The 56,064-nt window shown below is 39.7% G+C and overlaps 2 protein-coding genes across 2 annotated transcripts; one reads left to right on the top strand and one right to left on the bottom strand.

Annotated features, from left to right (window-relative positions):
- Window positions 1–18,964: 18,964 nt before the first annotated feature.
- On the top strand, window positions 18,965–40,807 carry LOC139713434 (leucine-rich repeat-containing protein 40-like). The gene is made up of 13 exons (XM_071625166.1): window positions 18,965–19,181; window positions 27,795–27,976; window positions 28,461–28,534; window positions 29,062–29,191; window positions 31,559–31,682; window positions 32,136–32,278; window positions 34,412–34,584; window positions 35,638–35,728; window positions 36,709–36,857; window positions 37,141–37,248; window positions 37,792–37,902; window positions 38,964–39,227; window positions 39,708–40,807. Exons 1-13 carry the CDS (start codon window positions 19,028–19,030, stop codon window positions 39,811–39,813), a joined length of 1,809 nt encoding a protein of 602 aa, XP_071481267.1. The 5' UTR covers window positions 18,965–19,027; the 3' UTR covers window positions 39,814–40,807.
- Window positions 40,808–45,500: 4,693 nt separating this feature from the next.
- Window positions 45,501–55,914, bottom strand: LOC139713433 (ATP-dependent Clp protease proteolytic subunit-like). The gene is made up of 7 exons (XM_071625165.1): window positions 55,732–55,914; window positions 53,251–53,361; window positions 52,722–52,793; window positions 49,672–49,768; window positions 48,609–48,796; window positions 47,566–47,671; window positions 45,501–45,726 (listed from the first exon to the last, which is right to left on the bottom strand). The coding sequence occupies exons 1-7, from the start codon at window positions 55,912–55,914 to the stop codon at window positions 45,599–45,601; spliced, it is 885 nt and encodes a 294-aa protein (XP_071481266.1). The 3' UTR covers window positions 45,501–45,598.
- Window positions 55,915–56,064: the final 150 nt, after the last annotated feature.

Raw genomic sequence — 56,064 nt, 5'->3', positions numbered from 1 at the left:
TGACATAAATTTTATTAAAGGCATGCTTAATGCACTGTTGATGAAAAATTAATGTTTACTTAAATCTGTTATACAAATGGCCTTCAGTGCTGTTGTGGTTGATCTGAAACTGAAGTCTACTCGCAACAAAGGTTTTATTTCAGCATTTTCTGAAAAGCTGTATTTGTGTCTCATAAGGTGAATACATCATACAGAATAAGCAGGCTGGGTGGCCAGTAATATAAACATAATACAACTTCACACAAATTGCAAAATTCTTCAGCGTTCCTTATGGGTGTATTGATAGTATCCATGTAAAATATTCAAAAGGTATGAACATCTCATAGGCCTGACATTTATTATGTGCAAAATATAATGTCTGTGTTAATTAATAGTATTGAGAAAGCTAAGTAACATGTTTGGTATTATGGTATATACATAGAGTCATGTGTGTGTGTGTGTGTGTGTGTGTGTGTGTGTGTGTGTGGTGAATTTCTGGATGCAAACTACCCTGGGTCCCAGGGTTTAACGGGTAGTTTGCAGGCACAAACCCTTGTTGAGCGTTAAGGAGTCTGCGCCAAGACTACTACATGCACTAACTGGCACTGTCCCTCAGACTGTTGGGAGACGCTACAGTACAGGGCCTATAGGACAGTGTAGTCTTGGCGCAGACTCCGTGGCCAAGAACGAGGTTTTGTACCTGCAAACAAGCGGTCTGGCAACCCCTTTCCCAACCAGATATTTTGTCAGTTTTTATATTTTGATTATGTACACCCATAGGACATTCATTTAGGCCAAGTTTGATCCATGGGCTCCATGGGGTAAATTACACCCGCCGGAGGGCCTTTTCGGGGGGTCCCTGGGGACCGAACCCGCCCTCAGGGACCAGACTGACGCCCATTTTTTCAATGAGGGGGGTGGTCCCAGCAACTCTGAGAGGTCAAACCTTTTGGGCTTGGTGGGGTAAATTGACCAGCAGCCAGCTCCTGGTCTAAGGGGGTGGGGTGCAGATATGTCCCGATATTTAATGGAACCTATGACGTCATCTATGGATATGAGTGAAGCTCCTGACGTGGGGTGCAGAGCTAGAGTGTGCCACACCCAGGGGATGGGGTGCAGAGTTTAGAGTGTGCCACACCCAGGGGGTGGGGTCGCAGAGCTAGAGTGTGCCACACCCAGGGAGTGGGGTGCAGAGCTAGAGTGTGCCACACCCAGGGGGGTGGGGTGCCATTTGGGGGGGGGGGGTAGTGGGGGCACCTTTTCTTGTACTTGTGGAGGACCCAGGGGTGGGGTGCAGAGCTAGAGTGTGCCACGCCGTGGGGGTGGGGATGTCCCGATATCACCTTAATGCAACCTATGACGTCATCTATGGAAATGAGTGAAGCTCCTGACGTCTTTATGAATATCAAAATTAGTGACCTCATTCATATTCATTACCCCTTTCTCTCATTAATACGTCCTATTACGTTATTTTTTCATTTCATTCCTCAGTTATTTTCGCAATTTCTTTTTATGTCTCCTACATTCATGTTTCATAACTAATCTATCATTTTCATTTTCATATTCCATATTCTGTTATCCTGAACAATACCCACAAATTATGACGCCCGAGACATACTAATACTAGTTCCCTTTCCCATCAGCATCGTTGAAACGGATCGACGCCCCTGGGATTATTGCTTTAATTGACTGAAATCAAAAATATTGAGAAACACAATATCTACTACATTACACATGGAAATAAAAGAATATGTATTACGTGTAAAACAACTACAACAAACTATTGATACCATAATGGTATTTTTAAAAATCCAATAACAATAACAACTGAAACTAAAGCCCCGCTTGATAACAGAAAATGTGATGGAAGGATAAGAAACAGAAGGAATATATTAGACAAGTTGTGATTAGAAGGAAAAGAAGAAATGAAGAGGAGAGCGGATATCGAACAGAAGGATTTAACATTTCAAACATAACATTGTTGTGATATTTTATTCCTAAATTGTCTCTTGAATCAAATGATAGACTATCGATGTGTCAAATGAGTTGCATATAAATTTGTTTAGTTTTATCTGTTGTTGTGAACAAACACTGATGGAAGTAGTAACATACAAAGGCAACTATTGATATAGATAATGTGATTTTGATTGTTTCGGTACAGCAATTGTCAGTAATTTGTGGGAAACATATTGTAAGACCAACTGCTGTCAGGAGTTTGCATTTCAGAACCTGTTAATCAATCGACACCTTCCTTTCACGTGTTTGCAGTGCTGTGATTAGTGGAAAGTTAAAATTTTACTTCACTCGACAACCCATTCTGGTATCGGAGTCCAATGTTAAGTCATATTTCACGTTATCAATTCAATAATGCAAACAGAGTTGCAAGTAACTTTGAAAATATACAAAATAACTATTATAATAGAGTAAATGAGAGTGAAATACGATTGATGAAAAGAACAAAGAAAATGTACAGAAATACAATAAATGCAGATCTATTAATACACAATACAGGGAACCAAAAAAAAAAGAAAAAGAAAAGGAAAATATGGGGGGGGGGGAGAAATATAAGGGAGGGGACAGTGAGAAGGATACAAAACTGATGACATGATTACAGCTGTACAAATTTAGAATGAAAGAAATACGAGTCACATATAGGTGAGAAAAACAACGGGAAAAAGAGACCCAAAGACGTACGGAAATATATGCATATGATAAGTGAACAAAGAATGAAGGAAAAATGGAGACGAGAGCGAGAGGAGGAGAAATGAAGAGAAAGACGGGGAGAGTGAAAAGACATGTTTCAGATAAAGAAGTCACAGTCTGTGAAAAGTCTTATGTAGTAACTAAGAAAGGCACAAAATACTTAGTCATCTAAACATGTGTCATTATATAACTACAAGACTTGGTCTAACTAGAAATGGCTGCCCTCTTTTCACAATAAATAATTGATCCCCCTTAATTTTGGGTATTTCCTGTGATATCTTATTCAGTATTTCGATGTTCACTAGGAGGTTAAATTGCAATGAAAAGGTAATGAAATTCATCGCCACTTTTATTCTCATCGCAATGGGAAAAAATTTTTTATTTCTATTGGAATTTGATTACTAGAAATTAATGGAAAATTCTTAGGAAAGTAGTGAATATCTTGAGGGACCCCCAACACCCCCTTCATCAATGTTTTTGTTCGTTGAGATCTGGTAAACGACGGCAGTCTGCAAAATGCAAGACAAACCGATATCTGAATTTTTTCATTCCATTTGCAATTAGACTTTTTAATAGTACCCGTTAACTCATTAGTAGCTGAACCACCCGAGGCCACCCGTGAGGTTGCCCCCTTCAACGGGCTACCAGAGGTCTGCCTGTCCGTTATCTGATAATTTTGTGTTTAACTGTTTCCACTGTTTTCACGTGGAATACTACTGTCATTGAGTAATTTGAGGGAGGTTAGGGGTCAGCAGGAGTGTGTCGGAATTGTTTCTGTGATGAGCGGGTCTTTTGATGGAGTCTTGGGCTTTCAAATGGGCGAATTGTGATAGATAGGGGACAAATTTGCGGTGATTTATGGTTTGGAAAGGTGTTGGAAGGTTGGGACGGTATTGTAAAACACTGAAACTGCACTGAAGATCCGGCATGTTTGCTTGTTTTTAATCACCATCATTATCATCTCAATGACAACATTATCGCCACCTTCATTATCAGCTTCACCATCATAATCATTGTCATTTTTACAGTCATTGCCACAGACGGGTCATTATTATCATCACCTGGGATCACCATCTTGGGATTTTACAGTTTTTGGATTTATGATGTAATAGCTGATGATGTTTGAAATAGATTATGTTATTTATGAGCTGTTATACCACCACTTCCTTTTCCATTCTTATTTTTCTTACTTTTCTCTACTGTTAACCCTCCCTTCATATTTTTTTTTCTGGCAAATTGACGTATAATTACAATATATTTGTTATCTTGTATATCTCAGTATTGTAAAGTGATTATGTGCTATACAATGATGGAATGTAGAAAGAAATGTAGATGATGATATAATCACTGATATTGTTTTCGTATGTGTTAATTTGCTTGTTGTGTTGTATTTGCCAATTGAGTCGGTTTTATGCCACGTTTTTATACGATTGTTCTTTTCAGTTTGACTTTGCATGCATGTTCAGATATCTATGATTTGTACTATTTAGATGTACTTATGTATTTATGATGTACTATTTAGTGTTTCTCTCTCTCTCTCTCTCTCTCTCTCTCTCTCTGTATATATATATATATATATATATATATATATATGTTACCCGGGTCTCGGGTAACTGGGTTGAATTTACACTCCAATATCACTCTTGATCTGTATGCAGAGAAAGATAACACACGTCCAGTCAAGATGGATGCAGGGATGAAAGTGTTTCTCTTTATTCTGGTATAAATCACACCGAGTTTCAATAATGATCATATAAATCGCAATCAAAATAATTATCAATACTTCTTTTCATCAACACAACGTGAATGACACATACAAATTGTTGATATGAATATCTAATTCTTCTTCAGTGTAATTGATAATTTACCTTGCTCAATATTATGATGCTTGATTTATACCTCAAAGAGTCTCTAAAATCAAAGGTTAATTATGACACTTACTCGTAACAATCAATCTTAATATTCCTTTGTAGTAAGCATAATTAACTGTAAAGTTCTCCTTTAACAAAAACAATCTTATAGCTTAACATTAACCAGTCATTTAAAATACAATTGATTTAATCAAATAAACGCAACTACATATCATTTGATTAATCCCTGTTTGTATCCATAAACCGAAACACAAATTATTAAATAAACCTAAACCTGGAATGCATTCACTTCTTTGGTAAGAATTGTTTTGAAAGCAGGCCGGAAAACTAGTCATCTTGGTACACTGCAAAACAAATCTAACTTCTTTAGTTTTCCTTTGTTTCTCTAAAAGCCAGGTTTTCTCTCTCTTTCCTGCTCGTTCATATATTTTATTCCTCTCATATAAAACAAACCGCTTCTATAACATCTTTTACAGCATAAACTTTAACAACATCTGAGATGATCCCTGCCGTCAGGCAAAAGCGAAAGTATTTCGGGAATGTTACTACAGTCGCTCTGAAGACCAAACTTTGGGGACGATCCCTGAATAATTCCTTTTAATTTCTTTATACCAAGTGAGGGACTGGCCAAAAAGTGAGGAACTGAGAAGCTGGGAAAGTGAGAGAGACACTGACCACAACTATAAACACACCGTCCAGAGAGCTAGTGGTCGGAGCTCTGGCCGATAAGGTGCGGAGGTTGGCGTGAGTCATCCAAACTGTGTTCACACCGACCCTCCGTCTCTATCTCTATTCTACCTGTATCTACAAATGTACACTATTATCATCATCCGTCACTGTTTCCATTCTGCACAATGCTACACTACTATTCCATAAGCATCATGCCAAACATCCATGTATTAACAATTAGCATACTCGTTAAGGCATTTGGGCTTTCAGTCAGAATAACATATACCAGTCACTTAACACTCAATCCCAAGAGAGCCGTATCCATAATAAGGTCAGTGGACTCTTGCACGGCGCACCGCCTAGGAGAGTGTTTACACTGACCGTTCTACTCTTTCTCTTCCCCAGGACAGTACAGCCTATGGCTTGTTCACACTCGCACAAGCAGCACTTAATCCGGAATTAAATCAGCTTAAGTTGTAATTTCAACTCTTACATCATGAAAACTACTAAAATCACTACACAAATATAACAGTAACACCATTTCTATTATTCACCAACACTAGCATACCAGTCATATCTAGCTGTAAGTGACAATAGATTTGTACAAAGACATATACTTAATAACTTCACTGAGAACACCATTGGTGTTCAGAATTCCTTTTTTCTGAAGGAATAATTACTACATTCAACTACAAAACACTAAATATCATAGAATCACCAGATTTACCAATCGGAAGGAATGATTTTGAATAATTGAAATGGGGTAAAAGCAAGATTTCTTACCTGTATGCAGAGAAAGATAACACACGTCCAGTCAAGATGGATGCAGGGATGAAAGTGTGCTCAAAACCACATCCATCTGAGTGATGTCATTTTTCTCTGAATTTCAAGCAGTTTGGTTAACTCCACTCCGGGCTTTAGGGGTGGATGGATCAAGTTTGTGAGGGTATGTTCTTTCTTTTAAATCAGTGCAATTGTCCAAACTTCTAAAAAAATGGGGGGGGGGTCTATTTTCTTGGGGTATCACATCTTTCCCTCCTGAAAGAAATGTCGTCCTCGACATTTACACAATAACTAGGGTTGATGCTATCAATGCATGGATTACAAAAATGTATGTTCAGATTAAAGTCAATAAAATCCATACCATATCATTGTCAACTGACATTATCTCATCTCTTAACCGTCTATTCATACAACACAGTAAACAAATAACTTCAAATGTAACATCATAATAACATATCCTGACACATGGCGCTCCTCCACATCACACTTTGCATTTCACTTTCGCAGGGTTAAACCCCTTACATATGCTACATTGTATAGCACACTAAGAAGTAATACAGCTTCCCAGGCGCGCGTTCCTGAGAGTGTATTCTTCTGATCCTTACAGATCCACATGCGAAATATTATAGTTTTACTCTATATTCGAATACAAAAATGATATGGCGAAAAGAAATGACTCTTGATCTGTAGAACTTCATAACTAGCGAAACAAAATAAAGTTCTCCCACTTTTACACTGCGCAGTGTTTCTTTTCTGTTCATTTCTTTTACAATTTATCTTTGCCACATGATTCAGGGGTACAATTTCTGAGAGAAAACTGCTTTCCACAGAGGTTTAAACCACTGGTTACCTAAATCACAACTACTTTCATTCGACGAATCATTGTCTTACTCAGCGTACCCCTCCACTATGGGGCACACATAATGTTCGGCGTATTGGTCAACTGCATGGTTCACTGTTGATTTCCCACCTGTTGTCCGTGGTCATACATTGTGGGGAATGCAAACGGCATTCCGTAAGGTACAAAAGGGTTATACCAGGGGTAGTTATAGGTCGGGTTCATAGGTAGGTTGGGAGGATACATATTATTTGGTGGCCTTGGTACCTCGGGCGTGGGGTTTATGTCATTAATGTACAATGGCATGCAATGGGGGGCAGGATTTCCGAGATTGTGGTAGGTTAGGGTATTTGGGGGTTGCCTGTTTCTGCGAGGGCGGCCTGAGCTGAAGGATGCGTCGTCAGGTGGCGTTGTTTGGGGTGCCGCAGGGGGTCCCTCAGGGTTCGTCGTCATTTCTGACTCCCGGTTGGGAGCAGCATGTTGTGGCGGCCCCATCGTCTGCTGCCCATCTCCATCGATCGGGGTGTCCTCGTTATGATGACCCTCAGTATCTGCGTTGATTTCCAGGTCTGGCTGGTGGTGGCCCTCAGAGGCTGGTACCGTGGTGATTTCCCGGTCTGGGTGGTGGTGACCCTCAGCGTCCGGTGCTGCGGTGGCCTCTCGGTCTGGTTGGGGCTGGGCGTCTGGTGGGGGTACTGGTTCTGGCTCGGGTTGTACCTGTTGTATCTGGTGACGGGTTTCAGTGAGGGTCTCTTGACGGCCTTCCTGCTCTCCATACCCACGGCTGTACCATTCATGATGGAGATCATCGTCAGAGCTCTCCTCCATGCAGGCATCGGAGGGATCTGGGGTCTCATTTCGGTGTCGGTCAGGAAGGTGTCGTTTTTGTCGTCTGCTCCTCTCCGCTGCTCCTCTCCCACTTCTCTCTACAGCCGGTCTTACAGAGGGAGTTTGTCGGTCAGCGAGTAGCGTGTCGCAGGGGAACAAGAGACTGCGATGAAGGGTACGAGTCCTACCCTTACCATCGTCTGGCTGAATGTCGTAGACGGGGAGGTCACCCTTCTTGGACACAACCGTGTATACTCTGTCCTCAAAGTATGACCGTAGTTTTCCAGGTCCTGCTTTCGGAGAGCAGTCTTTGACGAGAACTCGATCGCCCGGCATCAGCACCGTACTCGCTGGTCTCTTGTCGTGGTACTTTTTTCCTCTCTCTGAAGCCTTCTGCGCATTCTTCCGTGCAAGGTCATAAGCCTCTTCCAGTCTGGTTTTCCACTTTTGAACATACTCTGGAAGATTCTGACACTTTGCCTGTTCTGATGTTGTCAGACCGAATGCTAGGTCGATAGGGAGCCTTGGTGAGTAGCCGAAGAGTAGGTAGTGGGGTGAGTAGTTGGTAGCATCATTTCGTGTGTTGTTGTAGGCATGGACGACTTTATTGATGTGGCGTTTCCAATCGTGCTTCTGCTCCTCTGCCAGGGTTCGTAGCATGGCTAGCAGGGTCCGATTGAACCTTTCCACTTGTCCGTTGCCTTGGGGATGATACGGAGATGTCCTGGAGGCTGTGATCCCAGAAAGTTGTTGTAGTCGGGTGAAGAGTTGGTTCTCAAACTCCCTTCCCTGGTCGTGATGAAGCCGTTTCGGGAACCCGAACTTCAATATGAAGTCATTGAAGATTCGGTCCGCAGCGGTCTTGCCAGACTTGTTCGTAGTCGGGTAGGCCTGCGCAAACCGCGTGAAGTGGTCCATCACGACCAGCACATACTCTTCACCTCCTCGACTGCGTTCTAGGTGGAGGAAGTCGATACACACGAGTTCAAATGGTTCGGAAGTGGTGATGGGGACTAACGGGACTTTGGTGTTCTGAGCGGGTTTCTTCTGCATGATGCATTTGCATTGCCTGGTGATGTATGCCTCGATGAAGCGCTCCATGTGGGGCCAGTAGAACCGTTGTCGGGCGAGGTCAACTGTTCTGTCAGTCCCCAGATGGCCCATCTTGTCATGCAGCTCGGTACACACCAAATTCCGCCACTTCAAGGGGAGAACAAGTTGTGTTTTCGTTTTCGTTCTCCGCCTGAGAATTCCATCATGTCCAGCCTCTAGTCTCCTCCATTCGTGCATCATTGCTCTGGTTTCTGGAGATTCGTCTGTTCGTTCATCTGCACGTGGCCACCTTCCCTTTCGCTTGTATAGGAGCACTCGTGAGATGACTGGGTCTTCCTGCTGGGCTGTTTTGATGTCATTCATGGAGAAGGAGGTAATGGATTCTGGAGACATGTCTGTTTGGGTGTCAGCGGGCTGTATGAATAGTGCCTGGACCAACGCCATTTCATCCTGGGTCTGGTGAAGGGAACCTCTCAGTGCGGCCTTGGTAGTCGTTGTCGTGATCTCTTGCGTACACGATTCCTGTCGTTGGGTGGGGGTCAGGGGCATTCTAGATAGAGCATCAGCATCACCGTTCTTCCTTCCTGGTCTGTACTTGATTGAGAAGTTGAAATCAGCGAGCTCACCAACCCATCGATGCCCTGTGGCGTTGAGCTTTGCCGTGCTGAGGATGTAGGTCAATGGATTATTATCCGTATACACGGTGAAAGACTCAGCATAGAGGAGGTAGTTTCGGAATTGCTCAGTAATCGCCCACTTGAGTGCCAGGAACTCAAGTTTCCCCGAGTGGAGATGGTAGTTTTTCTCCGCGGGTGTTAGGGTTCGCGATCCGTAGGCAATCACCCTGAGCTTCCCATCACTCTCCTGGTACAGTACTGCTCCCAGTCCCTCCTGTGAAGCATCAGTGTGTAGGATGTACGGTGCACTGAAGTTCGGGTACATCATCACAGGGGGCTGCACAAGGTCATCAATGAAGGAGTCCACGATTTCCTGGTGAGAGGGTGTCCAGGTGATTGGGGTGTTGGAGGGGGCTTGTCCGTGGTGCTTTGTCTTGTTTGTCTGTTTGGTAGGTCTGTGTGTCCGTGGTTTTGCGTCCCTTGTGGTCACTGGTGCTTTTAAGAGGTTGTAGAGTGGTTTGGCACGCTTTGCGTAGTCCTTGAGGTATCTGCGGTAGTAACCAGTCAGGCCAAGTATCTTGCGCAGGTCTCCTACCGTCTTTGGGGTGTGGCTCTTAAGTGAAGTGAGGGCCTCTGTTTCACTTGGGTCCGCCTTGTACCCTTCCCCAGAGATTACTTTACCCAGGAACTTCACTTCCTGCTGGAAGAAGCTGCACTTTGCTGGCTTCAGCTTCACTCCATTTTCCCGAAGACGCTGCAAAACTGTCTGGACATGCCTGAGGTGGTCATTGAAGGTCTGGCTGTAGATAACAATGTCGTCCAGGTACACCTCACAGATGTTGTGGTTGAGGCCCTCGAGGATTGTCTCCATGCACCTTTGGTATGCAGCTGGTGCATTCTTCAATCCGAATGGAATTCTATTCCACTCGTGGAGACCCCATGGAGTGATAAATGCAGTCATCTGTCGGCATTCCTCGGCGATGAAACCTTGGTGGTACGCCTTACCCTGGTCTAGGGTAGTGAACCACCGGTTTCCTCCCAGTCCGTCAATCAGGTCCTGCATTCTCGGTATTGGTTGTCGGTCAGGTATTGTTTTCTTGTTAAGTCCGCGGTAGTCGATACAAAGACGGAGGCTTCCATCTTTTTTTCGCACACACACTACTGGGGAGGCGTAGGGTGATTCAGATTTCCTGATCCAGCCGCGGTCAAGGAGATCCTGTAGGTAGAGTTTCACCTCTTGGTAGAGTGGTCGGGGAATAGACTGGTAGGTCTTCTGTACCGGGACGTTGTCGGTGAGTCTGATGGTCATCTTGAGGTCGGGAATACATCCCATGTCCTGGTCACACGATGAGAAACTCTCTATTTCGTGGTGAAGGAGTCCTTCCACAGCCTTCTTCTCCTCTGCTGCCAAGTGGTCAAGCTTGAAGGAGGGTCCTTCCATTTTCTCATCGGTACCTGACACTGAGGCGATGTAACCATCGGTTTGGGGTTGGTAGTTGGTGGGTTGTGGGTCACGTGGATAGTCAGGGAGTATCGAATGCATTGATTGTAGTCTTCCCAATTGCGTATACCGAGGGACTACAATCGTATTCTTGGAGTAGTTATACACAGGGATGTCTAGACGAGGAGACTGACCTTGGGAGACTTGTACAACACAGGAGGGAACTTCTACATCTTCGGGCAGGTTGCTGTTGATTCCTGGCTCGAACAGTAGTGTCTCTTCCCTCATGTTCCCAAGTCTTACCATTACTGTCACCTTCGTCCAGGACTCCGGGCGCAAGAGAATCGGGGAACGACCAGTTCTTACGGTGCACAACTCTTCTGGTGGTCCTGTCCTCAGTAGGGAGATTACTTGGTCAGCTGTTCTAGGTGACACTTGCATTGAGCTTCCAAGCTGTCGTGTGATGCCAGGAAGGCTTCCAATTGATGTTGCTTGGACCAGCTCACTGATCACATTGTACCCAATGATGGTCTCAGGCAGCTCCTCGGGTGTCACTAGAAAAGGTACGAGTATGGTTGATGATCTGTTGGTGTCAGGGTCGAGGCTAAACCAGACTTCTATCCAGCCTTTGTATGGTAAGGAAGTGCCGTTGGCCGCCTTGAGCTGGAGGTCAGTATCTAGTATTTCCTGGACTTCCCTCAGTTTGACTTGTGGAAGCACCTCTCGATAAATTCTCTCTGGCATCACCGAGACCTGGGCTCCTGTGTCCCAGAGAGCTGTAGACGGAATCCCATTCAAGGAGCATTTAACTAGACACCTATCACCAACAAGGTTCACAATACGTCCCCTTTGTTTTGATGTGGGGACATGGCCAGGGCTTTGTGGGAAAATCTGGTTTACGTTTGGTTGTCCGGGTCTGGTCGTGGTTGGGGACCCTGGTCTTGGTTGGGTTACACCCTGTCCCCGTTGGGTGCCCCCTGGTCGTTTCCCTGTCGTTTTCTGCATCCCCGAGCGAAGTGTTCACTGCTTCCACACTTATAACAGTGCTGACAATCATCCCCTGTCCCTTCTTGGCGGCATGATGGACAGCCCCTTGGTCGCTGAGGTGGTCGACGCCCGGCTCCTTGTGGTTGTTGTTGTTGTTGTGGGGAGCGCTGAGATGTTGACATTTTCCCCTGAATAGCTTCAATACTCGCTCTCAATTCTGCAATCTGGGCAGCCATCTCTTCGCGCAGGTCTGGCTTCCGTTCCTTGGGGGTTTTGGGTGGGGGCTCCTCAGTCGTGATTGTGTTGATTCTTTGAGGTTTTACCCCAACCTTCTGGAGACGCTTTGCTTCTAGTGCTGCAGCCGTGGTCAGTTTCTCCAAAAGTTCTTCATCAGACACCCCTGGGGTGAGGGACTGCTTAATGTCCTGTCGGATGTTATCGTTCGTTAACCCCGTGACCACTGCATGTACAAACATGCTCTGGACGAGGTGGGGGTCATACCTCAACCCAGCGGTGGAGTCCTCAGATGCGAGGAGAACCCTTTGTTTCAGGTCAAGTGCCCTCATGACGAATGCTTGCGCTGTTTCGTTCTTCAGCTGGCTGATATTCGACAGCTCTTGGTAGACTTCCGTGGCGTCCTTCTCCTGAAAATGGGCCTTCAAAACCGTCCTCAGAGTGACCAAGGTTAGGCGGGTGTGATTCTCAAGGTAGGACCTTAAGCGTAGTCCTGGGGTGATGGCCCTCACTACTGCCTCGATCACTTCCCTCTCACTGTACCCCTTTGAGAGGGCAGCCTCGATCTGGTGGTTGAGGCTGGTGTAGGTTAAACGGTCTTTCTGGTTGGGTTCCCCGATCTGCCCACTGATCCGCAGTTCCTTCCGGAAAAGTGGAGGGACAGTCGAGGGAGTCGTAGTCGGCATTGCGTGGTCGGGGATGGTGGCAGCAGGTGGTGGGGTGGAAGGAGGCAAGGAATGCGGTTCATCTTTCCGATGCGTGTTCTCATCAGCCCGGGCTTCCAAACGACGCAACCTCTCCTTGAAGTCACTCTCCAGCTGGCTCATCCTGGCCTTGTGAGCCTCTATCAGAACCTGTATCTCATCCTTGTCATCACTGGAGCCTTGCTTAATCGCGTCAATCCGCGATTTCAAGGTCTCCAGTTTTTTCTTGTCTTCCTCCTCCTCCGAGCTTAATTTCCGAAGGGAAGACTGCACAATCCGTACCAGAGCTTGTCTGGTCCGATCCTCATCTGGTGTGGGTATGCCCAAGAGAGGACATACCTGCCGTAGCTCCTCAATGCCAAGACCAAACAGCTGCTCTTCTATTTGGAACTGAGCTTCCTCGAAGGCTTCCATGTTGAAAGTGTCGAATCCTCGGATCTACAAGGTCAGGCTCTCCCGGCAGCTTTCTGAGATTCTGCCCCCTATCTGGCCTTGTAGACTAGTTGTCCTTCACTTTCGCCCAAGCCTTCGCCGTGGAGTCTCAGTACGGTATAGCTGTTAGCCAATTCGTCATCGCATCACGAGGTTAACTGCTCATACCAGGTTCAGTGTCCAAGGACAGCAAGTCTTCATCCTTCAAACCCGTTGATTTGCCGTCCCGGCAGGGTCGCCAGAAAATGTTACCCGGGTCTCGGGTAACTGGGTTGAATTTACACTCCAATATCACTCTTGATCTGTATGCAGAGAAAGATAACACACGTCCAGTCAAGATGGATGCAGGGATGAAAGTGTTTCTCTTTATTCTGGTATAAATCACACCGAGTTTCAATAATGATCATATAAATCGCAATCAAAATAATTATCAATACTTCTTTTCATCAACACAACGTGAATGACACATACAAATTGTTGATATGAATATCTAATTCTTCTTCAGTGTAATTGATAATTTACCTTGCTCAATATTATGATGCTTGATTTATACCTCAAAGAGTCTCTAAAATCAAAGGTTAATTATGACACTTACTCGTAACAATCAATCTTAATATTCCTTTGTAGTAAGCATAATTAACTGTAAAGTTCTCCTTTAACAAAAACAATCTTATAGCTTAACATTAACCAGTCATTTAAAATACAATTGATTTAATCAAATAAACGCAACTACATATCATTTGATTAATCCCTGTTTGTATCCATAAACCGAAACACAAATTATTAAATAAACCTAAACCTGGAATGCATTCACTTCTTTGGTAAGAATTGTTTTGAAAGCAGGCCGGAAAACTAGTCATCTTGGTACACTGCAAAACAAATCTAACTTCTTTAGTTTTCCTTTGTTTCTCTAAAAGCCAGGTTTTCTCTCTCTTTCCTGCTCGTTCATATATTTTATTCCTCTCATATAAAACAAACCGCTTCTATAACATCTTTTACAGCATAAACTTTAACAACATCTGAGATGATCCCTGCCGTCAGGCAAAAGCGAAAGTATTTCGGGAATGTTACTACAGTCGCTCTGAAGACCAAACTTTGGGGACGATCCCTGAATAATTCCTTTTAATTTCTTTATACCAAGTGAGGGACTGGCCAAAAAGTGAGGAACTGAGAAGCTGGGAAAGTGAGAGAGACACTGACCACAACTATAAACACACCGTCCAGAGAGCTAGTGGTCGGAGCTCTGGCCGATAAGGTGCGGAGGTTGGCGTGAGTCATCCAAACTGTGTTCACACCGACCCTCCGTCTCTATCTCTATTCTACCTGTATCTACAAATGTACACTATTATCATCATCCGTCACTGTTTCCATTCTGCACAATGCTACACTACTATTCCATAAGCATCATGCCAAACATCCATGTATTAACAATTAGCATACTCGTTAAGGCATTTGGGCTTTCAGTCAGAATAACATATACCAGTCACTTAACACTCAATCCCAAGAGAGCCGTATCCATAATAAGGTCAGTGGACTCTTGCACGGCGCACCGCCTAGGAGAGTGTTTACACTGACCGTTCTACTCTTTCTCTTCCCCAGGACAGTACAGCCTATGGCTTGTTCACACTCGCACAAGCAGCACTTAATCCGGAATTAAATCAGCTTAAGTTGTAATTTCAACTCTTACATCATGAAAACTACTAAAATCACTACACAAATATAACAGTAACACCATTTCTATTATTCACCAACACTAGCATACCAGTCATATCTAGCTGTAAGTGACAATAGATTTGTACAAAGACATATACTTAATAACTTCACTGAGAACACCATTGGTGTTCAGAATTCCTTTTTTCTGAAGGAATAATTACTACATTCAACTACAAAACACTAAATATCATAGAATCACCAGATTTACCAATCGGAAGGAATGATTTTGAATAATTGAAATGGGGTAAAAGCAAGATTTCTTACCTGTATGCAGAGAAAGATAACACACGTCCAGTCAAGATGGATGCAGGGATGAAAGTGTGCTCAAAACCACATCCATCTGAGTGATGTCATTTTTCTCTGAATTTCAAGCAGTTTGGTTAACTCCACTCCGGGCTTTAGGGGTGGATGGATCAAGTTTGTGAGGGTATGTTCTTTCTTTTAAATCAGTGCAATTGTCCAAACTTCTAAAAAAATGGGGGGGGGGTCTATTTTCTTGGGGTATCACATATATATATATATATATATATATATATATATATATATATATATATAATATATATATAATGGTATTATTATCCGCGTATTGGAATAAGAGCATGAAGACGATGAAGACAAACAAGTTGACATAATGCATTAGATTCCAACTTCATTTATTTGTAAACCAAATTTTCGACGCTTGCACGGATCTTCCTCAGGGTAACAGTTACCCTGAGGAAGATCCGTGCAAGGGTCGAAAATTTGGTTTACAAATAAATGAAGTTGGAATCTAATGCATTATGTCAACTTGTTTGTCTTCATCGTATATATATATATATATATATATATATATATATATATTGTATTTGTTATGCTTTTTTATAATTATGTTAAAATTCCGCATTGAATTTCCTGTATTTTTTTATTATTATTATCGAACAATAAAAATGAAATGAATTGAATTGAAGTGAATTGATTATATTTTCTTCAAGAAACAGTTGGGATTTGTGATTAGCACAACAAAATTTGCATGAAAATTTCCTTGCGAAACATTTAAGTGCTTGAGGTATTTCTTAAAATGAAGCTCCTGGTTGAAAATTCGATAGTGCAAACATTGGGGATTAAAATTTCTTCTAGACATGTCTTTGCGCCACTCTTCCTTATAAAATAATGTAATTTAATCTGCCGCTAACTACGCTTTTGCTTCTGCTAGAGTGAGATTTGATGCTTGATTGTTGCAACTTTCCGTGAGACCTAGGTTGTCAATAATCTACATTTGTTTTATATTTTGGGGCGTTATTTTCTGATATTTGTAATCGAATTAAGTCGTTTTTACATAGGGTAACGTTGTGTCCATAATAAGAGTTCTGCGGCTGTGTCTTTGAGTTTGCACTAATTAAGATTTCGGGGTGTCATTTTCCGATATTTGTAATCGATTTAGGTCAGTTTCACATAGGATAACGTTGGGTCTTGGAGTTTGCATTAATTACGCTAGTATTTCGGGGTGTCATTTTCCGAAATTTATAATCGATTTATGTGGTTTTCTCATAGGATAACGCTGTGTCTTGCAGTTTGCGTTGAGTTTGCGTTAATTAGTATTTCGGGATGTTATTTTCCGATATCAATCGATAATCGATATTACTTGGTTTTCACATAGGATAGACCCTAGGATAGCGTTGTGTCTTGGAGCAGGGAGCTATGGGTTAGACATTCCTGTTTGGAGTTTGCGTTGAGTTTGCATTAATTAGTAGGTCGGCCATCAATGATCGATCATTACAGTCCGTATATCTGCGCTTCATTCTGTTCTACATTTTCTGAATATTGAAAGCAAACTAATATCTAAACAACATCTGCTTGGTCAAAAATATGAATTTGATGATTTTTCAATAAAATGTTTTTTTTTCGAGTTATTGTTGACTGTTGAGGTGAGACGCAATGTGTTTGTTTTTTTTTTTAACGCGGAGGTGTGCAGAATAATACTGATGATATGATTTTGAAAATTGGTGATATACGTTTGAAATTTTTATGAATCTGTAAATATTTTCGGTGTTGTATTAAATAATAAGTTGAGTTAGAATGATCATGTTGATTTTGTTTGTACAAAAATGTCTTGTTTTATTGGAATTTTGAGTCGACTGAAATATGATTTGCCAAGTTACATTTTGTTCGCTCTTTATAATGCTTATATTTTATCTGTTTTATCTTACTGCAATTCTATCTGGGGAAACACGTATTCTTGCCAAACTCAAAGACTTTTTATGCCACAAAAGAACGCAATTCGAATTTGTACAAAGTCAGATTACAGAGCATCAACATCTAAACTTTTTAAATCATTACACACTCTTAAATTGCAAGATTTGAATAAAATGCAAATATGTTCTTTTATGCAAAGTTTTTCATGCTAAAACTCTGTCACCTTATTTACAAAATATGTTTTCTGTGAACTCTGATGTACATAATTATTATACAAGATCGTCAAATCATTTTCATCGATGGCGTTTTTTAACCGACAATTCTAAATATTTGTTGCGTCATACTGGTCCCGTTTTATGGAATACTTTAGAACTGAGCAAATTTGATATACAGTTTAATAATATTTTCAAAAGACAGTACAAGAAAATATTGATTAGTAAGTGTTGATTTATATAGATATAATTTTTAAATGGGTATATTGGTCTTTCTTCTATTTGTATTATAGTGTTTTATGTTGGTGTTGTTGTTTTTTGTGTTATGATTAACTTGATTTTTTAAAAGTAATTTTAAAATGGTTATAACGCGGGGTATGTGCAACATAACAAGCCTATTCTGGCTTTCTACGCGCATACCATTTTCCGATCAACCAAACACACAATGTTAATGAGTTTCTGTTTTTTTATGTTCCTGTGATATCTGTTTAACCCATGTGCATTTTTACTCTTTTGTCTTTATCATAATCTTGCCTTATTTTGTTGACGTCTCTCACTTTTTGTACAATTTGCTCATATTCACATGTATTTTTATATATCTATATATTGAATCGGAAATAAAGATTGAATTGAATTGAAAAATTGAGATGTTTGATATAGACTGGGAACGTAGCAACAGGGAAGGTTTCTGGAGTTTTTAACATCATGCCAATTGAGTCAGTTTTATGCCACGTTTTAATACGATTGTTCTTTTCAGTTTGACTTTGCATGCATGTTCAGTTATTTATTATTTATCATGTACTATTTCGTGTTTCTTTCTCTCTCTCTCTCTCTCTCTCTCTCTGTATATATATATATAACATAACACATATATATATATATATATATATATATATATATATATAAGTAACAAAGCTGCAACAAAGTTCATACTGTATTCACCAACGGTTTATTTCTTCACAAGAAAGAAATAAACCGTTGGTGAATACAGCATGAACTTTGTTGCAGCTTTGTTACTTATCTTTTTATCTTGCCAACACGTGGACTACCTTATCAACATATATATATATATATATATATATATATATATATATATATATATATTGTATTTGTTATGCTTCGTATTTAGGATTTATCTGTTTCGAGAGGGCTAGAGATGGCCAGCTGCTGGGAAGAGCCAGGTCCAGGTGTCGTAATTCATCCTAATTTTCACCGCCATAAAACTAGCGGTTTGTATTAGTTTGCATTTTAATTAGTAGTTTGCATTGAGTTTGCATTAAGTTAATTAGTTTGCGTCAATTAGTAGGACCGGTTCCCCCCCCCCCCCCCCCCCCCAAAAAAAAAAAAAAAAAAAGCGCCATGACTCATGAGTAATTCTGTATCATAACGTCAAAACTGAAACGCGTGGCCCGGACGTCGTGTATAATTATTGAGTGCAAGCAGCTGATCCAGGGGAGCATTTCATGAAGCTTTTTGTCCGACAAAGTTGTCAGACAAAATTGCTCTCGGCCAATCAGATGCAAGGATTTCCGTAGCTTCTAACAGTTTGTCAGAAAAATATCCGACCAAAAGGCTTCATGAAATGCCCCCCTGCAGGTCCGTTTCCTTATCTTGGCAATCAGCACTGAGCACTAGCTGATGCTGTGCAACTTGCACTCTGTTCCTGGCGAATGATGATGATGATCGCCGAAAACGCACGATACACTTTACGTGAATGTGCGGCTGCGTTCGGCCGGAACTTCGAAGACATATTCGGTGTATAGCTGTCAAACCGGAGCAAGAACCCAGAGAATGTCGAGAAGAGGTGGAAGACCACCTTTTAATACCCGCGTTGGGTTTCAGAATAAAAATACGGAGGAGGGAAAGTCGGGCGTTCCGAATGCCATCCTCAAGCAAGCTCGAGCTAGTGGGCACCTGAATTTATCGAACCGGTCACTCAACAGTGGTATGTAAATACGCTCTGAATGTAATAGTCCCTAAGACTGTGTTTCATGTGGTGAAAATGTGCGGGTCTCGTAGACGTAGATCTAATGCACTTGTCAATTGTAGTCCTTGACCGAAAGATCGGTCTGTATCTGTCCGTCGGGGAATGTTCCGCGGAGACTGCGTCTGGCTTCACGGATCCCATACGGAGGACAGCGTTAATGGCAAAATACAAAAGAGTCCTCCGGACAGACGGATCTTTCTGTCTATTGTAGTCCCTGCCCCTGGGTACCCGGGGATTGCCCGGGTGGGTCGGGAATAGACCGGGGCGGGCTTTGACGGGGGAAATTCACTCAATTTGCCCCGGTGGGTCGGGGATATACCGGGGTGTTGTCGGAGGAAATTGAATTATTTTGCCCCGGTGCGGTGGGTCGGGAATGGACCGGGATTTGTCGGGGGAGATTCACTTATTTTGCCCCGGTGGGTGGGGAATAAACCGGGGCTTGTCGGGGGAAATTCGCTCCAACCAAATGGCAGGGATTTTGGCCGGGATTGTGCCGGATTTTGCTTGAGAGTTGACCGTGCACCACGTGATTTGTGCCATTTCCAGTACGACGGTAATGTGACCATAAAAATTTCGCTTGACTAGCAATTCCCCGCTATTGAGGACTCGGTAACATTGCCCAAAAGTCGCGTAAACGCATGAATCACGTAAGAAAATCGAGCCTTGCGCGAAACATGCGCGATTTGCGCATTTCATTTGTTAATTGTCTGACGTTGGAACCTTCGTATTGTCCGCCGATGTGCGCCGGATCAGCGCTTTACGCGATCCATGCAGGCTCTGTCACACTGCCCAAAAGTCGCGTTTAAATCGCATAAATCACGTAAGAAATTTGGTTTTGCGTGCTTGTCCGTCGAGAATTTGACCATTTTTGCTGATTTACGCAGTGAAAATCACCGAGGAATTGCGCAAGAACTACGGAAAGATCACGCAAAAATCATTAATATAGCGCCGATATTATAGGCTACGTTTGTGATTCATCGATCAGTATTTCATTAGTATTACATGTGCTTATTTGCGTGTTCTGTTAGAGATACATATACGCCAATATTTTTTTTTTTCAGTGATTTTCAGTGATATGTACGTAGGTGTTACAAGCGTGAAACATGCGTCATTATTTATATCTGCTACCTAATCGTTAGTGGAAAGTCATCGGTGAACGTGATAGCGGCAACATTTTTGCGAACAATCGCTGATATTCCTCGCATATTTCGTGCATTGTTCGCGTAAGAACCACGCAAACTACGCAAAAATTATGTAAAACAGCGCAATACTGCGTATACTTTTACGCGAAGCCGAGTTTTGAGCTGCTCAAAACCCGGAATCGCGTAAAGCGCCGATCCGGCGCACATCGGCTGACTAAAACTACGAAGGTTTCACGTCAGACAAACTCATGAAATGCGCAAATCGCGCATGTATCGCGTAAAAGGCTCAATTTTCTTACGTGATTTATGCGTTTACGCGACTTTTTGGCAGTGTGACCGGGCCTTGAGGGTCGGGACTTGGCCGGGTATTTCTATGCAAATATGCCCGGCTTGTCGGGGACTTGGCCGGGGATTTCTGCACAAATATTGCCCGGACTGTCGGGGAATTGGCCGCGGGGGTTTCTACTTCAATTTTGCCCGGCCTGCCGGGGACGTAGCGGGGGATTTCCGTGAAAATTTTGCCCGACCTGTCGGAGACTTGGCCGGGACTTGGCCGGGTGGTGTAACATCCGAAAATTGCAAGTGGGATGCAAGTCCCGGCCATCCCCGGGTACCCAAGGGGCGGGACTATAATTGACAAGTGCATAACGTTTACCCCCGTATCCCTGCCCCTGCAGCTGCATTGCCCTGGTGATGTCGCGATGCGATACAATGGTGGGTGGGTAGGTGGGACGTGGGTATGACCTTATAAATAAGGGTCTCGTAGACGTATCTCGTGTGATGTTAATACTAAAAGTGGGTGGGTGCCATCGATGACAGATATGAGATGAATGATGTTGAAGTTCTATGATAGTCTATCTAGAGTCTAGAGAGATGATGCTTTGCACGTTCTTAAATTATCACTGTCACTGTAAATTAGGCCCTACCTAGGTCTAACGTTAGGACCCTTGTCCCTAGTGCTTAGTGGGCCGTGGGTGCAGACTGCAGTGTTTTTCGCATTGTAAACTAAATTTTAATTTGAAATTTATCTTTAAAATTTACATTTGTTTTGAAATAGAATTCTACTTCACTACTAGTAGATATAGATTAGATATAAACTTAGTCACCTTTAATACTTGACCGAAAGATCGGTCTGTATCTGTCCGTCGGGAATGTTCCGCGGAGACTGAGTCTGGCTTCACGGATCCCCTCCGTATACAGACCGAAGTCAATGATTCTGGCTCCTGTGTGGAGCAGTCACGCACAGATCAAACGTTACGATAAACCAAATTTCAGACAGCTTTTTTACATTCAAACAAGTTTGACATGACATGACACATTATACAGCAATATTTGGGGTAAATTTCTCACATTGTGCAATCGAAATACTCACAGTAACTCAGTTATAACGCAGAAATTTTATCCATATGGCCTTTTTTACGATCAGTGGTGTAACTTTTGTACTCAGAGGGTCAAAATTTCAAACAAAATATTTTTTCATTATTCTGTTTGATTCCTGTTGGAAAGTATTCAAATTTTTGAAAAAATAACGTTTCAGACCTTAAAGCTGAAGAGTTATTGGTGTAATTTAAGGAAAACCCTGGCACCTGAAGTAAATTTAAGCAAAATTTTGTTTTCATGAATTGCACCATACTGACAAAACTCTGTAGTCAAACTTCACCATGCAAAGTTTATATGGTTAACAACAATATATAGTTTGTGAATCAAAACTATTTGGGGGTTGAATATAAAGTGATTAAAAAAAAAATACACGAGATTTATAAATTTTTGGTAAAAATACCAATTGACATGCAATTTTTAAGATTTTAACTATTTATTGGAGGGCAAGCCAGGTCAAACTCTATACTATAACAAGTCTTTAAGAAGGGCTACCTTCCTATGTAGGTTAAATGAAATTCCAAACATTTCTTTAAATCTTGGATTTTTCACACATGGATGTTTCGGAGGTGACAGTTAACATAATAGAATGTTTCGGAGGTGACATTAATATTAACACTCAATTTTTTTTAGAATAAGTGACAATAACACAAAACTTCTTCTTTTTATCAATGTTTTTAATAATTATAACTCGAGAACAAGAAATTAACTCCTGTTTCAAGCAGATAAACCACACAAAACAAGTGTTTTTTTACACTTCATTAATTAGCATGGGTACCGGTAGTTTGCCTTCCATTTGGACGAAGGTTTTAAGCTAAATATTGTAATCTGAATAAACATGGCATTCCATTTTCTACCTTAAATTGTGATGAGGGTGTGAGATCATTTTAGTAATGTTTCTTTGCTCTCAGAACGTTTTATTCCACAACACCAGGGAAGAATCACTTCGTTTCGGAGGTGACATTCAATGTTAACATTGTATTGAAATATTCATTTACAGTAAGAATATGACGGACATAAGCTAGATATTGTAACCTGAAGAAACATGGCATTCCATTTTCTACCTTAAATTGAAATGAGGGTGTAAGATCATTTTAGTAATGTTTCTTTGCTCTCAGAACATTTTATTCCACAACACCAGGGAAGAATAACTTTGTTTCGGAGGTGACATTCAATGTTAACATTGTGTTCAAGTATTCATATAGTGTATGTCCCCCCCCCCCCCCCCCCCCCCAAATTTACTATTAGACTTTGGCATTGATAGCACCCAACGTGATTAAATCAGCTAAAATCTACTTTGGGATCTTAAATTATAACATCTTAGCTCTATTTTGCAGAAAGCCCCAGTCAATTTGGTTAAGTGGTCTCAAAGAAATGTGGATTGTTATAAAGGATGTCAGGAGTCTGATTCTTCCAAGTTTAGCACTTGGATGCTCTTGGAACTGCATATTAATGTGTAAACACAATATACAGAACTTGGAGGGAAGGGATTCCTGACATGCTCTACAAAAATTCTCATTTCTCTTTGCCCTCTGAAGCAAATTGAATGGGGTTTTCTGTAAGGTGTGGGCAATGAGTTATATTTTCAATCCCTCAAATTGTATTTTAGATTGATTCACTATCTTTAAAGTTATCGTTGCAGAGGGTACCATTGTAATTTTTTGGTGGTGACATAGGTTATGAATGCCAACAGCAAAAATTCTTATTTGACTTGTATTATGTTTTTGTTTGCACATAGTATTATAAATAGATTAATTCAAGGATGTTCATGAATTCTTCCCATACAAATGTTATAATACTGGTGAAAGGTGTTTGGTTCATCTGGGATAAATTTTCTATAATACCAGATGCATTTAAACTATTGCCATTACTAAAATGTATTTTATGTATCTTTCTGAATTGCTTGAAAATTACCAGCAAATCATATATATTAGTCACTTTTGAGAGTGAAAAGTATAAGATAAGAAAAAATCATTTTATTGTTTTGGAGGTGACACAACACAGAGACAACCCAACTTCTCAGGTGTTAACTAATATATTGTGAACATTCATGTCTTTCCTCATGGCTTTAATTTTCAAATATAAGCTCTTTCTTTCAGTTCTTACTTGTTATTTTGTTTAGTTATTCTCTTTCATGATAGTGGATACCAGCTCATATTTTGTTTTAGATTGTAATTCATACTAATCTTTAGCAAGTTTTTACAGTTTGGTTAAGACAACAGTTTGTGTTTCCCAGCTGAAGAGAGCAGCATAATGCTTTTGTGTGAACTTATGGGAAATTTTTTTTTTTGTTAAGTAATTTTACCCATCAACTTCTCAGAAGGTCCCGGACACAAACTGGTCTCAAATAACCCTATAAGGGACCGAAAAAGGACAAGTTCACCTCAATAGACACGAGGGTTGAGTAAATACAGCAATATTAGTAAAACACATCAGTGAGAGTTTGAGGAAAATAAGGCAATCTGTTCCAGAGTTATGAATTTTTGAAGTTTCTGCTCAGTCAAAGCTGAATGCGAAGACTTGTATAGCTTGTGATGTCACACGTGTACAAGGATATAGAGAAAGTATCAAGAAAATTCAACATATTTTCACTTTTCTTGCATAACAAAAGAACACTTGACTTCTCTCTTTTGGAAGGCAGGGTGAATAATATTGCCCTAACATACATCAGCAGCAAGTTGAATAAATGTGCACTTTTTTCAAAACGTAAAGTTTTGTGAAATTCACTTATATTTTCTTTATATCGTTGTATGCATGTGACATCATACACTGTCGTAGTCGTCTCATCCAGCAGTGATTGCATAGATACTTAAAAAAAAACCCATAACTTTTGAATGGATTGTCCAATTTCCCAAACTTTCAATGATGTGTTCTACTAATGTTGTTGCATTCACTCAATCCACTTGTATATGAAGGTGGACTTGTCCTTTAAGAAACCATTTTCTTTTCCTTGAAATTCCAGTACTTAAAGCCAAATTCTAAGATAAAACATAATAACAAAACAAGGTAAACACGTCATCAAAATTATATTGAGATAGAACTACAAATCTTTTTTTTGTATCTTTCCCTTTCCGGTCCTGGGGACTTGTTCCTCTGTTCACTTTAGTTGTCAGATAACTTCAATAATCTTAAAAAATACAACAGTTGGTTCAACTTGGAAAATGTAATAATTATTGTCATATTAAAAAAAAAATCACATAATTTTGTTTATGATTACCACTTTGTACATGGAAAAACAACAACTAAGAATTCAAGAACAAGTTGTGCACCAGCTATAGGCATGTGGCCTTTTTGTGGAGTTTGATTATTTTATGATTTTTTTTAAGATTGTGGACTAGGGCATGCATGAACTGCCACATGTATCACTTTGGTATCAAGGGAATTCTGGTGAGCTAGGTATATCTACAAAAGTCACTTCTATTGTGATGATTTTGTAGATATTAAATGTATTTGAAAATGTTAATAGATAGTGAAAAGGAACTGAAGTCTTGCCTTTCACTATCACATAACAATATGGTGTTAACAAACAAACAAACAATGTCACCTCCGAAACACAAGAAAAAGCAACCTACATGGAAGGCTGTGATTGGTAAATCTTCACAACTAAATTGCTTAAATTGGAAATCAAGCTTCTAAGATGAAAGCATCTATATGTTTACTTATCTAAAGCAGGAAAATTGATCTTGATTACAATATTATAATACAACAGATGGGTGTATTTTGTGCATTCTCTTTGTTAAAAAAGTGAAAAAAATGTAAATTTGCCCTAAAACGTACAGTATAGTAATAAAAATAAGAGTGAGAGTGTGTTAGTTGATTTCTCCACTTTGAGACTTATGTTACTAAAATAGATGAAACCATTGGTGTACATGATATGGTTTCTCTTCAATAGAAATGAGCAAAAACTCTTGTTAACAGTGTTTTGTCACCTCCGAAACAGTAATTCTTAGTTTTTATTAGATCTTTTATTAATCTCTAGAAAATTCTCACTTCCTGTTGCCATATTACTATTTTCATCCAAAAGAGATTCCTGTCTATTGGACAGAATCAAACAAAATTGCTTTGTCTTCGAGAAATTATCAAATATAATACGCTTGTTGTTTCGGAGGTGACAATTGTTTCGGAGGTGACAAGTGTTAACGGAAAATTGTAAATTGCTCCGAAATGAAAACAACAGGCTATATTTCTACTACCTTCCTTCAGAGATAATGTGAGGGGATATGTTACATTTTTGTAAATGTAATGTATAACTGATGTCAAGAATAAAAAAATCAAATACATAAATCTGTTGTCTCGGAGGTGACAGAAAAGTTAACGGAAAAGTTGCATAAATTTATAAACACTCACCAAAAAATAATAAGCTATTTGAATCAAATAATCTTTGGATCGAAGTTAAGTCAGATTGATTACTATTCTGTTTTGATGGAAATTAGCAAAGTTGAATTTTATAATTGTGTGCAAGAGCTAACTCAAAAGAGGGGTTAATTGTTAACGGAAAATGTCACCTCCGAAACATAAAGTTTGGACAATTGCAGTCTTTAAAGAAGACAAAGCAGAACCCGGTAAACATAATAGTTCTTAATGTTGGATACCTGTCTATCACCACAACAACAAAAATAATGAAAAGGAATAAACAATTTAATATGCTAGGTCTGACAAAAAAAACCATGTCAGAGTGCATACACCAAAAGTGTTGGATTTCAAGCATGTAAGTGCATGCCACATCTGAAAGAAAAAGAGAGGAAAGTTCGTTAAGGTACCCAAGGTAGACACTGTGGGTGGTAAGTTTATGAGAAAAAATAATGCATATCTGTCAGTGTATAAGAAAGTTATACACCAATTAGTGCCAAAACCGTGTTTTACACCACTGATTGTAAAAATGGCCATATCGCAACATCGCCGTTCGCTAGCTGTAAGTCGCCATTTTGAATCTGTAAGCCAATCACATGCGAGGTACGTGTTTTAGTAAAAAAAACACGTAGAAACTACCTCGCATGTGATTGGCTAATACATTCATACTGTATGTTTCTGCAGTTTGAATGTGACGACGCGACGAGCTGGTTGATGTGTGTTTTACGTTGAAAATTCTACCAAAATGTTGGATTATTCATTAATCTGGTGAGTGTAGTGTATACTTGAAAAGTTGATTTCACAAGCTTAAATTTGCCGACCTAGGTCCGTGAATTAGACGCAATCGAGAAGGGTGAGGTACCTCACCCAATTTTCCATAGAGACAGTGGTTAAGAACATCCACACAGCAATGAACTAATACCTTCCGTCTGTCTACGGAGGACAGCGTTAATGGCAAAATACAAAAGAGTCCTCCGGACAGACGGATCTTTCTGTCTACTTTAATACTTAATAGTCTAGGTGCCTATTCACTGATATTCAGAATATTTGTATGGGGTTTGACATACTAATGTAATACGCGTCTGATAAACTACATTATCGTTATAATTATTATGATTCCTGATTTTTAAAGTGTGAAATGATCCACCACCAGATACCATATTATTTCAATGTTATACCATTACCAGTCAGAGGCAAGCTCACTTTGGTTTACTGAACTTTTGATGGTGAAACACAGAATTTAATATATAATAATAGTGAACAATTCAGGGCTGAGGGGGCTCGCCCCCCCCCCCCCCCCCCCCCCCCCCCACACACACACACACACACACTTTTTTTGCACAGACAATTGCAGGTCAAAGAAAATCATGCTTTGTGTAGAAGAATTCATAATGTGCTTACACAAGTGTAGCTTAAAAAACAAACAAACTTTTTTTAAAGGTGATTGCAAATCATAATATTCATATGGATGATTTTGTGAGCAGTATTTTTATATGATGTCGCACAAGATCTAGATGTGGATTCCGGTTCTAGTCAGTTTTAACTTTAAAGATGTAGGCCTACTGGTGCAATTGTCTTTGTGTTTTGGCTGCAAGGGTTTTGAGAGTCTTTTGATAGAATCTTGCAGTCACTGTGTATGTGTTGCATTCTCATGAAATGTGCTATCACTACATATTCATGATCTTCTTTTATGTTTATTCAGTCCCCCAATCAGTTTGGAACATCAACATCGATGTCCCACCTGAAGCGCAGAATGTTTCCTTGGACAACAAAGAAGATCGCTGGTGGGAGCAGACAGACCTTGTCAAGCTGATCCTGGCATCCAACAAATTAGAGCAGCTTTCAGATGAGATCAAGCAGCTACCAGCTCTCACTGTCCTTGATGTAAGGTGTTCAAGTCTAAACTTCTGTTTACATGATAAAAGAAAACTGAACATTTGATACTAAAGAGCACAGAGAAACAAAGAAATACTGTAAAGGAGTATATTTTTGCACAAGTAATTGTTCGCGCTCGACCCGGAAAGATGAGTTTTGCATGTTTTTAATTCTGCAGAATCAAGACATCAACTGCTGGAACATATGGCAAGTGAAAATATTTGCATGTTTTTATTTTCATGCTATTTTCTCGTTGCATGAAATGCGCAAAAATTTCAGCTCTTAAAAAATGTCCACTTTTACAGTATTCAGTCAGAAGGGAAAAAAAAACCCACCTGGATGTAATAAAAAAATGTAGAATGTAGAATGTAGAAAAAAAAAGATGCCTGAACTGCCTGAATGTTAACATCAGGGCATAGAGGAAAGTTGAGTTGAAGACGAGAGAGAGTGAGACATGATATTGATTTATACCTGTCTTCTTTTCAACCCACAGGTCCATGATAACAAACTGGTATCACTTCCATCATCCATTGGAGAACTTCTGAACTTACAGAGACTGAATATAAGGTAAGAGCAGGAAGGTAAACTGCTTCCTTTCAACTTTGAAGCGTGATGAATCAGGCTAATGCTTTATCAAAGAGCAGCCTACTTTAAAACGAGGAATGTTTGCATGCATTTTAATTTCGCAAATTTCGCAAGAGCCAAGATTCGCAAAATTAGAATGCATGTTAAAGTTCTTGTCTACACAAGGTATGCATTTAATGTTGGAGGCAACTTCGCGAAAATTTCATACCGCAAAAATATCGTGTTTTACAGTAGATAAGACCCGGTAATGAGGGGATTCTTTGGTGCCCCAATTGAATCGATCTGCATAATGTTGGGGCCTGAATTTTTATTTTGTTGTTGAACCAGAATCTTGTAATATAACTGTGTTCTTTATAATGGGAGTGCACTGTAGACATGTTACACTCTGTATCATTATCAGTAAATAGTCTGTGTGGTGACCCATTTGAAACTGAACCATACTACATGTATATCATATTAAATTCATTATACATGATGACGAACCACCTGTTCATTTGCCCTCCTTGTAGCCACAACTGTCTGACTGAGCTGCCAAGAGAGTTGTTTGGTCTGCCAGACCTCCTCTTCCTTCACATGCAGCACAACAAGATCACCGCTCTTCATGATGATCTTGGCAACCTCAGTCACTTGGAGAACTTGGTACAGACTAACTTTTCTTACTTATCCTGCTCATTGACTTGTAACCTCACAGTTGGTTGAAAGAGATGCATTTGATTGAGTCCGGTGAATCCGTATGCATTGTGACCCATGTGTTTCAGCCTTAGCACAAGCTAGGTGCAAACTTGCTAGACAGAAAAAAAAAGCCCTACCCCAAGCAATCCCTTTGACAGCTTTCTCTTCATGATGACATTACTTTTAAAACTTCATGTCTCATACTGCAAAAGGTGCTGAAGTTATTTTTTATTATTATGGCCTCCGCCAATAATAATAACAGAGACTCCAACCCAAAGCACCTTCTAATCTGGAGATTCTCCTGCCTGAAACTCCTAGCAAACGGGAGATTCCAAGTTGATGTGTGCGAAGCGTGAAATTCCCAGGTTCTAGATGCTCTGTAGTGCTATATAAGGCTTATTTTTTCAACATACGATAGCAATAAGTAAGAAATCCTTTCCAACGGGAGACACGGAGCCAGGGCGGGAGAAATTAAATCATAAGCGGGAGAACGGGAGATTTTGCAAAAATGGGTTTTCGGCGGGAGATCTCCCGTCGAAAACGGGAGAGTTGGAGTCTCTGTAATAATAATAATATATCAATTTATAAAGCGCAAAACCTATAGACATATATTCTTCTGCGCTGCAAAAACTTCTGATGTGCTTGATAATAATGAACAGTTAAATGAAAAGATGTGTTTTGAGCCGTGATTTAAAGACTGCTACAGTTGGGGATTTCCGGACTTCTAATGGTAGATCATTCCAGAGTTTGGGAGCTGCACAGGCAAATGCTCTGTCTCCCAGTGTTACTTTTGTTTTACATGTTGGAATTTGTAAGAGAAGAGTGTCCTTAGAACTGCTCAAATTGTGAGTGTGTCTATGAGATTTGAATACTAATAATTCGGATATGTACCTGGGGGCTTGACCGATTAGTGACTTATGTACAATCAACAAAATCTTAAACAATATTCGTTTATGAATCGGAAGCCAGAAGAAGAGGAGTAATCCTTGAAAACCTGGGTTTGTTACAGATAAGCTTTGCGCAGGAGTTTTGGACTCGCCGCAGGCGCCCAACTTGAGAATCAGGGAGTCCATATAATAACCCATTGCAATAATCCAGTTTACTAACAATACATGCTTGGACGATCATTTTCATACTGTTCTTGTCAAAATATTTCCTGATACGCCTAAAATTATATGTGACCGTGCATCACAAAATGATCAAAAAGTCGCACACAATGATTTTGAGTGAGGACTGAAAATAGTTGAAATGGGTCAACCTAGCCGATCTTGACTTTTTCATATTTTCTGAAAGAGCAAGTCTTCTTCTACATTGTGTTAAAATTTGAGATCATGAAACGGTCAGGAAAGTGTTTTTTTAGCAGTTTATGTCGAACATTTTTGGTAGAATAGTGTGATTAGATGTAGATGTGTCTTTAGAGTCCAATTTTCATTTCTGAGAAACCTTGTGCACACTCTTCACTTTCAACTCTCAATAACTTTTCAAAGGATGACGCTACTGCTTTGAAAGTTGGCATTAATTATGCACAGAGTGTGTTAATAAGGCATGCTCAATTTCAGTTCAATTTGATAATCCCTTCATTGTCGTTACTCCGGTGGTTTACTTCCTGTTTTTTGTCGCATTCATCGCACAGGCAGCACGGCTTGGTAAAGATTAAGCGCTTGAATACACACTGTACTTCGGAGCCTCTTTTCTCAGTTCACACTTTTCCTCAGTGTGTGCTTTCTTTCCAATATTTATATAGGTAAGGAGAATCCAGTTGAATTGAGTTATACATCATTTTAAAGCTTAGAGTCTGCTCTTTCAGAATCTGCCCTAAACTAGAAATCCATGTCTGGCGACTTTTTTGTGTGTTTTTTGGTGCAGGGTCACATATATCATATGGTATGATGATTTACACACATTTGTGATGTGTGCTTCCATGCTCAGATGTGTGTCAAAACACACTCCAAGAAAGGAAGGAGGTCATATTTTAATCGGTGTTTGTTTGTTTGTCTGTCTGTGTGCAAAATAACTCAAGTTTGTGGGCGGATTTGAATAAAACTAGCAGGAAAAGTTGATAATGACACAAGGAACAGATTATTAAATTTTGGTAGTGATGCAGGAATTTTTATGGCTTTTGAAGGATTTTTTAATCTTTTGCAGATAGGGTCAGTGAAGTTGGGAATTCAAGCTGCACATGTTTGAGGTTTGCGTGTGCTTTGTTCGGGTGAGGTGCCGTGTTGCTGGAAGTTGATGATATAAACAAAAGGCTTCTGTATTGGGAAAGTGCCCTTATTTTTTGACAAATAATGTTACCAGATGTGTTCGATGTATCTTATCTTCCTTGTCCAGGATGTGTCTAATAACCAGCTATCTGAGCTGCCAGATTCCTTGGGAAGCTTACACAAACTGAAAAGTTTCAATGCTTCAGACAATCAGCTTGTTTCCTTGACCTCCTACATTGGCAATCTGAAAGGTAAGAATAAGCTCTTGATGAATGAAAGGTACCTTTGACAGTGGTGTATATTGCTATGCTCATTAAATAGCCTTACAGTCTGTGCCACATGGAATATTAAGAATATAGTGTTAGACTCAAAGTAGTTTGGTGCATGAACAGTACCACTTGAATCATATTCTCTGATGCTCAACATTTAGTTTCATACCCCTTCCCCAAAGGGTCCAAAGGGTTATAGCTACCAGTGTGTACAGAGCAGCATTCATGCATGTCCTCATTAGAGAAAGCAATATATAAATTATGTCGTAGACATCGTGAAGTGGTGTTGAAGATTGCAGTAAACTTTAACGGAGATGTTGTAGTTTCATAAACAGAGGTGTGTAGATTGGAAAAGCAGATGTTTGACTGATGTAGATTGGTATGTCGAGTGTTTTCTCGTCAAGGCAAGTTACTGTTTTATCTTCAATCTTGCAGGAATCAGAATGTTGGAACTTAACAACAATAAATTGACCGCACTCCCGATTGAGATTGGCTACATGACATCGCTGGAACAGCTGCATATCAAGTTTAACAAAATAACTGCGTTGCCTCCATTTACCAAGTGCAAGAACCTCAAGGTGAGACACACCAGAGGACCAACAAACATGTCCTAAGGACATAATTTTCTTGGCTTTAGACTGTGGTAATACAGAAGTAGTTTTCTCAGTGTAAACATTCTAATTTGTTTCAATTCCCAGTAGCTGGTAATCTGCCACATTCATGTTTACTTTAGTGCCTCCTATGGAATGCTACATTCATGTTTGTTAGAATGGATATAGAGTCATCATCAAACTGCCAAAGGTGAACATCGGCTGGAGTTAGAATTGTGTTACATTTTGTCAAAGGACTGTTTGCATTACCTGTGGCAGTTGCAGACTACTCATGTTAGTGGCTTCTTTGATAAGTTAATGCTCCAGTATCCCTTTTTTAGCTCACCTGAGCCAAAGGCTCAAGTGAGCTATTGCGATCGTTCTTCGTCCGGCGTCCATCGTGCGTGAACTTCTTACGTTTTCATCTTCTTCTTGAAAACCCCAGGACCGATTTTCACCAAACTTGGCAGGTAGCATCCCTAGGGGGTTAGGATCTCAATTTGTGAAAATGGGCACCATGCCCCACCCAAGGGGCCCTGGGGGTGGGGGGTGGGGGCCAAACCCCCCAAAATTAAGGAATCTTTAAAAATCTTCTTCTCTAGAACCAGAAATGATAGAGCTAAGTCAATACTATGATTTAGTACATTGATGACTGTAGTTTTAAGTTTGTTCATGGCGGAATCAGGGGTGCCCCCCCCCCCCCCTTGGGACCCAGGGGAGGGGGGTGTGGAGGGGTCCTAATGGGACCTAAATTGTACATTTTCATCTTCTTGAGAACCCCATGACCCATTTTCACCAAACTTGGCAGGTAGCATCCCTAGGGGCATAAGATCTCAATTTGTTAAAATGGGCACCGTGTCCCACCTGGAGGGCCCCAAGGGATCCAACCCCCCCCCCCCTCTAATTACGGAATCTTTAAAAATCTTTACTAGAATCAGAAGTGATAGAGCCAAGTTAATACTATGAGTTATTACATTAATGACTGTAGTTTCAAGTGTATTCATAGCAGATTCAGGGGTGCCCTCCTTGCGGGCAGGGGGGGAATCTGGAAAAAAAGTGCTCTTCTCTTGAACCCGAAACAATAGAGCTAAAATTGTTACTATGAGTGGGGGGGGGGGGGGGGGGGTCCGAATTTGGGCCCTAATTGTACATTTTCGTCTTCTTCTTGAGAATACCTGGTCAAATTTTGGTAGATCTGTGTGTAATTTAGATTAGTGACTGCGTGAAAGGTGGTGAAAGGTAAACCTGCGATCCTCGGGTGAGCGCTAGACCTGCGGGTCTCTTGTTAGTGATAGCTTGATAAGAAATGTTTTGATGGAGCCAGCAGTTGTTATCCATCTTAAACCATAAAAAAAAAAAAAACAACAACAAAAACCCAACAAAAAAACAAAAACAGCATTTTGGATTATTGCCGTGCCAGTGGCTGAAAAGAAATTAGGTTTCAAGTGTTAATACAGTCAAACCTGTCTATAGCTGCCACCCAAGGGAGATGGAAAAAGTGGCTGTTATAGACAGGTGGCCGCTATAGACAGGTTATCCAACTTTGTGTGCATCACCTACATGTACATGTATCATCGTTGTATACACCTATAAGTACTTACATGTACAGGTATGTGTGTACGTATGCACACGTTTGTGTCATGCATTGAACAATGCCGGTGTTTATGAAATTGTTCCACATCAGCATGTGTACAGTCTTGACGAAAGCTAAACACTAATGCATTATTATGACTGAATGAGTGATGAATGCAGCGTGGTGAATAATACTGGTGATCACGAAACGTTGCCAATGAATGACTGGCACAGCTACAATGCAGAAAAACACGCTAAATTATCGGCTCTTTGGCTGCTATAGACAGGCTAAACTCTACTGTGGCAAACAAAATTTGTGGCCGCTGGCCTCGTTAGACAGGTGGCCGCTATACACAGGGTCTTTAACAGGGCTTTTCTCTCGGGGGATTTTTCAGTGGCCATTATAGACAGGTGGCCGCTATGGACAAGTGGCCGCTAAGGCAGGTTTGACTGTATCTTCCTCATCCAGGCAGAACTTGACAAAATGTTCTGTTCACCTGCATATGTAGTTCAAAAGACGCTGCCTTTTTTGTTGTTGGTGGTGTACAGGAGCTACATGCAGGAAACAACTGTATCAGTGAGCTTGGAGAGGAACTATTGGAAAGCATCACATCCCTCAACGTCTTAGATGTGAGAGACAACAAACTGAGCTGCATTCCAGAGGGCATTGTGCAGATCACCACTCTATCAAGACTCAACATTGCCAACAATAATGTCTCGAGGTATGATACAAATCACCTGTTTTTAAAGGGATGGTATAGTATTGATGGAGATGAGGATTGAGCTTTTAAATTTGTGAGATACTAAGAAACCATTTATGAAGTGTTACAGAGCATACCATTCTGAGATGAATTCAAAGCTTATTTGATGAAAATTGGTTTTAAAATGGCTGAGATATCCAAAAGCATATAAAGTAAACAAAGTGCCCCTAATAAATGGTGGGTCCCACTTTTTGTTAGGTGCACTGTGTTTTGGATATCTCGGCCATTTCTAAACCAATTTTCATCAAATAAGCTTTGAATTCATCTTAGAATTACATGCTCTTTCATTATTCTATAAGAGGTTTCTCATCTCATCAAAAAAAGTTAGAAACCTGAGGCCAGGTCTCGACCAAAACTATACCATCCCTTTAATGTTGCCATGTCTCAAGGATTCACATACATCAATGTCTTCTGTGAAATGAACACCTGTGTCAGGGATTTTTTCAGATCTGTATTCAAACTGAAATCTATCTACATTCACAATGTATAGTGTGAGATGTATTAGTCTTCAAACTGTCTTCAATGTCTCCACAGACTTACATTTTGTCAAGAGGGCGATCACTCGTTGCTGACAAAATTTGTTGGAAAAAAAAAATTGAAAAGGTCAAGGGTCAGTGTCTCCACATATTCTGAGATTTCCTTCTGTATGCAATAGTTAAAAAATTAGTCTTTTTCACACTTTGATACTTTTCATATACTGTAGCATGTTTGAATAACTGTAGATTCACATCTTCGTAATTTGATTATTTCTGTATTGCTTCCTGATGAGAAGCCATTTTGTGAACCATGCACAACCAGTGCACTGTAGTACTCTAGAGTAGACATTTTCACACATTTTGTGTGGCATTAAACTAGCATGAAAATAAAAGGGAGCAAATTTGTACTGCGGACCAGCTACCATTCACTGTATAGTATATGCTGCCAAAGTCCTGGACCATCTATGAAATCAAAGATACACAAAATTTGTTGTACCATACATACAACTTTTACATGTTTTGTGTGATTTGTTGACAGTCTTCCCTTTAAACTGGGCAACCTAGCATCACTCAGAGCCCTGGTACTGGATGGAAATCCTCTCCGCAGTATTCGAAGGGACATCATTAACGTAAGTTGCCATTCCTCTCCTTGGGGACTAAGAGTCGCTGTCCAGTCAATTACAGTTTTGCATTGTATTTCAGAGAGAAAAGAAACAAAAGGGAATCGAGCAAGACTACTGTGCAATATTTATAGACTGAAATATCTTATTCAAATTCATGAAAATCTTCCGTCGAGATGTTTTCATTGCAACTGATTGACAAATTGCAGTACATCGACGTAAATGAGCACTGAATTGATCAGTGTTTTAGTAGTAGCCGTGATAAAAAATGATTCTTTTTTTTATCATGGCTACTACTAAAACACTGATCAGTTCAGTGCTCATTTATGTCCATGTAGGGCAATTTGTCAGTCAGTTGCAATGACCATATCTTGATGTTATCTTCAGGTGCCATTGAAAAGCTTCATTGCGACGGATAGAAACATACCTAATTTGATGATGAATTGTATCCTGATACAAGTAATTACCTCCTGCTTGTCACATTACACAGGAAATAACATCTATAGTCTGGTGCCATATCCCATGAGGTCAATGGCCAAATGGATTATGGTACCAGACTGTAGATATTTCGTGTGTTACATAAGAACAAGCAGGAGGCAACCATTTTATATTGTAGTGTAATCTCTTTGGCAAATTTCCGATAAAAAATGCCTTGGTAAACCGCCAATTCACATTTTGGAAACTATGGTCTACCCACCACTTGTGCTTCCTTGCCTTTCTTTCATATAAACTAACTGCTGCAGTACAATGCTGCTAAGTGGTAGTAAATTGTAACAATTCAACTGCGTGTAGCTGTGATGTGCACAAATGAATAATTTGAACAATGCAAAGCATGAAATACAATTGGTGCAATGACCTCATTCACATAATACAGGATACATTGCATGGTTGATTGACTAATCAGATTACAGAACTGCAATTCACCATCACTAAAAGATGATATATTTTTGTGAGATATTTATGGCATCTGACCTTATTGGACTGAACAGAGAGGTACCATGGAGCTGATGAAGTACCTGAGGAGTCGGATTGAAGAATCCCCTGAAGACACCCCAGACAGTGGTGGCCCATCGGCATCAGACCCCTCTAGTGTGCTGGGAAGGAGTGTTGCTGTCACTGGCAAAACTCTAGATTACAGGTGAGAAGTGCAGAAGGGAGCAAGGCTTAGTAGTTAAGTGCATAGTGTATCTCATGTAGATAAGGCTGTTTTTAGTGAAAATGTGATTGATGGCTTTTGCATTCCATTCACTTATATGATATTATGTACACGTTATTCATTTTTCTTATCTCTTTTTCGGTGAACAAAGATTTTTGCACAATTTTGCTGATCATGAGTTTGTAAGTGTATAATTGTTCGATGAAAAGTGATTTTAATCGCTATAAGGATTGACTGGAGAATTTTGTTTCTTTAATCTGTCCAGTAATCAGAAGTCAGCCACCATCCCTGTGTCAGTCTGGGAGCCAGCCAGAGAGAGTGGAGTCACTGCTGTCAATTTCAGCAAGAATACCTTGACTCAAATACCAGAGAAGTAAGTCTCATCTCATGACCCTTAGAAAAGGTGATGTGGTATCTCAGAATCCTGACCATTATGGAAGAGAATGTTCCTTTCAGCTGTTCCTGTTAAAGAATATATTTCTATCATATCATGTTTGTGCTCATGTAAGTCAAATACTAAAGCACAGCATTCTTCTTCAAGCCAAATATGTCTTCATGGCTTTCATGTTACTGTGATTGTTTTGTAAACAGCTGTGAAAATCAGGAGAATAATATGTTGCTTTGTTGAGAATACCCCTAAAATTATGAGGATTGTCATGCAACACTTAGAAATATACTGGAAATAAAAAATGTTGTTTGTTGTATTCTGGTGTACAAGTAGAATATTCAGACGAGTATTAATTGCCTCACATATCTTGTGTTACTACTTATTAAATGTGTTGGGGATGAAGTCAAATGTTTGTGCAGTACACCATTGTTATTACATCAGTTGTAACTGTAGGAATACTGCCATGATTCTGTTTGTGAGATCAGTTTGCCACTACAAATTTGTTTGTTGTTGTTTTCTTTCTTACAGTTTAATACTTCTGCACAAGACTGTGATTGATGTCAATCTAAGTAGTAACAAGATTCAGAGCTTACCTGTTGAGATGCAGATGATGGTTAACATCACCAGACTTGATCTTGGGTAAGTTCTCTGCTCACAGACTGTGTTCCAGGAATTCTGTACTATACCCAATGTTATGAATCTCGAATGTTTATATATGTTTGATAATCATCAAAGTGTCACAAGTGCAAAAATCAGTGATGGTCTTTCCTGAAGTGGTTGAGTCCATCCAATTCATTACTAATAATATTAGTGTAGTTGAATGCAGTACAGAAATGTGAACAATGTCACTGTGTAATCAATGGTGTACTCACACACTGTAATGCTAGTTCTACTGTAATGCAAATGGAGACTAAAATAGAAAACATTGGTAGGACTTAGCTGTATATAAAAAGCAAAACAAACAAAGTTGAGAAGTTAATGCTTTACACAGATTAAAGAACAAACAACCTAACATATTGATGCCTGCTAAAGACTAGGGAGGTTATAAGATTAATGCCTGGTGTAGGCCTACTTGGTCCTAATATTGGTATTACTTTGGGTATCTTCAGTGAACCTTCTGTGATCATGATGGTATATGAGCAGTTCAGGCAGGAAGGCATTTGCCTACGTACCAAGTGATTATATGAATGTGTCGAGGAAGAACACCTCAACAAAAATCAGACAAAAGTTGATATGCTTGATAGCCATGACTGCACAGCTCATATCCCTTTTTACTCAGACTGTGTGTAAGTAGGAAAACCCATCAAGACTCTGAATGATTACATGTTGATCAATGGTATACATGGGAGCCTTCTTCTGCAAATCTTTTCACAGAATTTCAAGAAATATAGACTGCTACAACATGCAAGTCATTTTCCTTTTCTACAGTTTTTCTACAGTTCTAAGGTTACTGGAACATGCCTGGTGCACTGGGAATAAAGAATAAAAGTAATTCTTTCATATTTCCATGTTAGTCAGATCCTTTAACAATTTCAGATGAAAGTCATAGAAAGTTTCGAAAGCTTGCTAACGAGAGATACTCATTTATTCAAGTTCTTTAAATACTGGTGTTACATGTACATACATTTCATTCTTTCTGAGAAAATAATAACAAGTGAATCAGTGATGCCAAAGTGAATATTTATATTGTGTGAATCCAGAAACAATGGACTGAGCGACATTCCAGCGGAGTTTGAAACAATGACTGGGATGAGAGAGCTGGTCATCTCCTACAACCGATTCACCAAGCTGCCCGGTGTGGTCTTCAGCTGGACCAAGCTGGAAATCATTCTGGCCAATGACAACCAAGTGAACAGTATTGATGTGGCCAGTCTGAAGCTACTTTCCCACCTCTCCACACTTGATCTACAGAATAATAGTATAGGAGAGGTTCCTCCTGAGTTGGGAAACGTCACCAGTCTCAGGTAATGTCAATATGCTGACATTGTCAGGTGATAATACACATGTATATTATCTTTATGGTAAACTGTACTTAACTGATAAATATGTCAGTGTAATAAAACCCACAAATGTTGCTTTGTCAGAATGAACTTAGTCTACTTTTGGGTTATGTTGGTTATGATGTCCCTATAATCATGTTTGTTTTTGAATTAAAATAAAGTTGCTGATTATAAGTATAAATTAAAAATATCTGTTATGTGTTATCTTAAACAACAAGTATTTTCCACACTTTTACTTACATGTAGATATATATCATCTAACATGTAGATATATATCATCTACATTGAAAGCTAAAAAAAAAGAGAGTAACCTGTATGATTAATATAACACGACAACATTGTATATGTTGTATGAAATTAAACATTTCTGTTTGTTTGTTGTTGTTTTTTGCAGCTGATGCATGTTTTTGTGACATCATATTTTGTGTTGAATTTTTGACCCAGATCTCTTCAGCTGGCAGGAAACTGTTTCAGAAATCCGAGGCCAGCCATCCTCAACAAGGGAACTGTGGCTCTACTGGCTTACCTTCGGGACAGGATTCCAACTTGAAATGGAGACAGTCTCAACCACATGCCCAATTGTAGCCTTGTCTTGGCAACTCTAAGCCTCAGTGATATAAACACAAGGTTACTTGTCTACTCATGTACATTTCCTTTTCAGGATGCGACAGCCAAAACTGTCCATAGACCCTGATCTAGTTCTGGTTCCAGACCTCTTACATGACCCTATCATCAGCAGTACCATCATGAGGTTGCTTTAGAAAGAGAAAGAGAGATAATGTCACTAAATGTTCCCAGTCTCTGTCTATTTGAAGGAAAACTTGTTGTTCCTCACACTCTCATGTACATGATTATGTGTGGTGTGGAATAGAGCACTCGTATTGCAGTGATACTGAAAGAGAGATGTCTGGGTAATGAATAGTAAGTTGATCTATTAAAGACCCTGTAGCGTGGGCATTCATGGAGTGGGAGGGCTGGCCTGGTTTGAATATACAATGTATTTGACAATCCCTGTAATTAAGTCTGTAGAGTTTTATCACCTATCTCTATGTAAGTACACACACAGCTGCAGAATTTTGACTAGAGTCAAATGTTACTGATGAGCGTTTGCTTTAATGCACATACACATTGTATTTGCCAGCCGTTGCTACTTCTTGGTTTTAGTATATACTCTGGTGTGCAGTGAATGAATTGGACCATCCATGTATCCCCACACTACCGGGTCTTCAATTAGGCCCTGCAAATTAACATTTAGACTAGGTGTTGACCTCTCAGCTAGGGCTGTAAAGACCTGTCATTCTTCCTTCCCATGACAAACTATTCCAGAGCAGGTCCTATGCAGGGAAAACACAATGCAAATGCACTGCTCTAGTGAGTTTATTATTCTACTACAGAATAGACATGACTTACACCAGTCACGCATTTGTCCAAAGTCTCATCTGTGTTATAGGTGATAAACATTTCATTTTGCAATAACATTGTTTTTATATTCCATTGTGTTATGTTCCAGTACTTCTCAACTCCTCTGTCATACTTTGATGTCAATTTCTCTGTTATAAAAAAAAAAACCAATAACATAAAAGCATGCAGATATGGACACAGTACAGTGCACTCCCGTTATAACGAAATGCTCGGGACCGGCAGTTTTCTTTCGTTATAACGAAATTTCGTTATAACCGAACAAATACAATACATGTACATAATGAAAACAAGGAAACCACGTATATCAAATTCTGTTTGCTTGATACTCATCATACCAGGGAGGTGTCACCTCCCTGATCATACACTGGAAAGCTATGTGAAATGTGATGGAATAACTGTATTACAATAATGAACGCAAATTCCCCTCAGAAACTGCGTGATACAAGGAGCGAACACACAGTGGTGTGAAGCGTTCACCCATGCAGAGACGCTATAAATGCTTGTTTCGCTACGTACTTTTGAAAGCATTTAGCGTTTCGTTATAACGGAGCACATTTCTTTTGTTTTTCTTTGTCTTGGAAAAGACTTCGTTATGACGGAAATTTCACTATAACCGTGTTCGTTATAAGCAAATTTTGTACCATAGACTTTAATGGTAATAATTTTGGGACCAGAAGATTTACTTCGTTATAGCGAAATTTCGTTATAACCGTGTTCGTTGTAACGGGAGTGCACTGTACAGACTTTGTTATAATATGGTCCAATAATGAGAAAATTTGTGTATTGTAGTTGTTTGCTTCTAATATTTGATTTAGGGGCATGAAGAAAAAAAAAAGGTATAAAACTTGTTTTTACTACGATGACAGTCTTTTACACTGTTTACTGATATTTTGGCTGTCAGTGTTATATGCCCATTGGACATGAATAGAACCATTTGTTCAACATTTATTATTAATGCTGCTGGGTTGGTTGTTATAAATATTTCTAGAGTAGCACCAAAGAAGATACATAACTGTCATTCGCATGTAGATATCAAATCCTCCAATGGCTGTGATATGTCACATACTAAACCACATCATGAGACAGTGTATTTATTATTATTATTTTTTTAATCCCCATGTCACCTATGCACACCTACTTAGCGCTTCATGCAGCAGTACATAATATCACCTCACCCGAGTTAAGGACGATTATTAATCTAGTTAGAATAGTTGTCATATGTTTTCATTGACATAATTTAGGATTGTAAGGGATCAGCACCAATAACAAACTGTACATTGGCTTGATTTTCTAAAAATATCACTGACTTATTGATTTTGGTTGTAATTACCTTAAATCATTCACCAGCCATTGAAGGTTCCCTACGGTAAAGACCCAGTGTACACAGAATGAAGCTTTGACTCTTTCCAAAACATTCCTTGAGGTTCAGAACTTACAGGTTTAAGTATAAATGGTGTGTTAGGTGCCTATGTTGGGACAATTGATTGCTCAGTGGCAGGCCCAGGGTGCCCTAGTTGGTTCCAGGTTGCCCTTGAAGGTCCAAGAGCAGCAGGTGCTTATCGGCCAACAACAGAAATGAATGAATAAATATTGCATTTAAATAAAATCTCAGATTTGCAAGGGTCGAAGAAGAAATGCACATTTTGTGCATTCTGTGTTGACTGTATGTCTCACCTTTGTCTGGGATTATCAAGTTATCCTCTCGAAAGGTCTGTGGTCGATCAAATATAATAAGTCTAGAAGTGGCAAAGAGAAACTGATTTGTGAAGCGTACCCACTCTATATGGTCTCTTGTGTTGTCATTCAACATTATACTGTTAATTAACTTATTCAAAATTTCATTCAGACAGGTTTCATGTTCATTTTCTGGAATGGTCTGCTTGCATAAATTCTTCAAGAAGCAAGCTGTATAATGGATAGAATTATTAAAGTTTCTTAATATTCTTGCAACCAATCATATTCCATTCTGAAAGAATGATTGCATGTCTTGTGTATTATTGTAGGATATACATGTAAATGTATTCAGTGCACTCCCGTGTAATGAACACAGCTAACAAAATTCTTGTTTCAACAAAGTAAAAATTCAGGTTCCAAAATTTTCATCTATATATCTATCTTAGTGTGCTTTACTGTTCGAATATAGCAAAGTTTCGTTATAACAAAAGAAAACTGCCAGTCCCAAGGACTTTGTTATTATGGGAGTCACCTAGATTCAGATTGCAATAGAGAGATGTGTGACCCGTGCGTGTATCATCAAATCAAATACATGTATGTAGATTAGCTTCAAAAGGCTATAGGAATGGTACTGATTAACTTACAATATATGCATGACAAGCATGATTGAATTAAGTTGACTTGTGATGAATTTTTCAACATAATTATGATAATTAAAATAACAAGGCTACTTTTAAAACAATCAACTTTAGCTTTTTAAAAATGAAATCAAAACAAAGTTTTGAATGCATTTCCAGGCATAAAAGAGAACACCCAGATATGCTAACATTATAATATCAGGCACGCCAATATCTTCACGTGGGAAGAATCTTCCTGGAGTCAATTTACCAGAGTGTACTGGTTGCAGTTATATTGGTCAATTTGGGGCATTGCTGTGACAAGCAGTAGCCTGCATGTTGAAAAATGTTCTAACTTTTATAGCTTGCATTACAAGTTTTGCAATGTGTTATGTTAATGTGAAAGGCCAAGAAAATTATCATAGATAATTATCATGCACTATGTAAATCAGTTATTATTATCATCATCTTTTGTACTTTGTATCTATTTGTGTGTGTGTGAATACACTTAAAAGTGAAAATGAATTTTGAATGAATAAAAATGAGAATGAATTTTACAATTGATTATAAGAGACACTTGTGGCTTTTCTGTATTCAGTACAATCAATTGGTACAATACAACAGCTAGATCTTGTTTTCATGTAGGCCCTACTGCATAGCCAGCTGTATGCTTACTCATATGCTAGTGTACTTATATACCACTATACATGTTGTATCATATGCTACATGGAAAAGCTTGTGGAAAAGAACTTGCACACATTTATGTCTTAAAAAGACATTAAACTTTATTTAAAGTTTCACAGTATGGAATTGGACAAACAAATCTGGGCGCACCAAGCAAAATACATACAGGTGTACCTTGTTAAGATGTTGAGTACCCAACGATACACTCCAGTCAAACCAAAGACAAGTAATACAGTCAAAGATAAGTCAAATCTATTGAGCTTGAAGAGTGAGCCTGAATCTGGACCACATTTAACTGATATGATATAATTAAAATATGCTTTTGTTACCTGATATAAAATGTATCTCCATCTGAGAACCATGGGTTTGGGAAGAAATTTGGCTTACATTACTTCCACTGAAAAATGTGCAGACTTTAACTACATCTACAAATGCTGAATGATACAATTTTGTAATCAGCAAGTCATGTAACAAACTGTTTTACATGTGATATACAGTATACTGTAAACACAAATGTTCACATGCAGTTTAATTTCGCAAATTTCGCGAGAGACAACATTTGCAAAGTTAAAATGCACATGAAATTTCTCGTCTACACTATATGCATTGAATGCCAGTGGCAATTCGTGAAAATTTCATGCTGCAAAAATATCTTGCTTTATAGTAGCTTGGTTTTGGAGTATATGTACATGTGTAAGAGATGAAAATAAGCTTCATTATACCTGATAAAAATGTGAGAGAGTATAAATGTTGTCAGACTACCTGACTAACTAAATTAAATTGATGGCCCCATTTGCCTCTCAGATGGAAAAGGTTCTTTGTTTTGGTGATTTTCAGTACTGAGAAGAGGTGCTGAACATGCTAAGGTGGCTATAATAGAAATGCAGCCAAATTTTTTAGCCCTACCCAAATCTAACTTGAAGCTAAGGAGAGGATATTGACTTGTGGAAAATTTGACTCTTCATGGGATTACAAGTAGCAAATATTCTGGAATTGTCAATGTAGTAGTCTTCTGTAAATCAGCTACAACACTAGATGGCAACCAGGAATAAAAGGCCAAATAAACACATAGAATAACACATCTCTCATATGTCACCCGCCACAACAAAAGGATCCGAAAGTCGGGGGAGGACAATTTTCTGAAAATGGCATGACATTTTTCCCTTACTCTCCTTCTTTAATTTCAAATATAGCACAACTCATAAAAGTACTCGGTTGCGGAGATATCAATGATTTTATTAACACATGTCAAGTGGTTGAGGAAATCAGAGTTTTGGGAAAAACGCCTTCATAGTTTTCCTTCCGACACTACCATGATCAAGGGGAGGCAAGACAGTTGATAATAGAAGGAATGCTCCTAGCGGTAGAGGTTATGCCTCAAAAATGTTATATTCACAAAAGTTCAGTGACCTCTGACCTTGAGGAATTTATGCCTAAAATCTAAACAGCACATTTACACCTCTTTTAGAATGTCTGGGACAGGTAGTGTACTAGTAAAAGATACTGAGCAGTTTTTCATAAATTGTGATAAAGACATGTTGGACAGATGACAAACAGACAATTATCTCTAAAACATAATCCCACCAGCACCAGTAGTGGAGGCACAATAATGTCAGATGAGCCAAATATTATGAAGTTTGGGGTTGTCACCAGTTGAGGGTCGTATATCCTGAGGCATGGTACATCCATGTGGGACAAACGACAAACAGACAAATAACTCAAAAACATAGTACCACCAGCATTCTTTGTAGTGGAGGCATATGAAAGCCAGAAGAGCCACATTTTATGGAGTTACTGGGGTTGTCACAGGTTGAGGGTCATACATGTAAATTTGGAGGAATGGTACATCCATCAGAGTGCTGTATCCTTCCAATGTTGATATATCTTGAGACTCAGTCGTGGCTTGGGGTTGACTTCCCTTTCAGAGTTCAGTGTGTGTTATGACTCCTCTGTCTTGTCCTTCTCTGGCTGACCCACATGTGGAGGATGTTCCACTACAGTGTCAATAAGGCCAAAGTCTAAGGCTTCCTGGGGACTCATGAAGTTATCTCGCTCCATTGCAGCTTCTGGATTATGATCAAATGAACACAGGATGCCATTCAGTTTTACTTCTCTTGTATGCTCTGTATGAAATATCTGAAGAGTTTATCTTTACCCACAATGTATAATTTGTGAGCCACAAAGTACAATAATATTTCCATACACCTGCTCCTGGCATTCACTGCATTAGCAAGTCTCTACACTAGACCCATTCGCTACATGGAACATTTTGCTCTGTAAGGGGGGGGGGGGGGGGGGGGGTTGGAATGTGATCTTAAACATATATATGAATACATGGAATATTCATTGAATTTTCCATCCAAAGGAAGGGATATTCATTTCATATCCCATCCGCGGGCTTGATACTTTCCTGCTTTGCAGGAGAACATGTTCTCAAACTCCCCCTTACTATCATTTGGTCATCCTTGGGAATAACTACGTTTGTAGGACCCTTCCAGGTCAGATGCTCACATTGCTAGCAGTGACTCCAATTTCTGAGGTCTCTACATTGTGCATCTAGAAAATACAAGCTGAATTTCAGTATTACACAAACTAATAATCTTTCAGAGCCCTAAACTTATTTGGCAAGTTTGTTAAGAAGTTCTGGACCTGCAGATGTATTATTACAGTATTATTACAGTATTACTGTGTATTCATCTGTATCCATCTTACCTGCAGATGAATTTCAGTATTACCAGGGGCGGATCCAGGAATTCTGTAAAGGGGGGGCAACTAATATTTCTGGTGCCACTTCCGGGTCTCATTTCATTTTTTCTTCTTATTTCTTTTGCTTTTAACAAAAAATAAAGGGGGACGTGCGCCGCTTGCACCCCCCTCTGGATCCGCCACTGATTACGCAAACTAATAATCTTTCATAGTCCTAAACTTATTTGGCAAGTTTGTTTAGAAGTTCTGGACCTGCAGATGAATGCACATTCATATTTAATCATAATTCCCAATTACCCAAAGAGAGATGCAAATGCATAGCTATAATTCTCACCTTCCTCTTTCATTCAAATAACACCTCTTGGAGAAAACTACTTTGAACAATACAAATGAATCAAGGGAAGCAAACATATTCAAGCGATTACAACAATATCACAGTAAAAGGATCGTATAGTTTTGATTCCGACCTAACTTTAGGTTTCTAACATTTTTGGTGAGATAATGAGAAACTTCTTATTGAATATGAAAGAGCATGTGATTCCAAGAGAAATTCACCATTTGTTTGATGAAAACTGGTTATGAAATGGCCGAGATATCAAAAACAGAGCGATCCTAATAAAAAGTGGGACCAACCCTTTATTATGGTTGCTTTGTTTTACTTTGTTTTTGGATGTCTCAGCCATTCCCAAACTGATTTTCATCGAATAAACTTTAAATTCTTCTTAGAATGGTTATGCTCTGTACTATTTCGTGTTTTTTCTTGGTATCTCACAAAATATTAAAAGCCCAATTCTCATCTCCACCAAAACTATACCATCCCTTTAAGCCAATTCAATGTTATTAACTTATTTACCTGAATATCCTCTCAGCAGCCCACGTGGGTCACATTCCTACCGTGTTATTGAGAGGAAAATTGTGGCTGTTTTGTGTCTTATGAATAGGAGACCATATCTTTGGGACCCTGCTGAACACACCTAGGACATAATGTTCTCATACAACTGTACATCCCTAACATAATCAAGGAAATTAGCCCCTTAAAAAGTGGAGGGACCCATGCATATCATATTTGCTCTTGAAAAAAAATATAATTCAAGTAGTTACAGTCCCACAGGTGCAAGACTGAGTTGGCTACTTTGATAAGTGAAGAAGATTTCTTATTGTATGATTTTGAAAGCTACTCATGGAGAAGAGTATCATACCTATGACATCCAGAGTCCTTCCTGTGTGCTTCACATACAGTTTGTTGATTTGAGCCTTTAGTTTGATAATCTCTTCTGCCTGAATCTGGATATCTGTCGCTTGTCCCTGTACATAGCAAAATCAGAAAAAAATCCTATTCTTTTACACTGTAAGGGCATACCAAATGTCTGCATGACATTCAAAATATCACAGCTAGTATGTAACACAAACTGTACACCTCAATTTCATTCTGTCCCAACATATCCAGTCTATTTACAAGGGTTAACCACAAATACTACATACTCCTCACATTTTATTAAACTGGGACTAGTAAGACAATTACACATGTTGTTTGCTTTCATGATTGAGAACAACCATGACGGCATGAGAATCAGTGAATGTATTAGCACTCACTATTCCGGAGAAAAGTTGGTCATTTCCCACCTAGATGACGATATAGAACACATTTATCTTGTCGAAAGCAACATTTCTGTGACTTGTCAATTTCACACATATCCGGGCAATTACCCCCTGGCTAAATACTGGTTAGTGGTAAGGTTAGAGTACAGATTAGGGTTAGGAGTTTGGGTTAGGGTTAGGATCAGGTTCAGGATTAGGATTAGGGCCAGGGGAAGGGTCCGGGGTAATTGCCCTAGACCCATATCAGTCCACTAGCAAAATTCACAAAAATTAAAAATACCATGAAATATACCTCTCATACAGTAGTTTGCATAATCAAAATCTATACTTTCCTCCTAAAGTTTAATGCTGAGGAGTATCCACTAAGAGTGTTGGGACTTTCCTCACCATCCAAACTGTAAAGTTAATTAATGGCTGTTGGTGTTTTGGCAGTATGTTTAGTAATTCAACTAGTTTCATGATTTTGAAGTGAAATGTAACTAGTGCGAGGACATCCATTCAAGCATTATTAATGTACATTTTTTGTAGATCTGGTTAAAGCATCCAAATTGCTTGTACCACAACTACGGGCCCGTGCTGCTTGCATACATGAGACTCTGGTCTCTTTGGAATTGGGATGAAAGAAATGACTATGATATCATACCACTGCTTGTCCCGAGGGCTGGTGTATCATGATCCTAGCGTTAGGCAGACTGGACCTCATGCCTGGAGTGCCTGCTGTGAGTAGCAGTGAACCCATACTGCAGGCTTGACCAACGCACCACGTACAGATAGGGGGCAGCACGTACTGCATGGTGTCGTAGATACCAAGCCCTGCTGTTACAGATCCACCTGAAATGTGTGGTGTACATACAAGGGTGGTGATCAGAGGAAACTAGTAATGTCAAGCTTGCCTACACAAATTGACATCAAAATAACTTGTTCAATGAGCATTCAAATCTAGGATTACTTGTGGCAAACGGGAACAGGACTGGCCTTTAAGTGTAAGACAGATATAACATATACATGTACCATAATGTTATCATTACATTACGTGGAACCAACTACGCATCATTATAAGAAATATGTAGACAGATGACATTTTATACTCAAAACAATTCATGGTGTATTACACTCTCTGAGCAACAAACATTCAATGAATGATTATCTGGAATGACTTTTTAAGTGTAAGAAACTTGAGAGAATGCCTTGTTTACTGTAAAAGTGGATATTTTCGCGCGACTTTATTTTTGCGCGCTCGGCCGGGTAAGCTGGATTTCGCATGTTTTTAATTCCGCGGAATGAGGACATTAACTACTGGAATATATGGCATGCAAAAATATTTGCATGCTTTTATTTTTGCGCAAGGTTTTGATTGCGCGAAATGCATGAAAAATTTCCACTTTTACAGCAACTGAAGCAGCACTGCAAAGACAAAAGGTACACATCATGTACCATGCCTTTGTCAGCACCTCTTAAATATGACAAACAATATCATATTACAAATTGTATATCTTGTACAGATATACTAAGTACTCTGTAATAATGTCTGATGTAGAAGAACTAATACAGGCAACTGATACACATCTTACCACTGTAAGTGATTATCTATGTACAATCTAACATTTGTATAACAGATTTCCAGTAGGCATCACTACAAATTCTTTAAGCATATTTTTCATTCCAAACACAAACATCAAAATAAGACATGTCAGCGGAACACTAACCTGGGCTGTTGATGTACATGTGAATGGGTTTCTTGTTGCTCTCTGACTGTAGGTGCAGTAACTGGGCTATCACCACACTGGAGACCATGTCAGTCACCTGTCAAACAATAACCATCAAAGATGATATCAGATTACCTCACTGCTTTCAGACCACGAGGGCTTCAAAAAGCTACATCCAAGGTTTTGATAATGTTCATATGCTACATGTGACCCGCTACAACAAAAGGATCCAAAAGTCGGGGAAGGACAAATCCCTTAAACTGGCATGACATTATTCCCTTACTCTTCTTCTTCATTTTCATATATAGCACAACTCATACAAGTACTCTGTTGCGGAGATATCGATGATTTTATTAGCGCATGTCAAGTGGTTAAGGAAATCAGAGTTTCGAGAAAAACGCCTTCAAAGTTTTCCTTTCGACGCTATCATGATCAAGGGAGGCGAGACAGTTTTCACCGCTTGACATTAGAAGGCACGCTCCTAGCGACCTCCGCGATGTTCATTCAAGCTTAGCGCCAGCGGTCTACGCACAACCAATCAGCAATCAGGATGCCACGCACTGACCAATAAGATCACTCCCTCGTTGCTAGGGGCGGAGTCTAGCTGTGGCGCTAAATCCAAATCTTCGGACACGTTTCTGTTTCGTTGAAAGTCGGAAAATCATGGCTTAGAAAAACGCTGATCTCTTGCCTTTCCTTCGATCATTTAGCTTCAAAATTTCGGCAGATGATAGACAAAACATTAGACTACAAAATTATGCCAAAAACATAAATACAATTGTTTTGACCAATTTTGATGATGTGACTTCAAACTCCATTTTCTTGGCTCAGCCGTCAGCGACTTTAGGATCCTTTTGTTGTAGCGGGTCACATATAGAGGTGTTCAAATTGAGGCAACATCCCTAAAACTTTTATTAGGTTTACTTCTAAAAAATGTGATTTTTTTTATTTTTGACCAAGTTGTGTGACCACTGAAGCAAAATAATGAAATAGCTAAATGTTTGATGTACATTTTGTGCATCATGGGCTGATTGATTAATTTATAGTTATTTTTCATATATTTATTTATTTATTTATTTATTTTATTTTATTCCTTTTTTTTGGGGGGGGGGGTTTGGTTGTTGCTAAATGCAGGCAAACCAAGATATTCCCACCACCAGATTCTGAAATCATCCACTAACAATATTAGCCAAATAGCAATCACACTCTCTCCTACAACCATGAGCATAAATTGGTAAGTAGTACAGTGTAACCTAAATGCACAGTTGGAAACTTACACACACTGCACTATTTGTATGTGTAATGTGTACAAGAAGTGCACAAGATGTGCACCTGGTTATGAGTCCACACTGTGTGTAATAGGAAGTTGAACATACAATGTACACTGTACCCCCCACCCCACGCCACTTCTTTCAACCTTGCTGTACAAACAAAAAACAAACTAGAAATGTCGCTATGGCGACTGGTATGCCTCCGCCATAATGCATTATTCTCCTAATAGGTCTATAGTACACATGGATAATGAGTGATTACAGTACATTTTCACAAAATTGGCAAAATATCAAAATGACATGTTTGTCACAAATGTGTTGAATGTTCACCTTCCTTGACCTAGGTTTGGTTGGATGAATAGGAGAGCATGTATTTGGGGATTTAAGGACTTTGACTTGGCTTTGACCCTTTCATAAGTTTATGCATCAAGTAATTTTAATGGCATGGAGAAAAAGTGCAATTTCTGTATTGAATAGTATATTGTTACCATTTTCATCTGGCCTTTGACCCTAAAATTCATAAGAGAATCACTGTCAGGCAGAACATGCATAAATATGTACTAAGTTTCAAGATAACTTGAGCCACTTCCGAGATATGGAGGAAGAAGTAAGTTCAGCACTTGCACTTGATCTTTGACTTTTTGACCTTTGAGGCAAAAAAAAAAAAAAATTCCCAGAGAATCTCTATTGGGTTATACCTTATGCATACAAAAAGTAAAAAAAAAATACCCCTGGTAATAATCCTGCTGGCACTGCATAAATATGAGGGAAATAGTAAAATTTTGAAGTGTTGCCCCTGACCTTTGACCCCATGAACCCTAAACTCCCTAGATAATCACTGTCAGTCAGTACATGCATAATTACTATGTTCCATGAAGATACCTTGAACAATTTCCTCTGTACGGAGACAAAAGTGAAATTTTAACATTTTCACTTGACCTTTTGACCTTTGACCTCATGACCCCAAACTTTCACCAGAGAATTTTAATTGGGTAATACATCTATACACTGAGTTTTAAGAAAATATCTTCAGGCATTGGATAGATATGGGGGAAATAGTGAAATTTTAAGCATTTGACCTTGACCTTTTGACCTTTGCCCTTGAGCATGTGCACCCAAATGTTGATAGGCACAACTTCACCCCTAATACACATACATGGCAAGTTTCATTAGGATACCTCAAAAGGTTTTTTAGTTACGCTGCCTACAAAATTCATTACGGACGGACGGACGGACTGCAGAACGGACAACCCGAAAACATAATGCCTCCGGCACCACTTCGTGGCAGAGGCATAAAAACAATGCAAGTAAGAAAAATGACAGTTTTCTGGATAAAATTCTCTCATACTAATGAAATCTCATCATGTGGTTCCGAAATAGGCTCGCTATATTGCAGGGAATAATTATCCTGGGATTGCACTGCAATTTGCTATGCATTTTTACACCACTGCTACATAAACTAACTTTTGTGTAGCAGTTTTCTTCCATAGAAGTGTACATGATACCATTTGAAATACATGTGTATTGTTCATCAGCTCAAATTGCTAATCAAATTTGAGTTGGAAAATTATTTCCTGAATTGAGTGAGTTGTGCCGTAGACATGGCTGTTAAAAAGGGGAAAAAAATTGTACTGGGAAAATGTTCTTACAGAATGAAATCTTGTTGGACGGTGCTCATTGCAACAGGGTTGACCTGTATTTGAATTTGAAATTGTATTTATGATGACTAAACCTGCAATACTGACAGTGTACATCTTGGAAGAACTACGAATAACTTACTGGACCCATCAAACATATGATGCGTTCTTTCAGCAACCTGGAGTAGATATCGTACGCCCGCTCACCTCTGCCCTAGAACAGTGAACAGAGAAAAAATGTAGGGTTCAAGTCAGAAAATGTTACTACAAATATTTTCTTCCACAAGTTCCCTGTTCAATTATCACAAGTTTATCAGGCACAACAACAACAACAACAAAAATGTACTGATTGTATCAGCATGACTTGCATTATCACTGTATCTGACAAACATTATTTTTACAAACCAAATCAAAACACTGTAATTCATCATGCTGTAAGCTATGACAAAAAGAAAAAATATATGAGGTATAGATAATGCTTCAACTTTACATGTATGCAATATGTGCACGTATCAGACATAAACTAACTAAGCTATAACACATTTGGTCAAAGCTTTGACTAATTTTGATTTACGTTATGAAAGTGGCATGTGGATATTCAATTGCTTTGATGACATAAAACTGAAATATCCATATAATGAGGATGCACTGAACAGGTACCCTGAACTTACTGTTTGCTCAATGACAATAGGAACAAGTGATGTGTAGAGACTTCCAGCTGTGTGCAGATTCTTGTGCACATGTACACTGCCCCAACGGCTGCAGGCAGCTACAGGAAATCTCTGCGCAGACAAGAAAAAATAAAACAAATTGCACATCATATTGTTTCTTGATGCTGGATCACATACAGCTGTACAGTGTACACATAATTACATTGCAGATGCACGGAGGTGATTTAAATGTCTGCACCTCATACATTGTCCTTGTACTATCTCTCCTACACCCCTCTACCCTTGTTATTTGGCTTATTTTGTGCACACACACACACTTGGCAAATGGTAGGGTATGTGAGTGGGGGACATAAGGACATCCAGCCCAGAACCGAGTCTTTGACTACATTCGCATTCCACATGCACAACTAGTAGTAGTAAATTTACCAAAGTAGATTCTGGTAATTTACTCAGACTCAGAGCAGGCCTAGTAAGTTCACTAGTAGTGTACAGGTACTACAGTCTGACGTTCAAGTATCTGTATCTGTATGGTTTAGTCAGCAAAATGTCCAAGAAGACACATCCACGCTAGATCTATTTATTGATAGATCTGGATTAATACATGATATGCTCGTTAACAAAATAGAATGGTATTTAGGCCTACTTTTCTAAGGCCAAATTTAATCAATTGTCACATGATCGACCAGAAGACCATGGTGATGACCAGGTCATGCCCATTAATACATGATTACGTGTAGATTATAAGTAGATCTAGGCCTTGACATACATGTCTGATTGCCATGTTCAAATGTTGCCTGTACTTGTCAAGTTCAGTCCGGAAAACCCGCTCACGAGGCCTGCTCCCCCGTACGAGCACTGCCCTGCCTCACGAGGCCTGCCGAGAGCCTCATGAGGCCTCCCGGGGGAGAGCCTCAAGAAGCTCCCTATTCACTTTTTATTCATCTCACATCTGACATATAATTGTCGCACCTTTGCACGGTGATTTTTTGTTACACACACATGTCCACTATCCATGATGAGAAGAAGAAAAAATTCTGTCTGGTTTTTTTTTTTTTAATCGAGTTTTAATCAACCGATGCAAAGCGACCCATAAAAACACGGGCGCCAGCGTGTTCCCACAATGCAAGACTGCCGCACCGGAGGATACAGTATCCTCCGGTGCGTGCACAAGCTCGCTCTCAAAAATATCACAGCTTGCACACTGTCTGTATGTACTGGATGCGTGATAATGATGTGATGTGACGTCGCGTCGCGGGATGATTCCAGAAAAAGCGCCCAAAGGTTAGCGGGCGGCGGAATTGACGAATTGACTCTATCAGTGTGGAATAGTAATTTGGAATATATGCACAAGATCAGGTTAGTACTGATTTTATTTTTCCCGTTACAAATTTTTGTAAAAAGATGTCAGACTTCAGCTTCACGAGGCTGATTTGTGCACGGAGAGGTGAGAGCCGCAGAAAACAAAGCACCGAAAATATTTAGTCGGATCAGGCCGCTAGGTGCGGCAGTCTTGCATTGTGCGAACATGCTGGCGCCCGTGTTTTTATGGGTCGCTTTGCATCGGTTGATTAAAACTCGATTTAAAAAAAAAAAAAGACAGAATTTTTTCTTCTTCTCATCATGGATAGTGGACATGTGTGTGTAACAAAAAATCACCGTGCAAAGTTGCGACAATTTATATGTCAGATGTGAGATGAATAAAAAGTGAATAGGGAGCTTCTTGAGGCTCTCCGCCAGGAGGCCTCATGAGGCTCTGGCAGGCCTCATGAGGTGGGGCAGTGCTCGTACGGGAGAGCAGGCCTCTCGTGAGCGAGTTTCCCGGACTGAGTTAGCGCGTTATTGCTTGACAAGTACAGGCAATTATAACATCTGAACATGGCAATCAGGACATGTATTTCAAGGCCTAGATCTACTGATAATCTACACGTAATCATGTATTAATAGGCATGGCCTGGTCATCATCATGGTCATCTGGTCGATCATGTGACAATTAATTAGATTTGGCCTAGAGAAGTAGGCCTAAATACCATTTTGTTAACGAGCATATCATGTAATGATGTATTCAATAATCCAGTGTTTATCCAGATCTATCAATATTTTAAGGCAGTGTATACAACCACACGCGTGTGTCTTACCATCCAGCCACACGTGTGTGGTTGTAGCCATGGCCCCAGTCACTGGATACAGCCACATTCGTGTGCAATGTACAGTGTACTTATATACACACACACAGAAGCTGATCATCGTGTGTGGCATCTCAAGCACATGAACACCACACAACAAGCTTGTTCGCAAAGCGATGAAAGTAACCTCATTTTCATACGTTCTAATATTGTTTTTTTACAAATACTTTTTTTTTAACTCCATAGTCATCGTGTTGCTTGATGCGATGGGTTTAGAATTAAAAGCAAAGTTACTACTGCCGCTAAATTGGGGGACTTTGGATTGACATCGCTAGACTGCTGGTGCGGTAGGCCTTACCTCGTGACTTCGGGTGCATGGTGCTAGCGATCGCTCAGCGCAGCTGCAGCTGTAGCCAGCGCAGTTGTGCCGCGCCGCCCGCCCCAGCAGGGACCCGCGCGCCGGCTGTCTGTGTATGCTGGGTGCACGATTTGCGAGTACCCGAACAAACGAAGGCGAAGTCTCAATTACGACACAATGCATGATCAATCGTTAGAATAAAAAGTCCAATATCAATCGTAACTTCGCTATTGATTTTAAATTCATCTCATCAAATAAAGAAAAATGTTAATCTAGGAGGTACACCGTTTGTAGGTTCATCGCTTTGCGGTGCCGGTGGTACATCATATCGCG

This window comes from Diadema antillarum, unplaced genomic scaffold, assembly GCF_040938485.1.
Source record: "Diadema antillarum isolate AM-2024a unplaced genomic scaffold, OU_Dant_1.0 seq00001963_RagTag, whole genome shotgun sequence".
Classification (NCBI taxonomy): Eukaryota; Metazoa; Echinodermata; class Echinoidea; order Diadematoida; family Diadematidae; genus Diadema; species Diadema antillarum.
This window is presented reverse-complemented; position numbering and strand designations above follow the sequence as displayed.

Bases quoted from the DNA above. Each gene is read 5' to 3' on its own strand.
- LOC139713434 (XM_071625166.1), top strand. From the start codon at position 19,028: ATGTCGAGAAGAGGTGGAAGACCACCTTTTAATACCCGCGTTGGGTTT. The intron at 36,858-37,140 runs GTGAGAAGTGCA...TAATCTGTCCAG, and splicing joins GGCAAAACTCTAGATTACAG to TAATCAGAAGTCAGCCACCA. The intron at 39,228-39,707 runs GTAATGTCAATA...TTTTTGACCCAG, and splicing joins GGAAACGTCACCAGTCTCAG to ATCTCTTCAGCTGGCAGGAA.
- LOC139713433 (XM_071625165.1), bottom strand. From the start codon at position 55,914: ATGCATTGTGTCGTAATTGAGACTTCGCCTTCGTTTGTTCGGGTACTC. The intron at 53,362-55,731 runs GTAAGGCCTACC...TTGTCTGCGCAG, and splicing joins CATGCACCCGAAGTCACGAG to AGATTTCCTGTAGCTGCCTG. The intron at 47,672-48,608 runs GTATGATATCAT...TGCTATGTACAG, and splicing joins AGCCCTCGGGACAAGCAGTG to GGACAAGCGACAGATATCCA.